Source organism: Lacerta agilis, chromosome 8 (assembly GCF_009819535.1).
Source record: "Lacerta agilis isolate rLacAgi1 chromosome 8, rLacAgi1.pri, whole genome shotgun sequence".
Taxonomy (NCBI): Eukaryota; Metazoa; Chordata; class Lepidosauria; order Squamata; family Lacertidae; genus Lacerta; species Lacerta agilis.
This window is the reverse complement of record NC_046319.1, coordinates 79,914,826-79,975,773: the sequence shown is the minus strand read 5'-3', so window position 1 is coordinate 79,975,773 and position 60,948 is coordinate 79,914,826. Positions and strand designations below refer to the sequence as shown.

Below are 60,948 nucleotides of genomic sequence, written 5' to 3'. Positions count from 1 at the left end.
GGTTTATATATGCTGTTTCTCATGCCACTGAACACAGAGCAAAATGGGCCTGCATCTTATGTATGAAAATGCAGTATTTCATGAGAAATAAGAGGTTAGATCTGGTGGTTAGTGGTTTATATATGCTGTTTCTCATGCCACTGAACACAGAGCAAAATGGGCCTCATCTGGATGAGCCCAGAGAAAGAGCCAGCTTGTTTTCATCCTGTGTCTCTGCCAGAAATATTCCTCCAACGGCAAACATGAGGTTAGCAAATGACAGCTCAGGGCATGCATTGTTTGCCAAGGGGGGCTTGTTCCAGGCAGTTAGAAGCTGGTCTCGCGGGCATCTATATAACTTCCCACTCCAGGTGAAATTGCAGACACCGCGACTCTACAGACTGCAGCCGGCGCAATGGAGCTCTTCCTCTCCAGGATAGATTTTGGAGGGGTTTTTGGCATCCTCCTGGCCATGGCCATCTCGTGCCTCCTCTTCCTCCACTGCTCCTCGAGAAAGAAGTTCAGGACCCTTCCTCCGGGGCCAGCCCCGCTCCCCTTCATCGGAAACATGCACCAAGTGGACATCAAGGAGCTGATAAATTCCCTGAAAGAAGTGAGACCACGGTAGCCAGGCAGGGGGGGTTGGGGGTCTATTTTTACAATTTCCACATCAGGTATGAAAGCAGGGCGGATTTTGGTTCTTTGAGGGCAGGAGAAGCCTAAAAGGGGGCTTCAGCCAGAGAAAATGAGAAAGAGCAACGAAAGTACCCCTGGCCATGCACAAAGTATCATTCTGTCGCTGTAAGATCTTCACAGCTAGTAGCAGCTCCTTGGGTGCTAGGGACTGGGGTTTGTTGTTGTTGTTGAGTTCCTCTTTTTATATTGTAATTTTATGTTGTGGACTGCCCTGAGAATAATAATAATAATAATAATAATAATAATAATAATAATAATAATAATAATTCTAAGCAGACGTGTGCCCCAGTACTTGAAAATAAGCGCTTTCTGCCTCAGTTGCCTTTCAGTTCAAGCAAGAAGAAGGTGCAGTTGGAAGGGGCTCAGTTTTCCTGTCGAAGGGGGCACCCCTGACCCTCTTTTTCTGCATTGCACAGGGACCAACTTTGGGTGTCTTAGCCCAGGGGGAGAATGGGGAAAGGGAGAAGCTGTAAGGCTCGGCTTTCTGCCTGTAGGACAATGAGGGGAGCAAGACAGAGGACTCATCCATAATTACCTTTTGCCCTGCACTTTATAGGCACAGCCCAGGAAAACCTGCTCTTTAATGCTGAACAGAAACAAATTGGATTGGTGGGTTTTCACAGGGAAAATGAAGGGCAAAACCCCCCAAAAAACACTCTGACATGGAACTTTAAAACGCAGACTTGTGCCTAGAAATGCAGCACAAAAGCATGTCTGGATGAGCCCAGAGAAAGAGGACCCGGGACTTTCTACCTCCACAAATTTAAAACCGGCCAAGTATCATGCTTTTGAGTGTAGTTTGTCTCAGCAGTAAGACTAGCCAGCAGTCAATATGCAAGCAATTAAGTGTTGGCGTGGGATGGGGAGGAATTTTATTCGGTGCACATTTAAAAATGGAATTTCCAGGTCTGTGCTTTCCGAAACAAGCTATGAACCGAATCACGGCTGTCCTCTGAAATTTGCACTTCTCTGAATTTTGCAGGGCAGTTCCCTGGCCAAGCAATGGGTGCATGTCTGGGGACAGAGGGCAAAGTGTATGTTAAAAGGCAAATAATATTGCAAATGGCATGCACCGATGCATTGCATTACGGGAAATTGCATTGCCAAATTCTGCTTCTTAGACAGAACTGCCAAAATGTCCACAGTAGGAGAAATTTGCACTAAAATGCTGAAGGATTTTTCAGGAGGTGTTTTCTTTATTTTTGTAAAGCATGCTGATGTGGAATGAAACCAGGCTGGATACACACACACACACACACACATATATATATATATATACACACACACACACACACACACACACACACACACATATATATATATATATATATATATATATATATTCATAATGTACATAAAACAGAGAGAACAGTTATAATGAAAAGTTGAAAAACAAAACTATAAAATAGTCACACATAATGAGTACAGTTGCACATGGGTTAAAATAACAAAATCCAAATATAAAATATCAGTGTTATCTGATCATCGAGTCTAGTTCCAAGTTTGCCAGGCTTGCGACAAGAGCTATCTTGAAAATGATTATTCTGCTGTATATGCAATAAAGGAATGCCGTCAAATAAAGACCATTGGGAGGTCCCAGGCCTTGTCAAAACCTCAAATTATGCATATTTTTCTCTATGATGGACATCTTGGGGCTGCTTTCCATTGAGCTGCCAAGATGAATTATTTTGACAATATATTGGTATCGTCAAAAAATATTTGGTATCATTAATTTTGGACAAGAAATGGTCTATTCAGTAATATTCATCATTTCCATCAAAATTAAACCCCAAATTTCTTGCACCAATCTACATTCCCACCATGTGATCATATGTAGCAAGTTTTATCTCAACCTCTCAGGCTATTAGGCAATAGAGAAGAAAGCATTTTCGTTACATTTGCAAAGGACTGTGATGCCATGGGTGGTGCGTTTTTTTAAAAAGCATTTTTATTAATTTTCCAACAAATACAGCCAATTAACATACCCATCAAATCATAGTAATCCAATTAAAAACAAGAAACTAAAATAAGAAACCCAATTACAATCAAATTATTCATTATTTATTTTTCCCGGGCTCCCCATAGTCTGGACCTTGAAGTATATCTCCAATATCTTCGTCTTGCTTTCTTCTGTTGTTCTCATATTTTCCACGTTCCGATCTTAACACTTTAGAGTTCTCCGTCCCTCGATATGCGATTCTCAATCATGTCAGAAATCAAAAATCCTTTCATCCATCAAGTACAGTTTTATTTGTGTGTGTGTGTGTGTGTGTGTGTGTGTGTGTGTCCACTGTCTATTTGCCAGCGCAGCTTTTCCTGACTTCATTCCAATACTCCAGGACTGTCTGCGGGTCTACGAGACAGTCCTCCCCCATCCTGGGGAGTCTGCCAGGGCCAATTACCCCCATATCGACCCTGAATTATCGGCACGGCTGAGGTCCGATCGTATGGTAGTCAGCCATTTCCCACCGCCGGAAACAGGAAGCTCCATGCGTGGTGCAATTTCAATGAGTTCTCCCTAAGAAACAGATTTTAAGGGTGGGTTTTGGTTTCTGCTAATCTCCTCTTGCCCCAAGATGTCCCAGAAGATGGAGCCACGGCTGTCCGAAATTAGGGCTGCCAACATACATCCAGAATTTCCCAGACATAGCTGGAATTTGGCCATTGGAAACAGTGTTTGGGTGCAGTTACAGGTAGGTAGCCGTAGTCAAAACAAAATAAAATAAAATAAATTCCTTCCAGTAGCACCTTAGAGACCAACTAAGTTTGTTCTTGGTATGAGCTTTTCGGTATCTGAAGAAGTGTGCATGCACACGAAAGCTCATACCAAGAACAAACTTAGTTGGTCTCTAAGGTGCTACTGGAAGGAAATGTTTGGGTGAAAATTGCTGAAATGTCCAGGAAAATCCAGGTGTGCGGCAACCCATGTCAGCAGTGTAGATTTGGCGAATTTCCTTAAAAATAGCTCAAAAACTTCATTTATTATTATTATTATTATTATTATTATTGGGATTTTGCAAACCAAAAAGCTCAACAACTTTAGGCAAAACTAAGAAAAGCTCAGCCACTTTTGTGTCCGGTTTTCCACTTTTTGAAATAATGGTGACCCTATCCTAAACAACTTCCTGCTTCCTTCTCCTCTTTGCAGCTCAGCAAGACCTACGGGCCAATGTACACCTTCCACCTGGGCTCCCGGCCTTGCGTGGTCCTCTCTGGCTACCAGGTGCTCAAGGAGGCTTTGATTGACAAGGCAGAGGAGTTCAGCGGCCGAGGAGACTTCCCCGCAGTCCAGATGTGGAGCAAGGGGAACGGTGAGGAAATGGGGAGTGGGGTGCCGACTTCGAAAAGGAAGCGCTGCGGCGGCTCCCCAAGTAGGGGGGTGAGATTACAGAGGGGGTGCTAAGAGGCAAGGGGACAGCAGGGAAGCCCCGGAAGTGGTGGTTAAAGACTCCTGCTAAGTGACGTTAAACCAGTTATTGGGAAGCTGGCCTCCCAATGGAAAGGCAAGTCAGAGGCGACTATGGGGTTGCGGCGCTCATCTCGCTTTCAGGCCGAGGGAGCTGGCGTTTGTCCACAGACAGTTTGCCGGGTCATGTGACCAGCATGACTAAATGTTAGAGATTTCAGAGTTGCCTACGTGCAGAAATTCATCTGTCTATCTCCAAGCAATTAACTAGTTGGCAGAAAGCCCAGATCTGCTCTCTCTCAGACCCTTAGCAATGACCTGTGATTGGTCAATGAGTTCCTAAAGACTGAGCTCTGTGTGAGAGCTTTGTGGTTAGTGTGTGGTGCAGGTGTTGGTGTGGAGAAAGTGGTCAGTGTAGAGAGAGAGAGAGAGAGAGAGGAAAAGATTTTATGTTTTGTTTCTTTTATTTTGTAAAGTCTGTAAATAGTAACTTATGGCAGTGTTTTTCAACCACTGTTCCGCGGCACACTAGTGTGCCGCGAGATGTTGCCTGGTGTTCCATGGGAAAAATTCGAAAGATTTGTGTTTATTTGATTCCTATTCAAGAGAATTACTTTATATATAGTCAATATAGGCACAGAGTTAATTTTTTAAACATTTTCTAATGGTGGTGTGCCTCGTGATTTTTTTCATGAAACAAGTGTGCCTTTGCCCAAAAAAGGTTGAAAAACACTGACTTATGGATGCTAGTTGATTCAATAAATACTGTATATAGTTATCCAGTGAGTTGCTGAGTTCCTGCGTTGTGCTGTCCAGTCAATTACACAACAGCCAGAAGCTTCCAGAAAAGTCTGCGTCTAACTCTGCGGTGTCCAGGAATACGTTATACTCCTGACACTAAATCTTAAGACTAAAGACCGTGACGAGTGCCAGAGCGCATGGAAACACAGTTTACTTTCCCGCCGCAGTGGTACCTATTTACAGTCGTACCTCTTGTTACGGCAGTCTCCGGTTGCGTTTTTTCAGGATACAAACACAGCAAACCCAGAAGTGTATACTTCCAGGTTTCGCCGTGCGTGCATGCACAGAAGCGCTCTATCGCGCCGCGCATATGTGCAGAAGCGGCACTCTAGTTACGGACTTTTCGGGGTGCGAATGGCACCCCGGAACGGATCGAGTCCATAACTAGAGGTACCACTGTATCAACTTGCACTGGTACGCTTTCGAACTGCTAGGAAGGCAGGAGCTGGGACAGAGCAATGGGAGCTTGCCCCGTGGCGGGGATTCGAACCGCTGACCTTGCGATCGGCAAGCTCAAGAGGCTCAGTGGTTTAGACCACAGCGCCACCATAGCAGCCTATAAAATGATGCTTGGCACGGAGAAAGTGGGCAGAGAAGAGGCTTTCCTCCCTCTCTGGTAACACTAGAATTCGTGGGCATCCGGCGAAGTTAAATGTTACAAGGTTCGGTACACGTAAAAGAAAGTCACGCAGCAACAGAGTTGAACTACGGAACTCACTGCCACAGGACGCAGGGGTGACCACCAAGTTGGGTGGCTTTGAAAGAGGATCAGACAAATTCATGGAGGTGGAGAGGGCTATCGGTGGCTCCCAGCCAGGGTGGCTTGGCTCTGCCTCCACGGTTGGAGGCAGCAATGGTTCTGAATGCCGGTTGTTGGAAACCAGAGGAGGGGAGAGGGCTCCCGTGCTTACTGTTTTCCCATAATGGGCATCTGGTTGGCCATTGTAAGAACAGAATGCTGAACTAGATGCCCGATCCAGCAGGCCCTTCTTATGTTTATGCTTTTCAGGTTTATATATTTCACTAATTTTACAATCATTTTAACATTTCAAAGCTTGACTTCCTTCTCCCTCTTTCTGCAGTGCCTTAAATTTTTTTTGAATATCTTCTGCATATCCAAATTAACTTAATTTGCTCATTTATTCATCTGCTTTCAATATATACTCTTATAAAACTGCAGGTTACTAGCATCCAATGTCCTTATCTGTTTACAATTTATCTGTAACTATTGAATAAACCATTTCCATTCTTTTTTTAAACAAGGTTTGTTGTCTTCCGGTAATCTTCACCATTTCTGCATGTTCCATAAGTTTTTGTATCCATTTATCGTTTGCTGGGACTTCTGCTTCTTTCCATTTTTGGACAAGTAACATTCTTGCTGCTGTAGTAGCCAACATAAATAAGTTTCTATACAGTTTATTGTTTTTTTCATTCAAAATAATCCTTTATTATCATTATTATAAACATCCAATGTACTGTCAGTTACATAATTTACAAATTTACAAATTTTCCATATCATGCCTTGCCATTCCAGAGACTAATAAATCGTTTAAAACCCAAAACTTGATGTCATTTTTCGTCTTTCCTAAAGTTCATTCTCTTTTATCCCCTCACATATAGTCTGTACAGCACATTTCCAATTTACTTTTTACTTTATTATCACAAAGGTAATAATGTTATAATAATGTTATAATAAAGTAATAATAAAAAATAAAAAATAAACAAAAATAACAATAACAATAGTAATTAACAAAATACAAAATAAAAAGGTTATATATATATATATATATATATATATATATATATATATATATATATATATATAAAATTAAATTAAAAACAAAAATTAAAATTAAATAAATTATAGTTTCCTATACAGTTTAGGTAGTTCTGTCCCTATAATTCCCAAAAGAAAAGCTTCTGGCTTTTTTTTTACAAATGTTATTTTAAACATCCTTTTTGATTCATTATATATCATTATATATGATGGCAGTGAGAGATTTTACTTTCTTGGGCTCCATGATCACTGCAGATGGTGACAGCAGTCACGAAATTAGAAGACGCCTGCTTCTTGGGAGGAAAGCAAAGACATCAAAGGCATCTTAAAAAGCAAAGACATCACCTTGCCGACAAAGGTCTGTATAGTTAAAGCTATGGTTTTCCCAGTAGTAATGTATGGAAGTGAGAGCTGGACCATAAAGAAGGCTGATCGCCGAAGAATGGGTGCTTTTGAATTATGGTGCTGGAGGAGACTCTTGAGAGTCCCATGGACTACAAGAAGATCAAACCTATCCATTCTGAAGGAAATGAGCCCTGAGTGCTCACTGGAAGGACAGATCCTGAAGTTGAGGCTCCAGTACTTTGGCTACCTCATGAGAAGAGAAGTCACCCTGGAAAAGACCCTGATGCTGGGAAAGATGGAGGGCACAAGGAGAAGGGGACGACAGAGGACAAGATGGTTGGACAATGTTCTCGAAGCTACCAACATGAGTTTGGCCAAACTGCGGGAGGCAGTGAAGAATAGGCGTGCCTGGCGTGCTCTGGTCCATGGGGTCACAAAGAGTCGGACACGACTGAATGACTGAACAACAAAATATCATTATGTTCTTATGACTTTATCAAATCCATCCATTGCATGAGGAATTGGTTTAATGACTAATGGGTCATTATCTCCCTAAGTGGGCTGTGTAGAGCACTATTTTAAATAAGGCTTTTGACACAGTAGAGTGGATATGCTGGGGATGAGTTTATGGGACCAAGGGGACTGTGGGCTTGACAAAGTCCTGGAATGACTGGGTTAGGGGCTTCTCACTGGGGGTTCATGCCACTGGCCCTGGGCCTATCCTTTGCTTTTCCCTCAGGGATCGTGTACGGCACTGGGGAGCGCTGGAGGCAGCTGCGCAGGTTTGCCATCAGCACCTTCAAGAACTTTGGGATGGGGAAGAGATCCATTGAGGAGCGGATCAAGGAAGAGGCTCAGTTCCTGGTGGCTGAGTTCCACAAAACTGAAGGTTAGTGGGGAAGGGGCTGCCCAGGGGCAGGGGGAGGGAGGAAAGGGATTTGCTCCTCCAATTTCCCAACATTTTCTTGAATAGGGTTGTTGTGGGGATTAAACGAGGAAGAGAACCGTGTATACCTCACCTCGAGCTCCCCGGAGGAAAAGCTGGGATACAAACGCATAAATAAATATTATTATTATAAAATCTGGTCCAAGAGAGAGAAAGGAAGCAGAAAATGAAGAAGAAGAAGAAGAAGAAGAAGAAGAAGAAGAAGAAGAAGAAGAAGAAGAAGAAGAAGAAGAAGAAGAAGAAAAGAGGAGTTTGGATTTGACATCCCGCTTTATCACTACCCGAAGGAGGCTCAAAGCGGCTGACATTCTCCTTTCCCTTCCTCCTCCCCCACAACAAACACTCTGTGAGGTGAGTGGGGCTGAGAGACTTCAGAGAAGTGTGACTAGCCCAAGGTCACCCAGCAGCTGCATGTGGAGGAGCGGAGACGCGAACCCGGTTCACCAGATTACCAGTCTACCGCTCTTAACCACTACACCACACTGGCTCTCAAAGGAGTGTGTTTATTATTGGATCCTTCAGCAATGTCGGGCCCTTTCCCCCTACTGAAAGCGAACTGATGAAAAGACTTCCTGTGATTTAAATTTTGAGGAAATCATAGGATCATAGAGCTGGAAGGGACACCCAAGGGTCATCTAGTCCAACCCCCTGCAATGCAGGAATATCAGCTAAAGCATTCATGACAGGTGGCCTTAGCTCATACTTTAAAATAACAATCTTGGATGGTGGGTGTTAGATAACACATTTTTCCATCTCCACTGTATTAAGCAGCTGGTCCCTTACCTTTCCCGCCCCAACTTGGCCACAGTGATCCGTGCGACAGTCAACTCCAGGCTTGATGACTGTAACTCGCTCTACGCGGGGCTGCCCTTGAAGCTGACCCAGAAACTCCAGCGGGTGCAGAATGCCGCAGCGAGGCTCCTTACGGGGTCCTTGCCGCAGGATCACATTCATCCAGTGCTTTACCAGCTGCACTGGCTCCCGGTGGAGTACAGGGTCAGGTTTAAGGTGCTGGTTTTGACCTTTAAAGCCCTATGCGGCCTAGGACCCTCTCCTGGTATGGACCTTAACAACACTTTGGAGGTCCCGAGCCTCAAGGAGGTTAGATTGGTCTCAACTAGGGCCAGGGCCTTTTCAGCACTGGCCCCGACTTAGTGGAACTCTCTGTCACAAGAGACCAGGGCCCTGCGGGATTTGACATCTTTCCACAGGGCCTGCAAGACGCAGCTGTTCCGCCTGGCCTTTGGCTTGGACTCACTCTGACCCCTTATATGGGCTTTTTTGCTGGCCCATGTAGGACCAGCATGGATAGCTGGCTCGGGTGAATATCTGATGTTTCCTCCCATTATGGTCTTGATTTATGGGCTGCTACTAAAATGAGGCTGCATTTTAAGCCTTATTTTAATTGTTTGTTTGTTTGTTTGTTTGTTTCCATTACGTTTTATTGTAATTTATATTTGGTGTTAGCTGCCCTGAACCCGGCCCTGGCTGGGGAGGGTGGGGTATAAATAAAAATTATTATTATTATTATTATTATTATTATTATTATTATTACCGAAGAATTGATGCTTTTGAATTATGATCGCCGAAGAATTGATGCTTTTGAATTATGGTGCTGGAGGAGACTCTTGAGAGTCCCATGGACTGCAAGAAGATCAAACCTATCCATTCTTAAAGAAATCAGCCCTGAGTGCTCACTGGAAGGGCAGATCCTGAAGTTGAGGCTCCAGTACTTTGGCCACCTCATGAGAAGAGAAGACTCCCTGGAAAAGACCCTGATGTTGGGAAAGATGGAGGGCACAAGGAGAAGGGGACGACAGAGGAGGAGATGGTTGGACAGTGTTCTCGAAGCAACTGGCATGAGTTTGGCCAAACTGCAGGAGGCAGTGAAGGATAGGGGTGCCTGGCGTGCTCTGGTCCATGGGGTCACGAAGAGTCGGACACGACTGAACAACTGAACAACAACAAATTATTATTACAGAGCCCTTCTTGCGTAACAAAACTTTAGTTTAGGGATATCCAGATGGGCAGGGTAATAATAAATAAAATTAATGTTATTATTATTATTATTATTATCATCATCATCATCATCATTATCCCATTTCAGCCTTCACAAACCTGTTGCTCTCTGGATGTCTTGGGCTACAAAGCCCATCAACCTAGGCCAGCACAGCCATTGTAGAAATTGTAAACATCTGTAAACATCAGGAGAGCAAGAGGTTGGAATCATAGACCTGCAGGAGGTCTCCCCAGGGGTCTTCTAGCCCAACCCCCTTCAATGCAGGAACCACAGCTAAAAAATCCCTGACAGTTGGCCTTCATCGGAGGAGAGTCCACCGCCTTCCAAGGTGAAGGTAAAGGGACCCGTGACCATTAGGTCCAGTCACGGACGACTCTGGGGTTGCGGCGCTCATCTCGCTTTACTGGCCGAGGGAGCTGGCGTACAGCTTCCGAGTCATGTGGCCAGCATGACTAAGCCACTTCTGGCGAACCAGAACAGCGCACAGAAATGCCATTTACCTTCCCGCCAGAGCGATACCTATTTATCTACTTGCACTGTGTGCTTTCGAACTGCTAGGTTGGCAGGAGCAGGGACCGAGCAATGGGAGCTCACCCCGTCGCGGGGATTCGAACCGCCGACCTTCTGATCGGCAAGCCCTAGGCTCTGTGGTTTAACCCACAGCGCCAAGGTAGTCCATTTAAAAGAGAAGGGCGGCTGTTGGGGCTGTCACTAGAGGAAGTCTGTGAAAGCTGCTTTTAAAAACAATATATCTGCTTCATCTCGGTTTACTCTCAGGCAAACCCTTTGACCCTACCTTCTTCCTGAGCTGCGCTGGCTCCAACATTATCTGCACCTTAGTTTTCGGGGACCGCTTTGAATACACGGACAAGAAATTCCTCATGCTGCTGGACCTCATCAACAGCAACTGGAAGCTCATGAGCTCCACCTGGGGACAGGTGAGTCCAAGCCAGCGGGGGGAGAAGGGAAACTGGGGCTGGAGGGTGTTAGATGAGGTGGGCCTTTGGTCAGAAACAGCAGCCTGGCTCTCCTGGCTCCTCTTATGGACACAATCAAAAGAAAGGTGTGGGGAATGCACTGGGGAGTGTGCGTAAACTGGGGTCTTCTTCTCCTGTTCTAGATGCTCTTTGCCTTCCCAAAGATCATGAAGTACATCCCTGGGCCTCACCGCCAGATCTACAAAAACTACCTGAAGCTGGCCAAGTTTGTGGGCGAGCGGCTGGAGATGAACCGGCAAACTCTGGACGTCAACAACCCCCGGGATTTCATCGACTGCTTCCTCATCAAAATCCAGCAGGTATCCGCAGCATCCCAAGGAGCTGCCATTAATTCCAGATCGCTTCCCTCTTTGCCAGGAAAACTCCAGTTTTGTGAGCAGGAGGAGCAAGCAGGAGGAGGTTTCTATAACAGTGGTTTCTCAACCGACTGCAATTTAGCTATTTTATTTCACATAATTTATATACCACTCGGTTGTAAAACAACAACAATCTCAAAGCGCGCTACGAAAAAAGATAAAACTATAAGATAATCAGTAAGGAAAAATCAGGAATTTCTTTTGAAAAGTTAAAATAGCAATAGACTAAAAATAGATTAAGACACGCACAAACTTTCTAAGCATCTGGGTAGGTTTGTTTAAACAAACATGTTTTTAGGAGGTGTCGAAAAAAGGACAGTGAAGGGGCCTGCTTGATATAAAGTGGCAGAGAGTTCCAAAGTGCCAAAAATATTGAGATCTCACAAGTGCAGAAGGAGTGGGGCGGGAACGCTGTCTCGGCGTCTGTGATTTCCTTCGGTTTCGGGGACCCCCTCCAACACCTCAGCATGTCCTTTTCAGGTCCAGGAAGCCCTCCCAGACCTTTGGGGGGTTGTGAAGCCTAGCAAACCCCCTTATTTAGCCTCACTGGAGAGTGCTTGCTACAGAGCTCCGAGGCAAGCACCCGTTAGCGATCCGCGGGAAACCGGAAGTTTTTGATGTTGAGCTTCAGACCATATTTTGCGCTCTCCTCTTTCACCCTCATTAAAAGGTTCTTCAATTCCTCCTCACTTTTTGCCATCAAGGTTGTGTCAGCAGCATATCTGAGGTTGTTGATATTTCTTCCGGCAATCTTAATTCCATCTTGGGATTCATCCAGTCCAGCCTTTCGCATGATGAATTCTGCACATAAGTTAAATAAGCAGAGAGACAATATACAGCCTTGTCGTACTCCTTTCCCAATTTTGAACCAATCAGTTGTTCCATATCCAGTTCTAACTGTAGCTTCTTGTCCCACATAGAGATTTCTCGTGGGCCGGATTGAGAAGGCAATTTGGCCGCATCCGGCCCCCGGGCCTTAGTTTGGGGACCCCTGCTCTAGTCACTGCTTCTCAATTTGTATTGCATTTCATGTACTGTGGCTTGCCGTTGTTTTATTGATTATAGCTTAGAAAATATTTATTGTAAATGTTGAGTGGATTTCTGTTTAACTTTTATATGTTATTATTATTCAATACTATTCCAACAATTGTTGAACGTTACTTTTTTAACGTAGGTTGCCGATTTCAAAGTTATGTTTCATCATCACGTTTTTGTATTTCGTTAGATTGTTGTAAGGCGTACATTTTTTGTTCCTTCAGCTTGTAAGCCGCCTTGAGCACTGTAAAATAGAAAGATGGTATACAAATTTAAAATGAGGATGGTGATGATGATGATATCCCTGTTGCAGGAAAAAAACAACCCGGAGACACACTTCAACGAAGACACCATGTCGAAGACCACGGTGAACCTCTTCTTTGCCGGGACGGAGACGGTCAGCTCGACCTTGAGATACGGGCTCCGAATTCTCATGAGGCACCCCAAGGTGGAAGGTCAGCTTCCAAAAGCCATGGGGGGGGTGAGGTCCAACCTGCCCACCAGGAATGGAAAAAGACAGAGAAATCTTCTATTTATTTGCTTTTCGTATTTTATATACAGTACCACCTTTTTCTCTAAGGAGCTGCAGGTGACACACACGTCTCTCCTCATTTACTCCCCACAACAACCCTGTGAGGTAGGTTAGGCTCAGAAGCATAGAATCATAGAGTTGGAAGGGGAGCTCAGGGTCATCTACCCCACCCGTTGCGATGCAGGAATTTCAACTAAAGCAGGGACTAGTCTCCAAAGTCACACCCCGTGACCGCCTCTCCTGGTATGTCCCGTGTAGGACCTTAAGGTCCTCAAATAATAATCTTTTGGAGGTCCCGAGCAACAAAGATGCTAGGTTGGCCTCAACTAGGGCCAGGGCCTTCTCAGTATTGGCCCCGACTTGGTGGAACAGTCTATCACAAGAGACCAGGGCCCTGCGGGATTTGGCATCTTTCCGCAGGGCCTGCAAGTCGGAGCTGTTCCACCTGGCCTTTGGGTTGGTTTCTGTTTGATATTTATGCTTCATTCTTTTATTGGTGGGTTATTTGAAAATGAGACTGCAGTTTTAATATTGAATTTTTAAATTTGTATTTTAATCTGTTATTTTAAATTGATTGTGTTTATGTTTTTGCTGTGATTTTAATTAGTATTAGCCGCCCTGAGCCCGGTTTTTGGCTGGGAAGGGCGGGGTATAAATAAAAAATTATTATTATTATTATTATTATTATTATTATTATTATTATTATTATTGAGTCGGGATTTGAATCTCAGCCTCCCATAGGGTTGCCATATTTCAAAATGGTATATACAAAAAAGATACCCCTGTGTTGCAAACTACAAGCAGGATGTGAAAAAAGGCAACGCGTGGACCAAATAATGTAGGGCAAAATATTTCTTTACAATGTCAAATAATATGCAGCAAAATTTCTTTATAATGTCAAATAATATGCAGTGAAATAATATACAGTGTACTTATCCAGAATGCTGTCTTCACTGCATATTATTTGACATTATAAAGAAATTTCGCTGCATATTATTTGACATTATAAAGAAATATTTTGCCCTACATTATTTGGTCCACGTGTTGCCTTTTTTCATATCCATATCATATTTCAAAATGGTGACAATCCGGACACAGGAGTTATTGAGCTTTTTGCAAAACGTTGTTGAGCTTCCTTTTGCAAAATCTCAGTTTTTAAAAAGGGAAGATTTGGGGCTATTTTTAAGGAAATAGGCCAAAATCTCCACTTGCAACATGGACATTGCAGCAATTTCTGCCTGGACAACTGTTTCCGATTGCCGTATTCCGGCTATTTCTGGGGGATTCCACACATATGGCAACCCTAGTCTCCCAGGCCCTAGTCCAGTGCTCTTAACCACTGCACCATGGGAGGTGCAAAAAAATAAAATAAAACCCACTTTGGGGAAACACAAGGCTGGTGTGATTTTCAGGAGGGACAAATCCTATAAACAGATTTGGAATATGCAGTCAGAAGGAAGCCAGTACAGCACCCCTGAACCACACAGTGATCAATCAGGTGACAAAGCCACAGCCAAGGAGGCACAATGGCCAGAGAGGGCTGCTAGCTTCTAGTCCAGTCTGAGGTTGCTCTGAATTGCCCAAGTCTCATGTACTGAAATCCCACAGAAGAGCTAGAACTGGTCCCTGGGTTTCATGTTGTTGTTGTTGTTGTTGTTCAGTTGTTCAGTCGTGTCCGACTCTTCGTGACCCCATGGACCAGAGCACGCCAGGCATGCCTATCCTTCACTGCCTCTCGCAGTTTGGCCAAACTCATGCTAGTCACTTCGAGAACACTGTCCCACCATCTCATCCTCTGTCGTCCCCTTCTCCTTGTGCCCTCCGTCTTTCCCAACATCAGGGTCTTTTCCAGGGAGTCTTCTCTTCTCATGAGGTGGCCAAAGTACTGGAGTCTCAGCTTCAGGGTCTGTCCTTCCAGTGAGCACTCAGGGCTGATTTCTTTGAGAATGAATAGGTTTGATCTTTTTGCAGTCCATGGGACTCTCAAGAGTCTCCTCCAGCACCATAATTCAAAAGCATCAATTCTTCGGCCATCAGCCTTCTTGATGGAACAGCTCTCACTTCCGTACATTACTACTGGGAAAACCATAGCTTTAACTATACGGACCTTTGTCGGCAAGGTGATGTCTTTGCTTTTTAAGATGCTGTCTAGGTTTGTCATTGCTTTTCTCCCAAGAAGCAGGCGTCTTCTAATTTCGTGACTGCTGTCACCATCTGCAGTGATCATGGAACCCAAGAAAGTGAAATCTCTCACTGCCTCCACTGCAATCTCTCAGTGGAGGCAGAGATTTCACTGCCTCCACTGAGAGATTGCAGTGGAGGCCCCATAGGGTTGCCATATTTCAAAATGGTATATACAAAAAAGATACCCCTGTGTTGCAAACTACAAGCAGGATATGAAAAAAGGCAACACGTGGACCAAATAATGTAGGGCAAAATATTTCTTTATAATGTCAAATAATATGCAGCGAAATTTCTTTATAATGTCAAATAATATGCAGTGAAATAATATACAGTGTACTTATCCGGAATGCTGTCTTCACTGCATATTATTTGACATTATAAAGAAATATTTTGCCCTACATTATTTGGTCCACATGTTGCCTTTTTTCACATCCATATCATATTTCAAAATGGTGACAATCCGGACACAGGAGTTATTGAGCTTTTTGCAAAACGTTGTTGAGCTTCCTTTTGCAAAATCTCGATTTTAAAAAAGGGAAGGTTTGGGGCTATTTTTAAGGAAATACGCCAAAATCTTCCACTTGCAACATGGACATTGCAGCAATTTCTGCCTGGACAACTGTTTCCGATTGCCGTATTCCGGCTATTTCTGGGGGATTCCACACATATGGCAACCCTAGTCTTCCAGGCCCTATCCAGCGCTCTTAACCACTGCACCATGGGAGGTGCAAAAAAATAAAATAAAACCCACTTTGGGGAAACACAAGGCTGGTGTGATTTTCAGGAGGGACAAATCCTATAAACAGATTTGGAATATGCAGTCAGAAGGAAGCCAGTACAGCACCCCTGAACCACACAGCGATCAATCAGATGACAAAGCCACAGCCAGGGAGGCACAATGGCCAGAGAGGGCTGCAAGCTTCTAGTCCAGTCTGAGGTTGCTCTGAATTGCCCAAGTCTCATGTACTGAAATCCCACGGAAGAGCTAGAACTGCTCCCTGGGTTTCATGTTGTTGTTGTTGTTGTTCAGTAGTTCAGTCGTGTCCGACTCTTCGTGACCCCATGGACCAGAGCACGCCAAGCACGCCTATCCTTCACTGCCTCTCGCAGTTTGGCCAAACTCATGTTAGTAGCTTCGAGAACACTGTCCAACCATCTCATCCTCTGTCGTCCCCATCTCCTTGTGCCCTCCATCTTTCCCAACATCAGGGTCTTTTCTAGGGAGTCTTCTCTTCTCATGAGGTGGCCAAAATCTTGGAGCCTCAACTTCAGGACCTGTCCTTCCAGGGTGCACTCAGGGCTGATTTCTTTGAGAATGGATAGGTTTGATCTTCTTGCAGTCCATGGGACTCTCAAGAGTCTCCTCCAGCACCATAATTCAAAAGCATCCATTCTTCGGCGATCAGCCTTCTTCAGCCGAAGGCTGAAGGCTGGGTTTCATAAGCTCATGGAATTGCAGAGCTGGAAGGGACCCCGAGGGTCATCCAAACCAACCCCCTGCCGTGCTGGAATCATGCTCAATAAGCTCATTGAAATCAGTGGGTCAAAGGGGGGCCTGTTCTAGGGCAGCTTTGTCTGCATTCGCCTTCCCAAACTCCTGCGCCCTCTCCCTTTCTGCTCCCACCCACCCTTGACATGGGCTCTTCTAGCCGTTAACCCATTGCAAACCACAGCGGCCCATTTCCCTGTCCGTCGCCCCATCTGGGGCCGTTTTAGAGCTTTTCCCGCCCTCCTTCCTTGCTGCAGAGAAGCTCCACGAAGAGATTGACCGGGTGATCGGGGTGAACCGCAGCCCCTGCATGGAGGACAGGAGCCGGATGCCCTACACGGACGCCGTCATCCACGAGATCCAGCGCTACGCCGACATCGTCCCCATGGGGGTGCCCCACACCGTCACGCGAGATATTGAGTTCCGTGGATACACCCTCCCCAAGGTTTGTGGGGAAAGGGGGCAGTGCACCCCACAGGGGACAGCGAAGGTCTCCTTCTGTAGGACCCCCATTGGCAGCACCCTGCCTTGACACCCCATGGGCTGCTTTCTCAGTCCTGAAGCCTGCTAGGAAGATCTCTGTCCTCTGAGCCTAGATGAGCAAGACCTGGCCATGCGTCCTTTTAGCAGAAGGCACTCCACGCTTGCTCCCTTTTACATTATGAGGTGGCCTTGGAAACAGGGCATTTCATAGAATCATGGAGGGGACCCCCAAGGGCCATCTAGCCCAACCCCCCTTGCAATGCAGGAATCTCAACTCAAGCATCCATGGCAGATGGACATCCAACCTCTGCTTGAAAACCTCCAAGGAAGGAGAGCCCACCACCTCCTGAGGGAGTCCGTTCCACTGTTGAACAGCTCTTTCCGTCAAAACGGTTTTCCATATGTTGAGCCGGAATCTCCTTTCTTGTCACTTGAAGCCATGGGTTCGAGTCCTACCCTCCAGGGCAGGAGGAGACAAGCTTCATCCCTCTTCCACGGGACAGCCCTTGAGATATTTATATGCCAGCTTCTCTTCCAAAGAGCTCGAGGTGGCGCAAAGGGCTCTCCTCCCCCTCCGTGTGTCACCCATACAACAACCCTGTGGGCAAAGAGATGGTGACTGACTCACCCAAGGTCACTACTAGGCTTCATGGCTGAGTGGGGATTCGAACCCCAGTCCCCAAGGTCAGAAGCCACCGCTCTCACCATTGTGCCACACTGAGCTAAGCTCAGAAGAGCTTTCCCTCAACTGAAGGTACGTCACTCACACATAGGAAGTGACTGCCACAGCAAGTCGGACGGACCATCTGGTCTACCTACCTCAGTGTTGTCCACATTGGTGGGCAGCAGTGGCTCTCCTATTCCTACCCAGAGATGGAAATTGGGACCTTCTGCCGGAAGCGCAGGTGCTCCTAGAGCCAAGGCCCATGACTCCCCATGACTCAACCCCCGTCTACCAGGGATTTCTTGCCCTTGGTTCTCAACCACGCCTTCCTCCTGCTCCTCTCCCTCCAACCCACAGGACCTCAACATCATCCCCCTGATCTGCACGTCTCAGTTTGACCCCACGCAGTTCAAGAGTCCGACCTCCTTTGACCCGACTCATTTCCTGGACGAGAGCGGGCGGTTCAAGAAGAACGATGCCTTCATGGCTTTCTCGGCAGGTAAGGGCAGGACAGGGGTTCAGGTCCTGCTTGTGGGTTCCCCCATCATGGGCATCTGGGCAACCACTGTGAGAACAGGATGCCCGGCTAGATGGAATCGTGGAACTGTAGAATTGGGAGGAACCCCGATTCAATGCAGGAATCCCAACTAAAGCATCCATGGCAGGTGGTCACCCAACCTCTGCTTTGAAACACCAAGGAACAAGAATCTACAACCTCCCCAGGGAGATCACTCGGAAATCACAGAACTGTAGAGTTGGAAGGGGCCATCTAGCCCCGCATCTGGTCCACTCTTCTTATGGGCCTTTTCGGTGGTGGCTCCCTGTTTGCGGAATGCTCTCCCCAGAGAGACTCGCCTGGCTCCAAGCGAAAACAGTCTCTTTACCCAGGCCTATGGCTATTAGGTTTTGGGACACGGGTGGCACTGTGGGTTAAGACACAGAGCCTAGGGCTTGCCAATCAGAAGGTCGGCGGTTCAAGTATAAAATGAAATAATGTAGGTGGTTTCCGGGATAACGGTGTCAAGGCAAGCTCCCTCTTTGCTTTGTCTACGTGAGTAAGAGCGTTTATAACAATAATACGCTGATAAAGAGACTGAGAAGGGTCTCAATTCAGAAATAATAATTACAAACCAGCAGTCTTATCAGCAAAAGATCCCGGGAGTTGCTAGAAGGACTCTGTTGGCAGGAACTTTAAATCTCTCCCCCATCTTGCAGCCCGTCAGATTAACCGTGAACTCGTTAAAGTCGCTCTGACCACCTTGAAATTAGTCATGGTTCTGACAAGGCAATGCTATAGTACTAGTAGTAGTAGTAGTAGTAGTAGTAGTAGTAGTAGTAGTAATGATAATAATTCTGCAGTGCATACACAGCCACTGGGCTGAATCCAGCTTGCAGACATCTCCCCTTGGGTCTCCTTAAGTGAAAGGGGCGGGAGGGATTTAAAGACCATGAAAAGAGGGGATAGGATCCAAAGGGTCTTCTGTTACCCAAGAAGGTCTGCTCCACTGTGGACCACCTGGGGACTCCCTCCCTAAGCCCACCTTCAAATGATGTCCAAGCAGATCTAGAGCCTCCTTTGCCTGACGCTCGAAGGCACAGAGGCATTTCTGTCCCTCTTCCTTCTCACCCCTTCGCAGGCAAGCGAGTGTGCCTGGGAGAAAGCCTGGCTATCATGGAACTCTTCATCTTCCTCACCACCATCCTGCAGAACTTCAAGCTGAAGCCCTTGGTGAAACCCGAGGACATTGACATCACGCCGGAGTCCACGGGGCTGGGGAGCATCCCTCGGCCCTACCAGTTCTGCCTCATCGCCCGGTAAAAAAGACACTGCGCTCGAAGGCCAGGCTGCTGCTCATCCCCCTGCAGGCAGACATAGAATCATGGAAGTGTAGAGTCAGGGGGGCCTCCCAAAGGTCATCCATTCCAACCCCCTGCAAGGCAGGAACCTCAACTAAAGCATCCATGACAGGGGGCCATCCAACCTCTGCTTAAAAACCTCCAAGGAAGAGCCATCACCTTCTGAGGGAGTCTACTCTACTGTCAAACAGCAGTTTTTTCTGAATGGCTGTGGCAATCCATTGTGCAAGGGCCTCCTCTCTCTCTCTCTCTCTCTCTCTCTCTCTCTCTCTCTCTCTCCACCCTCTTGCCTGTTGCTGTGGTCCGTCGTCCTGCAGCCGTCCTGCCGTCTGTCATCCTTTCTCCCTGACTGACTCTCCGGGGTCAGCATTGAGGTCAATAAACTTGCCCACCCATCCAAGGCCTCAGCTGAGAATGTGTCGACATCTCAGTTATCTCATCTACGCCCTACACAACCATGAAAGGCCGGGAGGTCACGGCACTCTGGGGTTTGTTTGTGTTTTTTTTTTACAAATAAAATATTTGCTCTGGAAAGGGTTGCTTGAAAAATGACTCAGCCGTTTCAATCCCAGCTGAAACTAAGGCTGCTTCCAGATGCCACTGTTGTGGGTTGGGATTCAGTCACATGCTGGCAGATTCAGGTGAGGCAATGTTTACAGGGGTCTTGCACCACAAACCCGCTTCCCTGCAAACGCCTGACTTTTTGCCGTAAGGAAAGAGACGGGGAAATCCACTGGGAAGTGTGGAATCCCCCTTGCTTTGATGCAACATAGGTAAACTGTGGATCTCCCATCCACAGGAGGCTGTGATGGCCACCAGTTTGGATTGCTTTAAAATAGGATGGGACAAATCCGCGGTGCAATTGGCCTGATCCAATGGCCAGGCTCTTGTTATGGAACCTCCAGTTGCAGAGGCAGTCTATCAAGATTCCCAGGTCACTGCGAGAACAGGCTGGACTAAATGGCCCAACCCAGCAGGCTCTCTTTACATCTTTACGTTCTTGTGTCCTTAACAGCATCTAACCCCCCACCTACAAATCAGAATGAGTGTTCCACAAACAGGCCACCTGGAAGTGCCCTGAATACCAAGATGCAGAAAGGGAGTTGGTCCACGGCTGGCAGAAGCTGGTTCCAGTGGCATAGCGTGGGTTGCCAGTGCCCGGGACCACGCATTCAACTGCCTAACAGTGTCCGAGTCGCCCAGGAGATCGCAGCCACAAAGATAAGAAAAGAAGAGTCGTTGTCTGGAGAGGTCACTTCCAGGCTCACATGGAGAAGCTGTTTCAACTGAGAACAGGGAAGGAGGAGCGCAGCTGTATTGAGGCACTGCTGGGTGTTGAAATTTTGCACCCACTAACCATTCTGTGCCCCGGGCAACCGCCTCCATGCTACACCACTGGCTGGCCCCTTATAAGGCACAGCACCAAACGTCGCCGCCAGCCCATCGCTGGGGCAGCAAACACCAGACCAGCAGGTCATCTGGGAGCCAAACTGCCCTGTCCTGCTGGTGAGCTCCTGCACCCACTGTGCTCCTGCCACAGCCCTCCTGCTGCTGAAGACATGGACATCTCGGCCTGGAGGAGGCATTGCAAAGACCAACCCAGCTCTCAGCCCTTAGAAGGAGGAGTCCTTTATTCATAAATGCTTACACAGACTTCTTGAGAAAGAGCACACCAGAGATTACCAGACCTAATATTTCTGCTGGGCAGGGCAAGAATGTGGAGGAGGAGCAAGGGGAAACTGGGCACGATCCCAGTCTGGAGTTTCCAGAAAGCAATAATGGCTCTCCGAGGGAAGGAATTCGTACCCCAAAGCAGTATCATGATGGAGGGTCCCAGGGGCTCTCGTCACATTGCAGAGGGTTCTGGGGTGCTTTTCTCAAGATTGGAGATGCCCCTTTAAAATGTCGCTGCCTGGGTGAGCTCCTGGCAAGCGGCCTGCACCAGATTAACCCCATCATTTTGAAATTGAAAGCCACCCGCACCCTGACTCAGGCATGCAAAGCTGCATAGGCAGGCACCCATGGAACTGCCTGCCACTGAGTCAGGCCAACGGAGTCTCTCTTTTCCTGCATGGGGGTGGGCACATTCAGAGCCCTGCACTCCCTTCTGCATCTTGCATTGTGCTAAGAAAATGCCAAGCCCTCCCTCCCCCTGCAAAAGATCCGGCCAGCTTCCAGCTATAGGTAAAGAAAGCCACCTGGGCTACGGTTGGCATGGAGGGCAGTGCCTTCCCCAAGGTGGTGCCCCCAGAAACACCAGGAGAGCTTCACCCCACCGGGGAAGGCTGGGCTAGGAGATGGGGGGGCGAGCGGCAAGAGGGGCGGCTCAGCGGGGGACGATGAGGCATCTGTAGGGGCGAGGGACGTTCCCTGTGCCGCTGGACACGGGCGAGAGGTCCAGCTCCTCGCGGGGGCAGGTGGGCTGGAAGGTGAAGCGCTGGAGGAGTTTGGTGAGATACAGGAACAGCTCCATGCGCGCCAAACCTTCTCCCAGGCACAAGCGTTTCCCTGAGGAGAGAAAAAACAAACCAATCGGCAGTTCCTTCAAGGCTTTGCATTCCCGAGCAGGCATTTCAGCATCTAAATTTCTGCAAATAAACTGCTCTCTAGTGGCCTATTTATCAGGGCGACGTCCCGCCCGCTCCACTGAAAGAAGAACAGCCCCCCCCCCCCCGGGAGGCAGATTAATTCCCAAGGGCCTGAGGAAACCACAAGACTCTTAGTCTCAGGGTTGCAGGTTGGAGCTCCAAAACGGGCTTCTACAATTCTACGATCCTAGGATACTGTGAAACTAATTAGGAAGAGATTTCTGAGGGTAAGAGTTGTTTGAAAGTGGAAGGTGGTGGACTCTCCTTCCTTGGAGGTTTGTAAGCAGTAGTTGGATGGCCTGTGACCTGGCGCAGGAATTAAGTATTTATCATTACAAAAGAATGGCCAGGCTGCCCGGGTGATCCAGTCAGTGACCATTGACAGGTTTTTTGCCAGACAGGGTTTTGCTGGAGACCACCTCCTTCTGTGATGTATGTATGATGTTTTGGGGGGTGGTCTTGAGCTACAGGGTGGGCAATTTCAAGAATCTATATAAGATCTTGCACACCAATGTTCCAGTTACAGGTGGGTAGCCGTGTTGGTCTGCCATAGTCAAAACAAAATTAAAAATTCCTTCCAGTAGCACCTTAGAGACCAACTGAGTTTGTTCTTGGTATGAGCTTTCGTGTGCATGCACACTTCTTCAGATACACTGAAACAGAAGTCACCAGACACTTATATATAGTGAGAGAGTGGGGAGGGGTATAAGGGTCCGGTGACTTCTGTTTCAGTGTATCTGAAGAAGTGTGCATGCACACGAAAGCTCATACCAAGAACAAACTCAGTTGGTCTCTAAGGTGCTACTGGAAAGAATTTTCTATTTTGTTTCGACCAATGTTCTGGGTTCCTCTCCTCCCTCCCTCCCTGCGTGTGGTGAGTGGGGGATCCTGTTGCAACAGCTTTAATAAAGATCAGGCTTAATAGCTGCTTTGCTTCTCAATATTCTCTGGTTGGCCTCTGTTATTTTCTCCTACTGATAGGGAACCCACTTAAGGACTCTATACAGGCTCTTGGGTACGCCATAAGGGGGAAAGGGCAGATTTTGTTTACAAAACAATCCAGGGGGGCAAGACGAGGGCCCATCCCTTACACCTCCCCGCTCCCCACTGCCTATCTTGCCACACACACCCCCAACTAGGAACTCACCAGCAGAAAAGGGCATGAAAGCATCACGTCGGCGGAAGCTGCCTTTCTCGTCCAGGAAGTGGGTAGGGTCAAAAGCTTCCGGGTTTTTGAACTGGGTGGGATCTTTGTGGACAGAGTGAAGGATAGGCATGATGTTGGTGCCCTGTTGGGGGGGGGAAAGGGGAGAAGCAAGTTGACGAGGTTCAGAAACGCCCCGGAATGTGGGCTCCCTTCCTTGTACGGCCACACCAGGCACTGAGAGCACCCTCATGCCGCTTTGACGTCTGCCACTGCATTCAGCTCCAGCCGCGCCTCCCCTGAAAAGGATTGCAGAGCTGGAAAAGGTTCAGAAAAGAGAACGATGGCATCCAGGGGGTGGAGAGACTCAAAGGTAGCAGCTTTGGGAATTTTTTAGTTTAGAGGAAAAGCAAAGGAGAAGCAACATGCAAGAAGTTGGGAGGCAGCAATGCTTCTGAAAATCCGTTGCTGGTTTTCCCATAACGGGCATCTGGTTGGCCACTGTGAGAGCCATTGGCCTGATCCAGACCCTCCACGTGTCCCTATTTTTCAGGGACCTCCCTGATTTAGAGAAGCCATGCCAGATTCTGATTTGAACCTGGAATGTCCCACTTTTCCTTAGGATGTCCCTGTTTTCGTTGGAGCCTATGGAGTTATCCAACCCCCAAGCCATCTGAAGGCAATGCTGCCTGGGGAGGTTTTTTAAAAAAATGTTTCATGTTTTATGTTTTTATACATGTAGGAAGCTGCTCAGAGTGGCTAGGGCAACCCAGTCTGGTGCTCAGGGTATAAATGGTAAAATTATCAGTATGGAACGGGACGTCCCTATTTTCATCAGAGAAATGTTGGACGGCAATTCTGATCAAAGCAGCCTGTTCTTATGGTCTTAATCCTGGGAGCTGTAGTTTGTGAAGGGTGCTGGGAACTGGGAGGGGCCTCCCAACAGCTCTCAGGTCTCCCCCCCCCCATCATTCTGCCCGGACACTGAGGTCCAGCATCGAGGGCCTTCTGGCGGTTCCCTTCCTATGAGAAGTGAGGTTACAGGGAACCAGGCAGAGGGCCTTCTCGGTAGTGGCACCCGCCCTGTGGAACGCCCTCCCCTCGGATGTCAAGGAAATAAGCAACCATCTGACTTTTAGAAGACATCTGAAGGCAGCCCTGTTTAGGGAAGTTTTTAATGTTTGAAGTTTCATTCAGTTTTTAGTGTTCTGTTGGGAGCCGCCCAGAGTGGCTAAGGAAACCCAGCCAGATGGGTGGGGTACAAATAATAAAATTATTATTATTATTAATATTATTATTATTAATCTTTCCAAAAGAAAGACTACCCCTGCCTTGGGAGGCTCTGCTGCTGCCACCAGAGCTCTCTACCGCTTTTCTCTGGAGGTCTTTCTCTCCAGGAGCCACCCTGGAGTGGCACAAAGGCTCAGAGTTTGACCCTACTCTAGATGGGATATAGAGTTCAAAACGAGGGCACTTTCTTTAGAAGGGGGGTTTTCTCCTCTTCCTCTCATGAAACAGCAGCGCCATCTCCAAGCCACAACCGTGACCTGAGATAGGAACAGAAGGATGTCAGGCTTTGATTGAACACAGCCACCACCAATCAGAAATCGTTTGTTCCCTATCCCAACATCAGCAGCCCAAAGATAAACTTCCCATCCCTTGGGAAGGGGGGATTTTTTATTCCCAAGCACCTTCGGGAGCACAAAGCCATGGAAGTGGGTGTCCTTGGTCACGGCATGGGGGACCCCCAGAGGGATGATATCGATGAATCTCTGGATCTCGTGGATCACGGCATCCGTGTACGGCATCTTCACCCGGTCCTCAGTCGATGGGCTGCGGTGAGGACCAATGACGTGGCTGATCTCTTCTTGGACCTTGGCTGCGGACAAAATAATAATAATAATAATAATAATAATAATAATAATAATAATAATAATAATTTATTTTTTATAACCTGCCCATCCAGCTGGGTTTCCCCAGCCACTCCCAACAGAATGTTAAAACAGAATAAAACATCAAACATTAAAAACTTCCCTACACAGGTCTGCCTTGAGAAGTCTTCTAAAAGTCAGACAGCTGCCTATTTCCTTGACATCTGATGGGAGGGCGTTCCACAGGGCGGGAGCCACCACCGAGAAGGCCCATGTTGTCAGCATCATGCGTGTGGCATGTGATAGGCGGTGTGGCATAATGGTTCGAGTGTTGGACTAGGTCCTGGGAGAGAGCAGGGTTCGAATTCCCACCCCCCTCCCTGGGTGACCTTGGCTGCCAGTCACTGCCTCTCGACCTAGCCTACCTCACAGGGTTGTTGTGAGGATAAATTGGGGGGGAGAAGACAACCGTGTGCTCTTCCACTTAGAAAGAAGGTGGGGTGTGAACATGGCCTTCCCAGCTCACCTGCTACCTCCGGGTGCTTCATGAGGATGAGGATCCCGTAGCGAAGGGTGGTGCTGACAGTCTCTGTCCCCCCAAAGAAAAGGTTGTGGGTGGTCATGACAAGCGAGTTGGTGTGGAAGTGGCTGAGGGGGTCCTTATTTTCCTGCAGAGAGAGGTGGAGATGGGTATGAGCCTTACACAAACGGACGAGGCGTGGGTTGTTTATCAGCTCTCTGTGACCTCACCCCTCTAGACTTGGACGTATTTCCTGCAAAATATAATCGCCCAGGCTTTGGACCCTGCAGGTGCTATAATAATAATAATAATAATAATAATAATAGTAATAATAATAGTAATAATAATAATAATTTATTATTTGTACCCCGCCCATCTGGCTGGGTCTCCCCAGCCACTCTGGGCGGCTTCCATCAAATATTAAAATACATTTAAAATATCACAGATTAAAAACTTCCCTAAACAGGGCTGCCTTCAGGTATTTTCTGAATGTCAGGTAGTTGTTTATTCCCTTGACCTCTGATGGGAGGGCGTTCCACAGGGCGGGCGCCACTACCAAGAAGGCCCTCTGCCTGGTTCCCTGTAATTTTGCTTCTCGCAGTGAGGGAACTGACAGAAGGCCCTCGGTGCTAGATTTGTGTCCGGGCTGAACAATGGGGGTGGAGACCCTCCTTCAGGTATACAGGACGTTTAGGGCTTTAAAGGTCAGCACCAACACTTTGAATTGTGCTCGGAAACGTACTGTGCTCCCTCCTCCATGGCAGGAAACTCTTATTAAACTCAATCTGCTAGATGAGAGGTTGGCAGCTGGCTTAATCCGACCGTCTTGCCTTCGTTGCCGGCCATTCCTCTCCCTCTTGGGATGCCTCGGGGAGGAAGGTTGGATGGACTGCAATGGAGGGTAGTCTCACTTTTTCCAAAAGGGAGGGAGTCACAGACCAGCAAGTTCGAGTTGCCCAATTAAAGCTGATTTAGCCAATTTAGGTTGCACGATTTAAGGCTGATTTAGCAACACACACACACACACACACACACCAAAACACACCAAAACACTCCGGACTTTGGGCAACAAGAAAAATGATGAATAAATGCACTGGAAATTGTGGCATGAATGAGTGTTTTATGTACCATTGTCTAACCTCCCCATAAACCAAGCAGAAGGAAAGTGCAAGAAACAGTTGACTTCATTTAACCCGCGCACACATTCGCTGGCATTGTGGAAACAAATCCGATCCAACGCTCAAAGAAATGGGCTGTGTGGAAGCCACCAGAGACGGCAAGGGTGCAGAAATGGGAGTCAGGTCTCCCTGTCTTTGGTTCCCCTTTCTGGGAGGGAACCCCAAATAAAATAGTGCCTTACTCTCGTCTCTTGCTCAGGCTCAGCTCCAAATAATAATAATAATAATAATAATAATAATAATAATAATAACAACAACAACAACAACAACAACAACAACAACAACAACAACAACAATTTATTATTTGTACCCCGCCCATCTGGCTGGGTTTCCCCAGCCACTCTGGGTGGCTTCCAACAGAGATTAAAATACACGAAAATATCACACATTAAAAACTTCCCTGAACAGGGCTGCCTTCAGACGTCTTCTGAATGTAAGGTAGTTTTTATCTCTTTGACATGAGATGGGAGGGTGTTCCACAGGGCGGGTGCCACCACCAAGAAGGCCCTCTGCCTGGTTCCCTGTAGCTTTGCTTCTCGCAGTGAGGGAACCGCCAGAAGGCCCTCGGCGTTGGATCTCAGTGTCCAGGGAAAGCTGATGGGGGTGGAGATGCTCCTTCAGGTATACTGGACCATGGCCGTTCAGGGCTTTAAAGGTCAGCACCAACACTTTGAATTGTGCTTGGAAACGTACTGAGAGCCAATGTAGGTCTTTCAGGACTGGTGTTATGTGGTCTCGGCAGCCGCCCCCAGTCACCAGTCTAGCTGCCACATTCTGGATTAGTCATAGTTTCCGAGTCACCTTCAAAGGTAGCTCCACGGAAAGCGCATTGCAGTAGTCCAAGCGGGAGATAACCAGAGCATGCACCACTCTGGCGAGACAGTCCACAGGCAGGTAGGGTCTCAGCCTGCGTACCAGATGGAGCTGGTAGACAGCTGCCCTGGATACAGAATTGACCTGCGCCTCTATGGACAGCTGTGGGCCCAAAATGACTCCCAGGCTGCCCAAAGGGTAATCAAAGCCAGTGACAAACCAGAAAAAGGGACTAAAGAAATACCGATAATGCCAAATGCAAAACTTCAAATTGACATCTAAGAATCCATAAAGCACATTTTGGGGCTAGAAAGTTGGAAAGTGGGATACGGGCCACAGATTTCAACCCCCTTTGTAGGTAAATATACAAGCCTCCAATGTTTGGTCTCATTTCCCCTTGTTAAGGAGAGTATAATGGAGTGGACTTTCTATGTGCGCACGCAGACAATCATTATTATCTCATGTTGGAAACTGGGAGAGGGTGGCTCTTAGTATACAGCCCTTCAGTGTACTCTAGTGCCCAAAATTGTGGAACCTTCTGGGGGGGAATGTATTTCCAAGGTTTGATGGTTCATAATACCACTTTGTTTTGGAGAATTACCAGTGCTTTTTTTTTCTATAGGGACGCATGGGGACGCATACCCCTAAACATTTTGTGAATGTAACAGGAGAATAAATTCAGTGTATTTATTTTCCCCGATTTCAACTGTATTTATTTTTCCCTGGTGGTGATTTTCTTGAGAGTACCCCTAAACATTTTTTTTGGGGGGGGGAAGCACTGACTCATACCATAAAATTATATATCAATGGAAAGATAATTTAATGAACGCAATAACTTTTATGAAGGATTATTTATTGCAACAGCAGTCACAAAGAAGAAACGTGAAACACACAGGAAAAATGAGACATACGGGTTAAATTGCCGGGTTGGCGCTTTGCAATAAATAAGTGGGTTTTGGGTTGCAGTTTGGCCACTCGGTTTCTGAAAGGTTCACCATCACTGGTATAATGAATGAGTCCAGAGGACGCCAACCTAGATGGTCAAAGGTCTGGAAAGCCAGGCCTTCTGAGGAATGGTTGAGGGACTCTGATGTGTTTAGCCTGGAGAATAGATATGAGAGCCACCTTCAAATATCTGAAGGGCAGGGGCGTAGTAGGGGGTGGACTGCCCCACGTTCCATAATGGAGGAGGTGACAAATTATCAAGGAACAATTAATGCCCTACTTGGCAGTTCATAAAAACTTTTTTTTTAATGCCTGCTCCGAAGGTCTTATCTTACTATACTAGGGATTATATAGCTATATATGAAATTTCATGCATATCGGTTAATATCTTGACCTTCCTCCACCAAAATAGCTGTTTACTTGGCTGTTTTCCTATGTCGCGAAGGCTGAAATTTCAGTTCAGTGGAGCACTTACTGTTCCCAACCCTAACCCTGTGGAAAGCCATCGAATTAGACATTAATTTGATTTCGAGATGTTTTTAGGAGGTAATTTAATTATTGTTTGATTTTATACCAATGTTATGTATCTGATGTTAGCCACCCTGAGCCCGACTTTGGCCGGACAGATCCTGAAGTTGAGGCTCCAAGACTTCGGCCACCTCATGAGAAGAGAAGACTCCCTGGAAAAGACCCTGATGTTGGGAAAGATGGAGGGCACAAGGAGAAGGGGACGACAGAGGATGAGATGGTTGGACAGTGTTCTCGAAGCGACTGGCATGAGTTTGGCCAAACTGCGAGAGGCAGTGGAAGATAGGCGTGCTTGGCGTGCTCTGGTCCATGGGGTCACGAAGAGTCGGACACGACTGAACGACTGAACAACATCAAGAAAATATGAAATAACGTAAAACCATTTTTGCAGGCGGGGAAATCAATGAATGGGGGGGACAAGAAATTTTCTGCACCAGTTACCACCTGACCGTCCTACGCCTCTGCTGAAGGGCTGCCATGTAGAAGATGCAGCAAACTTGCCTTCTGCTGCTCGAGAGGGCAAGACCCGAACCAATGGATTCAAGTGACAAAGAAGGAAATTCTGACAAAATATTAGAACGAACTTTCTGGCAGTAAGAGCCATTTGACAGACTTCCTTGGGAGGCAGTGGACTCTCCTTCCTATGAGGTTTTAATGCAGAGGTTGGACAGCCATCTTTTGTTGTTGTTCAGTCAGTCAGTCGTGTCCGACTCTTCATGACCCCATGGACCAGAGCACGCCAGGCACCCCTATCCTCCACTGCCTCCCGCTGTTTGGCCAAACTCATGCCAGTCGCTTCGAGAACACTGTCCAACCACCTCGTCCTCTGTCGTCCCCTTCTCCTTTTGCCCTCCATCTTCCCCAACATCAGGGTCTTTTCCAGGGAGTCTTCTCTTCTCATGAGGTGGCCAAAGTACTGGAGTCTCAGCTTCAGGGTCTGTCCTTCCAGTGAGCACTCAGGGCTGATTTCTTTAAGGATGGAGAAGTTTGATCTTTTTGCAGTCCATGGGACTCTTAAGAGTCTCCTCCAGCACCATAATTCATCTGAACTGAATTCGCCTATTCCCGTCCATTTTAGTTCACTGATGCCCAGGATGTCAATCTTTATTCTCGACATCTCATTTTTTACCACATCCAGCTTTCCAAGGTTCATGGTTCTTACATTCCAGGTTCCTATGCAATATTTTTCTTTAGAGCATTGGACTTTCCTTTCATTTCCAGGCATATCCGCAACTGAGCGTCCTTTCGGCTTTGGCCCAGCCGCTTCATCAGCTCTGAATCTACTTGTACTTGTCCTCCGCTATTCCCCAGTAGTATGATGGACGCCTTCCGACCTGAGGGGCTCATCTTCCAGCGTCATAACTTTTATATGCCTGTTGTCTTTGTCCTTGGAGTTTTCTTGGCAGGGATGCTGGAGTGGCTTGCCAGTTCCTTCTCCAGGTGGATCACATTTAGTCTAAACTCTCCGCTATGACCTGTCTATCTTGGGTGGCCCTGCATGGCATAGCTCATAGCTTCCCTGAGTTATTCAGTGCTGAGTTTCCTTGCAAACCCTTTTTTGTGTGTGCAACCATTAAAAAGTTGTAAGAATATTTCAAAGAATCATTTCCGCTTACTTGAAAAGAGGCACATCTAATATATTTGTGATCTATAATACCTGGGGAATGAGCTCGAAAGATATGTGAGCTGTCTAACGAAAACAGATGCCAGCAGTGTCCAACTTTTGACACCTTCTGAAAGTGTATTTATCCACACTCCCCAGGGGCTTTGCTGGTCAGGGGCACTAAGGCCATGGATAATTGTTTGGTCATAGCTGAATAAACTGGATTTTAATCTTTTGCTTTTATCGTACTGTATTGCCAATCTTGTATCGCCTTGAAGTTTTAATGGAAGGCAGTATCCAAACATTTTTAATTAACACATTGTGCAAGAACGTGGCGTTGCAAAGGAAGATACTCATCTCAGTTTGCCTAAGGCTTTCCGAGTTACACACTTTCCTCTGAAGTGATATTTTGCAGAGGCTGTGGCACACAGTTAAACGGTGGAACTCCCTCCCACAGGACGCAATGGTGGCCACCAACTTGCGTGGCATTACAAGAGGATTGGACAAATTCATGGAGGAGGAGGAGGAGGAGAGGGCTGTCAGTGGCTCCTAGCCAGGATGGCTCTGCTCTGGTTCCGCAGTTGGGGGCAGCAATGCTTCAGAATCCCAGTTGCTGGAAACCCCAGGAGGGGAGAGGGCTCTTGTGCCCAGATCCTGCTTGGGGGCTCCCCTTTCGGGAGTCTGCTGGGCTCAGGGGCGGAGCAAACGGGCGGGGGCGGTGTGCCTCGGGTTCCAGGGAAGGGGGGTGACACTTCTGCTGGCCCCGCCCCACCACACCCTGCCGGCGGGCCCCGGACGGGCTGCGGGGCGGAGAGGGCTTGCCCTGCAGCCTGCTTGCAAACCTGCTCAACGGCATGCAAGCAGGCTGCGGGGCGAGGCTGCTCCACCCTGCGGCCTGTTTGGGGCCTGCCCAGTGGCACCACTATGGCATTGCAGTGCATTGTACACAGTGCGCATGCATTGCTGCGTATGGTGCACGGTGTGTGTGTCAGACACGGTGACGCTGCACACGTGTGCCACCACTGGGTCCCTGGTTTTGCCGCTGCAGGTGACAAAGCGGATCGGTACGCGCCTGCCTGGGCTAGAGGAGCCATTGGCCTGATCCATGAGTCTCTTCTTATGTTCTTGTTTGTTGGCTTTTAATCTTTGCAGCCGTCATATGCTTTCCACTGATCATTATGGATTTACTTTCTTTGGAGATTTGCATCTGTTGAATATTGCATTCATCCAGCTTGTTGTTCCTCCTTCCCAAGAGAAGGATTTCAGGGCTGGTGTGGCACCTGAGCTTTGCAAACGTGAGATTATGGTGCTGCACAACACACACACACCCCTCTTTGGACACGTCCCAAATCCAGGGCTTACACGGGACGGGGCTCAGGTTACCCTCCTCCACCCGCCCCTGTCTTGGCCTCCACCAAAAGACGGGGAGATTATCTCCAAGGTGAGCAAACAGGCAGCGAGGCAAGGCTTCCATTGTCCATGGCAGAACACACCCTTGCCCTTTATGAAGCTGCCAGGAAGCTGCCCCCAGCCAGGAATGCCCCCTCTGCCCTTTCCCTGCCAGCCCCAGGTGAGAAGAAGCACGTAGCCAAGGGACGGGAGCAACACCTGGGACTTAGACCCTCCTCCACCCCCCAAAAGCCCAAGGGCTCACCTGTTGCATTTTGAGCAGGAAGCTATCGATGAAGTCGCGGGAGCAGTTGGGGTCGATGGTCGCCCGGTGCGTCTTGACCATCTCCAGAATGAAGAGGCGCAGCTTCTCAAAATTGGCGAAAAGTTGTTTGTGAGGTCCGGGCAGGTAGCGCAGGACGTGGGGGAAAGTGTTGTACAACTAGGGAGGGAGGAGGAGGAGAAAGATGGAAGGCTTGTGCGGGAGGGAAAGTATTTCAGGGAGAAGTCTCCCTTCCACAATCCAACTTAAAGACAAAATCCCCGTGCATGTCAAAATGGGAAAGCAGAGATGTTTTTGAGAAATAAATGAATGAATAGAGAAAGGTCAGGAGAGATTTGCTTCCACTTTGCTGAGGAAATACACAAGGGGAGGACTTTACCAGGCTCTAGGGGAAGGAAGGAAGGAAGGAAGGAAGGAAGGAAGGAAGGAAGGAAGGAAGGAAGGAAGGAAGGAAGGAAGTCCTCGATTTGTCGGGGAAGCTGCAAAGGAATCCTGTCTACACCCCCTTAGGACAGGACATGAGCAGCATCCAGGTGTTTTCAGTCAGCCTTCACCCACCTGGTGTTTTGGCAGAAGCAGCAGCTCCAAACATCTGGAGGGCATCAGGTGGGTGCGGCTCGATTTAAGTCCACATGCTGCTTGGTCGTGGAACATGAGGAAAGGAATGGAAGTGGCTCTTTCTCTAACTCCACATGAAACACGCTCTTTGAAAAAGCGCCTTCTCACCCAACCCACCCTTTGAAAGAAAAGGGGCCCACATTGGGGGGGCACACAGCAGTTTTATGCTGAAAGTCCCCCAAGTGTCAGTGATGGTCCCCAACCCAGGTGATTTTAAAAGAGGATCAGACACATTCGTGGAAAAAAGAGAGCTGTTGATGGCAGGTAGCCGGGGTAACTAGGCTAACCCTCCACAGCTGGAGGCAGCAGTATTTGTGAATCTCAGTTGCAGGAAACCACGAGGGCTGCTCTTGTGTTCATGCTCTGCTTGTGGGTTTCCTTCGGGGCATCTGGCTGGTCCCCGAGAGAAGAGGTTGCTAGACTAGAAATCCTCTGGCTCTGCACTTTGGCTTCTCTCCAAGGGATGGAGACTTTGTCCCTCTGCCTCCATTCCTCTCCCGGAAGCACCGATGGGGCTTCTCCATCTGCAAACCCTGAAGGGCACCCCCTCCCTGTGTCCCTTCCTAGAGAAGGGGGCTATCAAGGGCTATGACATCGACTTCGTTGGACTGGTCATGTTGTGTGGATGCCTGGTTATCGTCTTCCAAAGCAACCACTCTACTCCGAACTTAAAAATGGAAAGCGTAATGCGTAATGCCAGTGGTCAACAAAAGAGGTTCAAAGACTGTCTCAAGGCAAATCTTTAAAAATGTAGTATAAACACTAACAATTGAGAAACACTGGCCTGCGAGCGCTCCAGTTGGAGAACAGCCTTGACCAAAGGTGTCATGGGCTTTGAAGACACTTGAACTCAGGACGCAAGGGAGAAACGTGCTAAGAGGAAGGCACGCTTGGCAAACCCTCACCATGATCAACTCCTGCCCGGAAACCTATGCCTCCACTGTGGAAGGACGTGTGGATCCAGAATTGGCCTCCACAGTCACTTACGGACTCACTGTTAAAACTGTGTTTATAAGTTAGCTAAGATGTATCATCGATTAAGTAATGTTTGTTGGAAATGTAAAAAAGTGGAAGGTACCTTTTATCATATGTGGTGGACATGCCCAAAGGTAAAGGCTTTCTGGGAGTTAATTTTGTAATGAACTTAAAAAAGTGATGAAAGTTACTTTCAGTAAGAAACCAGAGGCCTTCCTGTTGGGCATGACCAATCATGAGATACCCAGGCAAGATAGAGTGTTTTTTATGTATGCCACAACAGCTGCCAGAATTTTGATTGCGAAAAACTGGAAAGGTGAAGAGCTCCCGACTGTAGAAGAATGGCAGATGAAGTTAATGGACTATATGGAACTCGCTGAGCTGACTGCGAAGCTCCGAGACCAGAGGGAGGAGAAGGTGCAAGAAGATTGGAAGAAATTTAAAGAATATCTAAAAAATCGTGAAAAATTAGACATTTCAAGCAGAATCAGTGAATATAAATGGCTTTAGTTATAAGATGTTAGATAAAAATAGTATACTAGAAGTAATGTTGATGAAAGATGTATGTTATTAAATGCTGTAATAAGTAATAAGTAATATGAAGTAAGTTAGTTATTTGAAATTGTAATAAGAAGAATGATGATTGATGGAAATTAGTTACAAAGTTACTAAAGTAAATTAGAACTGAACGCAGTTGAGAGAACGGGGGAAGTCCCCTATTTAAGATTTAAACTAGATTTAAACATTAAGCAATAAGTAGCTGAGTGTTCGTGTTTAGGTATGTATAAGTTTTTATTATTATTAATTTTTATTCTTATTTTTAGTTTGTTGTCGTATTCGATGTGTTTTTATTGTGTTTGTATGTTGTATTTGTGATTTGTTTAATGTGAAAACTAATAAAAAAATTATTAAAAAAAATAAAACTGTGTTTATGGAAGACAATCCTACTCGGCTACAAGTGATCGAGAAAAAAGGAAGGAAGGAAGGAAGGAAGGAAGGAAGGAAGGAAGGAAGGAAGGAAGGAAGGAAGGAAGGAAGGAAAAGAAAGGGTCCCTTGCCATAATGGCTATGTTCACCCTCCTCTGGCTGCCGACAAATGCGACTTTCTGGATATTACAAGTGGGAAGAGTGAGGCTCTTGCACTCAGATCCGGCTTGTGGGCTTCTTCCTCTCAGGGCACCCAGCTGGCCACTGCAGGGACACCAGGCTAGAGGGGGGCCTATTGACCTGATCCTGCTGCCAGGCTTGCCTGGCTTTCTGCCTTCCCAAAGACTCACCTGGGCACAAGGCGAGCTGAAGATGCGGAAGTTGTCATTCATCAGTCCAACCAAAGTGAGGAATTTCTTGTCCTCGTAGTCAAACCGGTCCCCGAAAACGATGGAGCAGATGACGTTGGAGACGGCATGGCCGAGGGTGAGGGTGAGGTCAGAGGGCTCTCCTGCAAAAGGGACAGGTGGAAAGGCCAGAACTTTGCAGGTGTGTGTAGCCCCACCCAACCCCACCTGCCCCAAGGAACGGCAAACGCACCTTTGGTCTTCTCCAGCTCTTGCACCAGGTACTGGGCCTCCTCCTGGATCCGCTCCTCAATGCTGCGCTTCCCCATCCCAAAATTGCGCAGCGTGTGTATCGCAAAACGGCGCAAGACCTTCCATTTCTCCCCTTGAGACATGGAAATCCCTATTGGGGAGCAGAGGAGACATTGGCTAGAGACATCGCTCAAAGCAATAGCACCTTGCGATATACTGCTAATATGAATTGGTAATAATTAATTTACCTTGCCAAGCTTTTCCATATATATTTCAACACATTCCCATTCTTTATTGGGCATTATTATTATTTTCTGGAGCAACAGAAAACAAACTTGCTCCTTCTTGCACGGGACAGCCTTTCGAAGTTAGGAGGTTATCCCGTTCCTGTCACCTGTCAATCTCCTCTTCTCCAGGTTAAACATGCCCAGCTCCCTCTCTTTGATCATGGCACCTACGCTTTTGCCCAAACTGAGAAGCATTAGAGCCTTTCTCTAAGAGAGGTATTCAGACCCTCCTTTGAATCTAATTGCGCTTTCCTGCCCCTTCTCCTGAGAGATTTTACTTTCTTGGGCTCCATGATCACTGCAGATGGTGACAGCAGTCACGAAATTAAAAGACGCCTGCTTCTTGGGAGGAAAGCAATGACAAACCTAGACAGCATCTTAAAAAGCAGAGACATCACCTTGCCGACAAAGGTCCGTATAGTTAAAGCTATGGTTTTCCTAGTAGTGATGTACGGAAGTGAGAGCTGGACCATAAAGAAGACTGATCGCCAAAGAATGGATGCTTTTGAATTATGGTGCTGGAGGAGACCCTTGAGAGTCCCAGGGACTGCAAAAAGATCAAACTTATCCATCCTGAAAGAAATCAGTCCTGAGCGCTCACTGGAAGGACAGATCCTGAAGCTGAGGCTCCAGTACTTTGGCCACCTCATGAGAAGAGAAGACTCCCTGGAAAAGACCCTGATGTTGGGAAAGATGGAGGGCACAAGGAGAAGGGGACGACAGAGGATGAGGTGGTTGGACAGTGTTCTTGAAGCGACTGGCATGAGTTTGGCCAAACTGCAGGAGGCAGTGGAAGATAGGCGTGCCTGGCGTGCTCTGGTCCATGAGGTCGCGAAGAGTCGGACATGACTAAACGACTAAACAAACAAACTGGCCAATATATAAAACATTACTAAAGGAAGAAAATAATGAACTAAAGCTGAAAAGCTTTGAGGGGATAAGAGGGCAGATAGCAGATTGATTCCAATATTATCAACTATTTGAAATATTTAAAATAGATTAAAAGGTGTGTGTGTGAAAGAGATATCTAGATTTGACATGACTAAACGACTAAACAACAATAACCCTCACACCTTTCTTCTTAGGAATTAACACACACCCCTCCCCGCTCAGAAACACCCACCCCACCTGCAAGCAGAGGAAGCAGACATGCTCACCATCCCCTTGGGTGAAGTCGAAAATCACCGGCAAGTCCCCGCGGTCACTGAACTCCTCGGCTTTGTCCACCAGAGCCTCCTTCACCACTTGGTAGCCGCAGAGCACCACAAAGGGCTGAGAGCCCAGGTAGATGGTGAAGACAGAGCCATAGCGCTGGCTGAGCTGGAGGTAGAGGGAGAAAAGAGGGACAGGAACCATGGGGTGCAGAAAGGATGTCCCAATGTAAGAAGAGCCTGCTGGATCAGGCCCAAGGGTTGGTCCAGCATTCAGTTCCCACAGGGGCTGGACAGTTGCCTGTTGTGGGAAGCCCGTATACAGTAAAGCAGCACAAAAACGGCGCACAGAAATCTACCAAACCATTCCACGTTCTGAATCTTATATTAGTAATCCAAAAATAGAGAGGACAATGCGAGAAATCTAATAAAGAAGCCACAATCAGAAAACTCATTCAAGTTAATGCAACAGGAAAATTTCAGTCTTTAAAGTTTCTTTAGCCAGGTTCCTGTAGATATTGATGAAGGTAAGTCCAGTCAGATGAAATATTGAAGCTGTTACGCACAAATGTTAGACAGGGTGCCGGCGTTTGTCCCCTGTTTCGCCCATGGACAGTTTTGGGCTTCTTCAGTAAAATCTTTCCCAGGGTTTACTGTATTTTCATACATTCAAATTTACATGTTACATCTCATCTTAACTAGAACATCTAATCTTCTTCAGAATATTCTTCCTCAAGGTTTTGGTAAATTTACACACTTTCAACTTCATATGCTAAGTTCTTTCTTGGCTTAAGCATTTATTCATTTCTCGCATTGTCCTCTCTATTTTTGGATTACTAATACAGTGGTACCTTGCAAGACAAAATTAATTCGTTCTGTGAGTGCTGTCGTATAGCGAAAATTTCGTCTTGCGAAGCACCAACGGGGGAAGAGCAGTTTGACGGGGGGGGAATAAAAAAAATCAGCAATTTTTTCGTCTTGCGAGGCAAGCCCATAGGAAAATTCGTCTTGCGAGGCAGCCTTCCGCTAGCGAATGCCTTTCGTCTAGCGAGTTTTTCGTCTAGCGAGGCATTCGTCTAGCGGGGCACCACTGTATAAGATTCAGAACGTGGAATGGTTTGGTAGATTGCTGTGCACCGTTTTTGTGCTGCTTACTGTATACTGGTTTACCACGAGTATTGGCAGCATAGGTTTATTTTTTTCAGCTGTTGTGGGAAGCCAGCAAGCAGGATTCGAACACAGGAGCCCTCTCCCCTCCTGGAGTTCCCAGCAGCCGGTACCCAGAGGCATCGTTGCCTCCAACTGCGGAGGCAGGGCAGAGCCACCCTGGCTAGAAGTAGCCATCAATAGCCCCCTCCTCCTCCATGAATTTGTTTAATCTTCTTTTAATGCCACCTAGGCTGGTGGCCACCCCTGCCTCCTGTGGGAGGGGGTTCCACACTTTAACTGTGCACTGCCTGAAGAAGTCATTTCTTTTCTCTGTCCGGCATTCAGCTTCATCGGATGCCCACGAGTTCTAGTGTCATGTAAATTTATTTATTTGGTTTTCAGATTAAAAATTTCACAGTCACGTATTCGACATAGAAACAAGATTCCGGAGAATCTCCTCGACTTCCCCCTCTCCCCTTTGTGGGTCTCCTATTGTTAATCATTTCCTCCTGTATCTTATATGATAAACCAAATCTTTTACCTCTCCATTGTGTCCAAAAGTCACCATTAAACTACAAGTGTTACTCCAACCCTACTAACAATTTTAACTAAATAGAAAATTCTTTCCAGTAGCACCTTAGAGACCAACTGAGGATCTGGTGACTTCTGTTTCAGTGTATCTGAAGAAGTGTGCATGCACACGAAAGCTCATACCAAGAACAAACTCAGTCTAAGGTGCTACTGGAAAGAATTTTCTATTTTGTTTCGACTATGGCAGACCAACACGGCTACCCACCTGTAACTGGAACAATTTTAACTGTTTACAATGGTTCTTAAGATAAGTTATAAATTTTCCCCATTCCTTATTAAAATTTTGGTCTTCCTGATTTCCGATTATTCCTGTAATTTTAGCCATTTCTGCTTAGTCCATGAACTTGATCTGCCATTCTTCTCTGGTAGGGGCTTTATCTTCTTTCCATCTAGTGTTACGAGACAGAGAGGACAAGCCTTCCTCTTTCCACTTCCATAAACTTCTCTCCTGTCACTTCTTCCTCGCTTTCCCCCTAAACTAAGAAGTCCTCACAAGGGAGCCCATCCACCCACTTGAACTGTTTGGCAACCTTTCTGTGAACCTTTTTCCATCTCTACAATATCCTTTCCAAGGTCACGCAGCCAGAACCAGAGGCATAGGAAGGTTAGGTGGTACCCAGTGCGGGAAATTTCTTGTCAACCCCCCCCCCCATTGATTTCCCACCACCCCCTGCAAAAAATGGTTTTATGTTATTTCATATTTTCTTACAAAGGAATAATAACAAGTAATAATAATAATAAAACTTTTATTTATATCCCGCCCTACCCGGCCGAAGTCGGACTCAGGGTGGCTAACATCAGATACATAACATTGGTATAAAATCAAACAAGAATTAAATTACCTCCTAAAAAGATCTCAGAATCAAATTAAAGTCCAATTAGATGGCTTTCCACAGGGTTAGGGTTGGGAACAGTAAGTGCTCCACTGAACGGAAATTTCAGCCTTCACGACATAGGAAAACGGCCAAGTAAACAGCTATTTTGGTGGAGGATGGTCAAGATATTAACCGATATGCATGACATTTCATATATAGCTATATAATCCCTAGTATAGTAAGATAAGACCTTTGGAGCAGGCTTTTAAAAAAAAAGTTTTTATGAACCGCCCTAGTTAATTAACTAATTAAACTAATTAAACTAATTAAAAACAAAATTAAAAAAATTCCTTCCAGTAGCACCATAGAGACCAACTAAGTTTGTTCTTGGTATGAGCTTTCGTGTGCATGCACACTTCTTCAGATACGCTGCCTTTTCCTGTAAGACCAATTGCAGTCGTTAACAGTCGTCAACAGGTTTACCACACCTATCAGCCAATCCCCCATTCCCACCACCCTTCTGAGTAATACCCCTCCCCACCCTCTCACTATATTTAAGGATCTGGTGACTTCCGTTTCAGTGTATCTGAAGAAGTGTGCATGCACACGAAAGCTCATACCAAGAACAAACTTAGTTGGTCTCTAAGGTGCTACTGGAAGGAATTTTATTATTTTTTTATTTTCTTTTGACTATGGCAGACTAACACGGCTACCTACCTGTACCTAGTAGGGCAGTAATTGTTCCTTGATAATTTGTCACCCCTCCAACAACGTGAAAAGTTGGACATTTGAAGTGAAATCAGTGAATATAATAGGCGATAGCTATACAATGTTAAGTTAAAATAGTACATAAGAAGTTAAGATTGTGATTTTTATATTAGATATTGTGCTTATGAATAAGTTTATAGAGATAAGATAAGATAAGATTTTAGTTGAGGATTAAGAATAATTGTTAATGAGGGTTAAAATAGTTATAAAGTTACTAAAGTAAATTCGAACTGAACGCAGAAGAGAGAACGTGAGGAAGTCCCCTAAGTAAGATTTGAAATAAGGTTAAAATAATTATATTGGTGTTCCTGTGTTCCTGTGGGGTGCTAGGTATGTATTAGTTTTATTTGATTGTTATTTGTATTTTGTGGTGTGTTTGTATTTTATGTAGAATGTATGTTTTTATTTGTTGTTTTGTGTGGAAATATCAATAAATTCTTTATTTTATTTTTTTAAAAAGGTAATTTGTCACCCCTCCATTATGGAACGTGGGACGGTCCGCCCCCCCCCCCTACGCACCCCCCTTGCTACGCCCCTGGCCAGAACCGTACAGAGGGCTCCGAATGCCATCGCGCCATAGATTTGCACAGATACATCGATTGAAGCAGCCAAGAGGCTGACCTTACCTCCAACATTGACTTGACCGTATTCTTCATGTCCAGGTGGAGCAAATTGCCCAAGATGGGGAGCGGCCGAGGTCCTGGAGGAAGATGCCCCCTCTTGCCCTGCCTGCTCCCTTTGAAGAACATCACCAGGCAGGTGATGCAGATAGCCAGAAGGGCCGCCGTGGCTGCGCTGAACTCCATGCCAGCCTCCTTGCCCAACTCAAGAAGGCTCCTGGTCAGGCTTGGGCTCAGGTGCCAGCCTGCCTCATTCCTGGGGTTTCATGTGCCTTGGGTGGCGGCCAATGCTTGCTGATGGGGTGTGACCACAAAACCTGATCCATGGAGGAGGCGGGCACGGCCGGCAATAGAAGGAAGGGCTGCGTCAACCGAGTGGCAATTATGTAATGTCACACCGAGAGGGTCCAAAGCTTGAGCTGTTTGCCGGCAAACTACAAGGGGCTGCAGGCTAAGTTCGCAGCTGAGCTGAGAGTCGCAATTACTCTTCGCGTTTTGCTTCTGGAACAGACACACAATCGAGCCAAGAACCCACCAGATCAAACGTAGCAACAATAAGGAGGCTGGAAGGGTCCGTTTTGTCTGGTTAATAAAATCAGTTTACGTAAGATGAGCGTTTGGAATTGCATGAAATTTCTAATTGGTAATTTGTCTGTAATCCATCTAAGGAGACAGTTTACACTTTCTGCTCCTCCTTCTCTTGCCCTGATCTTTTTTTCCACATTTTTTTACAAATTAATATACAGTATAACATTATTACCATTTTAGTTCGGGGGCACTTATAGATTTATACAAAAATAAATATAAAAAGAATTTATCTCTTTTGTTCTTTCTCTGTCTTCTTTGGGGTGTTTTTTTTTAAATAAACTCTTCTTATTACTAGGTTTATTTTTTATTATTATTATATTTATTCTATGAATAGAGGAATACATAACACACTTAGTTCATACTACAGTGCATAACAACATAACATTAATATATTTGGTTTCCGGGGGGGAAACTTACATAACAAAATCAAAACAAAATAAAATAAAAAAATCCTTCCAGTAGCACCTTAGAGACCAACTAAGTTTGTTCTTGGTATGAGCTTTCGTGTGCATGCACACTTCTTCTTGGTATCTGAAGAAGTGTGCATGCACACGAAAGCTCATACCAAGAACAAACTTTTGTTGTTGTTCAGTCGTTCAGTCGTGTCCGACTCTTCGTGACCCCATGGACCAGAGCACGCCAGGCATGCCTATCCTTCACTGCCTCTCGTAGTTTGGCCAAACTCATGTTAGTAGCTTCGAGAACACTGTCCAACCATCTCATCCTCTGTCGTCCCCTTCTCCTTGTGCCCTCCATCTTTCCCAACATCAGGGTCTTTTCTAGGGAGTCTTCTCTTCTCATGAGGTGGCCAAAGTACTGGAGCCTCAACTTCAGGATCTGTCCTTCCCGTGAGCACTCAGGGCTGATTTATTTGAGCATGAATAGGTTTGATCTTCTTGCAGTCCATGGGACTCTCAAGAGTCTCCTCCAGCACCATAATTCAAAGGCATCAATTCTTCGGCGATCAGTCTTCTTTATGGTCCAGCTCTCACTTCCGTACATTACTACTGGGAAAACCATAGCTTTAACTATACGGACCTTTGTCGGCAAGGTGATGTCTTTGCTTTTTAAGATGCTGTCTAGGTTTGTCATTGCTTTTCTCCCAAGAAGCAGGCGTCTTCTAATTTCGTGACTGCTGTCACCATCTGCAGTGATCATGGAACCCAAGAAAGTGAAATCTCTCACTGCCTCAATTTCTTCCCCTTCTACTTGCCACGAGGTGATGGGACCAGTGGCCATGATCTTAGTTTTTTTGATGTTGAGCTTCAGACCATATTTTGCGCTCTCCTCTTTCACCCTCATTAAAAGGTTCCTTAATTCCTCCTCACTTTCTGCCATCCAGGTTGTTTCATCAGCATATCTAAGGTTGTTGATACTTTTTCCGGCAATCTTAATTCCGGTTTGGGATTCATCCAGCCCAGCCTTTCACAACTTAGTTGGTCTCTAAGGTGCTACTGGAAGGAATTTTTTATTTTGTTTTGTTTTGTTTTGTTTTGACTATGGCAGACCAACACAGCTACCTACCTGTAACTATAACAAAATCAATTCAAAATGCCTTATAGTTTTCCTTCTCTCTCTCTCTCTCTCTTTTCTCTCCCCCCTTCTCCCTCCCCTCCAACCCTCCCCCCTGGACAGGCCTTCCTTCTTCAAATCTTTTTCCATGTACACAGTGTATTCATTCGAGCTTGTATGCTTGGGTTGGCTTCCCTCCCCCTTTCTATCCAATACCTGTAAAACGCCCATTTATTTGAGATTTTTTGGCATTTATTTTCCCATCTATCCTCTGCCACCATCTGTGCAAATACCTATTTCTGATTATACGTATTCAAAATCATAATCATTTCATTTTTTCCATTTTCCATTTAGCTTTTTCTTTCCATCCCAGTGCAATAACCGCCATCCCGGCTAGAATCACAATCTTATACAACTCTTGTATATTACTTTTAACTTTATTACTTCCCAATATTCCGGAAAAGAGCAAATCCCTATTAACTTCTATGTTTATTTGAAATGATCCAGAAATTGCCTTTATAATCTTTTGCCCATATTCCTTAACCCTATTATATTCCCACCACATGTGGGCATATAATCCTTTTTCCTAGGTTTAGAACAATCTCATGGATGGGATTTTTTTCTGACTATCAAGTGTATATAAATTTTATGAAATAAATAATTTACCCCTAGGGAGAAAAGAGGAGGGAGAAATTTTTCAATCTTCATGGGAGGGAAACTCCTGAGGGAATTGGTGCTTATACTGTTCTGAGTTTGTGGGTGCCTTGACTCCCAAACTCCTGGTTGCCAGGTCCTTCCTAAAATTCCTGGGTCTAGTAGGAGTTGCAATTCAATCAAAGATTGCAGAATTAAAATGGGCTTCCAGATGCTGGGTTTAGCAAAAGTGTTAGAGTACAGGCTAAACCAGTTTCCCCGTTCAGGTAATTGCCTGGGAGCTATTATGGATTAAAGGGGATTAACAAAGAAAACACTCTGTGCCTAATGACAGATGAGTTTGAGCCTCTCCTTCATTGGAGAGATGGTTGGTGGAGCCAAAGCAGAGCTGGGCCTTCGGATTGCAGTGGTGAGGATGTGACCTGGGAAAGAAGTTTGTTGTTGTTGTTTAGTCGTGTCCGACTCTTCGTGACCCCATGGAACAGAGCGCGCCAGGCCCCCCTGTCTTCCACTGCCTCCCGCAGTTTGGTCAGACTCATGTTGGTAGCTTCAAGAACACTGTCCAACCATCTCATCCTCTGTCGTCCCCTTCTCCTTGTGCTCTCCATCTTTCCCAGCATAGGGAGTCTTCTCTTCTCATGAGGTGGCCAAAATACTGGAGCCTCAACAGATCCTGAAGTTGAGGCTCCAGTATTTTGGCCACCTAGTTGCAGTCTGTTAAATGCGGCAAGCTGAGCAGAGAGGCAGGGAGACATGGCTGATTTCTGCAGGCACCCAAGACTGGGGCCATGGGAGAAGCAGGAACCTCTTCCAGTGTAAAGCTGTGAGCCCCTCCATCATAGGCTCAGGTGATGTATGGGTGTGTAAATAAACCACAGGTCATAAAGACACCGCAGTCTCTTCTGTCTCTTATTTCCAAAGGAAGCACAAATCCATGATTACATGCACCCCTTGGAGATTGGCATGGCATGCAGCAATACATTTACTAGACAGCGTCACTCTAGAGGCTGTTGCCTTGGAAAGAGGGAGAGAGGCGGCGCCCTAAAAGGAGCCATTTTGAGCCTGGCGTTCATCTAGCACCTTCATGGCAGGAGAGAGGGAAAAGGCGGGAAAACACCTCAGCTAGAGGACAGCTCCCTGATCTCTGCTCAGTTTGCTCACATCCCTTGTCTGGTCTGAGGAGAGAGAAAGGGGGTCTTATTTTCCCACAGAAACCATCCCGGGACTCGGCCTCACCCCTTAAGTCTCTGAGGGGATATAGGGAATGGAGGCAGACAAGTTGGAGGTTTCTGAGGGAAGGCACCGGGTGCTCAATAAACCACAAGATGACACCCAAAACGCAGAAGTTACACTACACACATCCACAAAAACCAGAAAATTTAAAGTTATTGTGAAAGATCGCATTACACAAATGCAGAGCCCCACACCTTGAGATAAAACCCTTTGCAGGTCTGAGCTGGAATGCAAAGAAGGAAGAGGTCCTCTGCCACCTTCTGGTTTAATGTGCCACGGTCCTAAGAGATTAACGCTGTCTCCCAAACTCTTGGTAAGTACTCTTTGCTGACAAACTCTGGACAAAGATAACAAACCTCAGTCATCCAGGCAGGTGCAAAGGAAAGCCAGGCCAACTTAGAATCAAAGAATTATAGAGTTGGAAGGGGGAAAGCCCGACATTGAAGGATTGTGGGGAAAGTATTGCGGGCGTTTGGGCAGGAACGGAAGGAAGAAACTTCAGACCCTGAAGCCAAGGATGGGGGGTGAGGATTCACGGCTGACAGGCTGTTCCTGTCAAACCAGTAGGAGAACACTTCAGTCTCCCAGGACATTCTATACAAGATCTCAAAGTAGCTGTCTTACTAACAAAGGAGTTTCAAAAATAGGCTGGAAAGAGAAGTGGAGGGGAAGTCAAAGGTGTGTGTCTAGGGAGAAACTTAGTAGAAAAAACCGGCTGCCTTCTGCTCTGGGTTGAGTGGCAGCCTCTTTGACTGCACCTTGCAAAAGAAAAGGGTGTTTGGGGAAATGCCACGTGACAGAGGGAAACATGGCGCTGCTGGGCCCTCGTGCCATGCCCCCCCGGGGGGGTCACCTGTTGGCAGAGCACCTGGGAATCAGCTAAGTATTTGGCTGTGTCTGCATGTTGTTCCTCTCCTGAGAAGTTGTTGAGCTGAACTCAATGGCCTCTGTTTGCTTAACTTCCCTCTGCGTTTACTTAGTTCTAGTTACGCAACAGAAATCCTGAGCAAAAATAATAGCGTTGTTTTGCATCTTTCAAAAATCTGGAATCGGCTTTGGTGGGGTTTCCAAGCCAAGAAATGTCCCCTCTGCCTGGAGTTTGATGTATGAAGTAATGTAATAGCAATCTTCTCTTGAGAAATAGGTTGGAGCTGATCTTTGTGGGAAGAAGGCGAGGAGGGGAGGTAGACCACATTAGCTGTGAGTCTTGGATGACCCACTCCTTGGCTTACAGGCCTTTTCCACCTGGCCTGGGAGGGCGGAACCTGAACTGACTCCAGCTACAAAAGCAGAGGCGGCTAAACAGATTCTTGGGCTGGGGTTTTGTTGGAGGGGGGGCGTCGTTGCTGCTATTACTGTTTTAAATGTTTTACATTGTTTTAAACTGCTGTTCAACATGTGTGGTTTTAAATGGGGGGGTTGTTTTGGTTTTTTAAATTAAGGGGCGTAAGATACTTGGGACGCGGGTGGCGCTGAGGGTTAAACCACAGAGTCTAGGGCTTGCTGATCAGAAGGTCGGCGGTTTGAATCCCCGCGATGGGGTGAGCTCCCGTTGCTCAGTCCCTGCTCCTGCCAACCTAGCAGTTCAAAAGCACGTCAAAGTGCAAGTAGATAAATAGGTACCGCTCCGGCGGGAATGTAAACAGCGTTTCCGTGCACTGCTCTGGTTCGCCAGAAGCGGCTTAGTCATGCTGGCCACATGACCCGGAAGCTGTCTGCGGACAAACGCTGGCTCCCTCGGCCTATAGAGCGAGATGAGTGCCGCAACCCCAGAGTCGGACACGACTGGACCTGATGGTCAGGGGTCCCTTTACCTTTTCTACCCTCCTCCAGTCCTGGGAAATTGCCTTTCTTGGGCAAGGTTCTTGAGCAGAAGCTTGTGGACCAGATCCAGGTGCTCTTGGAGGAAACTGGTTTTCTAGACCCACTTCAATCATCAGTTCTCTCTTTGCGTTCTGTTTCCTTAAATAGAGAGAATCCACTTTGCTGCTCATCTCTGAGTCTCTGTGCTGACCTGCAGCTGAACCAGCCCTGACAGCGGTGGGGAGGCACCACTTTGCAGCTTTCTTCAGGTGCCCAAATGTCTTGGGCCGGCCCTGGTTGTATGTGTTAGAGATCAGCAACTCAGTGTAGCAGCTGGGGCTTGCCAGAAGGGCGAGGCTTCAGGTTCCAGTTAAGCCCTTGTTAACTGATGATAGAACATCACCCAGAGTTTCTATTATATCTCAGGAACGTCTCTCTCTTTTTAAAATAATCTTTATTGAAAATTATGTCATACCATACAATAACAAAACAAATCTAACATAATCATTCATTCTAACAAAAACCAAACAAAATTCATTAAACCAACAAAATAAATCATAAAACCTGCATTCAACACTCCGTCTTACCAACTTCTTAGACTTCCACTCGCCGTCCTCTCGGGCTATTTGACTAAATCATTCACTACTGCTTGAACGTCTCTTGAAGAGAGAGGCCCCAATCCATACACTGGCATGAGGGAGCTCAACATGTCAGGTTCTGCACTTAGGCAGGAAGAACCAGATGCACAAATATAGGATGGGGGACATCTGGCTTACTAGCAGTACATGTGAAAAGGATCTAGGGGGTCTCGGTGGACCACAAGCTGAACGTGAGTCAACAGTGTGATGCAGCAGCAAAAAGAGAAAATTCTATTCTAGGCTGCATCCACAGAAGTCTAGTGTTCAGATCAAGGGAAGTCACATTGTTCTTCAGTCGTTCAGTCGTGTCCGACTCTTCGTGACCCCATGGACCAGAGCACGCCAGGCACGCCTATCCTCCACTGCCTCCCGCAGTTTGGCCAAGAGGAAAGTCATAGTCCCTCTCTCTTCTGCCTTGGTCAGACCACACCTGGAATACTGTGCCCAGTTCTGTGTAGAGAGCCAATGTTGTGTAGTGGTTAAGAGTGGTAGACTCATAATCTGGGGAACCGGGTTCGCGTCCCCGCTCCTCCACATGCAGCTGCTGGGTGACCTTGGGCTAGTCACACTTCTCTGAAGTCTCTCAGCCCCACTTACCTCACAGAGTGTTTGTTGTGGGGGAGGAAGGGAAAAGGAGAATGTTAGCCGCTTTGAGACTCCTTCGGGTGGTGATAAAGTGGGATATCAAATCCAAACTCCCCCTCCTCCCCCTCCTTCTTCCTTGGAGGGTCTTCCTTGGAGGGTCTTCTTCTTCTTCTTCTTCTTCTTGGCATCACAGTTTAAGAAGGATGTTGACAAGTTGGAACGTGTGCAGAGGAGGGCGACCAAGATTATCATGGGACTGGGATCCAAGCCTTATGAGGAATGGTTGAAGGAGCTGGGTATGTTTAGCCAGAAAAAAGGAGACTGAGAGGAGATATGAGAGCCATCTTCAAATATCCTAAGGGCTGTCACATGGAAGAGGAAAGAAGCTTGTTTCCTCCTGCTCTGGAAGGTAGGACCTGAACCAATGGCTCCAAGTTGCAAGAAAGCAGATTCTGACTAAACATCAGGAAGAACTTTCTGACAGCAAAAGCTGTTTGGCAGCAAAATTGACTCCCTTGGAAGGCTGTGGACTCTCCTTCCTTGGAGGTTTTTAAGCAGAGGTTCGGTGTCCATCTGCCATGGATGCTTTAGCTGAGATTCCTGCATTGCAGGGGGGTTGGACTAGATGACCCTTGGGTTCCCTTCCAACTCTAAGATTCTATGACCCTCAAGCTGAAAAAAATGTTCACCACTGGTTCGAGTGGAACTGGCGATCAAGGAAATGATATGTACAATGTTTATAATATGCAGAAATAACATGAAGAAGTAAGTTACAGGTAGGTAGCCATGTTGGTCTGCCATAGTCGAAACAAAATGCACACGAAAGCTCATACCAAGAACAATTTTTTTTTTAATCCAAATTCTCTCTTTATTATTTAAAGAACACACAAAAACACACAAAATAAACATATACATCACATATATCAACTTCTTCAGATTTAAATATTTACAGACTGAACCCTTAAATAAGTAATTAGAAATTTAAAGATGAAAAAATGAAACAGAAATAGAAATTATAACTGTACGCTATACAAATACAATTCTACAAAATACAATGAGGATAATTGGAGGTACGAGAAGGTGTGTGTGTATATGTGGATGGTAGTTATGTATGTACATACCAAGAACAAACTTAGTTGGTCTCCAAGGTGCTACTGGAAGGAATTTTTTTTTAATTTTGTTTCGACTAGGTAAAGGTAAAGGGACCCCTGACCATAAGGTCCAGTCGCGGACGACTCTGGGGTTGCGCCGCTCATCTCGCTTTAGTGGCCCAGAGAACCGGCGTACAGCTTCCGGGTCATGTGGCCAGCATGACTAAGCCGCTTCTGGCGAGCCAGAGCAGCGCACAGAAATGCTGTTTACCTTCCCGCAGAGGGGGCATTCCTGGCTGGGGGCACCAGGGCAGCTTCCTGGCAGCTCCACAAAGGGCAAGGGTGTGTTCTGCCATGGACAATGGAAGCCTTGCCTCGCTGCCTGTTTCCTCACCTTGGAGATAATCTCCCCGTCTTTTGGTGGAGGGTAACCTGAGCCCCGTCCCGTGTAAGCTCTGGATTTGGGACGTTTCCAAAGAGGGGTGTGTGTTGTGCAGCACCATAATCTCACGTTTGCAAAGCTCAGGTGCCCCAGCAGCCCTGAAATCCCTCTCTTGGGAAGGAGGAAAAACAAGCTGGATGAATGTAATATTCAACAGATGCAAATCTCCAAAGAAAATGAATCCTTAATGATCAGTGGAAAGCATATGATGGCTGCAAAGATTAAAAGCCAACAAACAAGAACATAAGTAGAGCCTCAATGGATCAGGCCAATGGCCCCTCTAGCCCAGCAGACTCCCGAAAGGGGAGCCCCCAAGCAAGATCTGAGCACAAGAGCCCTTTCCCCTCCTGGGGTTTCCAGCAAGTGGGATTCTGAAGCATTGCTGCCCCCAACTGCGGAAGCAGAGCACACCCATCCTGGCTAGTAGCCACTGATAGCACTCTCCTCCTCCTCCTCCTCCATGAATTTGTCCAATCCTCTTGTAATGCCACGCAAGTTGGTGGCCACCATTGCGTCCTGTGGGAGGGAGTTCCACCGTTTAACTGTGCGCCACAGCCTCTGCAAAATATCACTTCAGAGGAAGGCGTGTAACTCGGAAAGCCTTAGGCAAATTGAGATGAGTATCTTCCTTTGCAACGCCATGTTCTTGCACAATGTGTTTCGGATGCTGCCTTCCATTAAAATCTCAAGGCGATACAGGGTAGCCTCTCCCTTCCTGTGGTTTCTGAAGCATTGCCGACTCTGATAATAGAGTCAGAGCACAGACTTTTGAATTATGGTGCTGGAGGAGACTCTTGAGAGTCCCATGGACTGCAAGAAGATCAAACTTATCCATCCTTAAAGAAATCAGCCCTGAGTGCTCACTGGAAGGACAGGTCCTGAAGCTGAGGCTCCAGTACTTTGGCCACCTCATGAGAAGAGAAGACTCCCTGGAAAAGACCCTGATGTTGGGAAAGATGGAGGGCACAAGGAGAAGAGGACGACAGAGGATGAGATGGTTGGACAGTGTTCTCGAAGCTACTAACATGAGTTTGGCCAAACTGCGGGAGGCAGTGGAGGAAAGGGGTGCCTGGCGTGCTCTGGTCCATGGGGTCACGAAGTGTCGGACACGACTGATCGACTGAACAACAACAACAGACACCCTTCACTGACAGCCCTCTCCTCCTCCTCCATGAATTTTAAAGCCACGTAGATTGGTGGCCATCACATCCTTAGGGCTTAATTTAAGCCCCATAATTTGATCTCAAATTTGAATCCCAGGTGCTGGAAACCGCAGGAGGGGAGAAGGCTCTCGCACTTGTATTCTGCTCCCTTGTTGCACCAGCAATGAAATGACGACAGGATGGTATCAACGGGAAGGCAACCCCGAGCCACACCTGAGGGCTCCCTTTTATTAGCAATCTCACACACTGGTTAATGATTAGTCCCACAGGGACAACTTCAGGGACCAAATAAGGAAACATACAATCCAATGGTGATACATCTACACCACATAAGGAAATGCTCCTACACAGGGCACCCCGGCAACACCCCAAAACTTCCCCACATGACATCTCCATTACGTAAGTGCTCATCCTCCATGCCTCTCTCTCATGCACCCCTCCTGTGCTCATCTTGTGACTTTCCAGTACTTTTCCACTACTCCTTTGTTCTGCTGTCCTGCTGACCTGTATCTCCCGTCCTGACGTTCCAGCGTCAGTGTGGTTTGCCAGCGCTGTGTTTCTAACTTTTGCAGAATCGACGTGGTTTGCCAGCGCCAATCCGGCCATATTCCCTACACTCCCTGAGTTCCCACATTTGAGAACAGGTTGCTTATGGGCCATTGGCCTGATCTAGCAGCCAGAATCTTCTTACATTCTCATGGAACCTCCAGGTCCAGAGGCAGTCTATCTAGGTTTTTCAGTTCGGGGGGGGGTACATTTGGCCACTGTACGAACAGGATGCTGGAGTTAACACTTTGGCCTTAAGCAGCAGTCGGGGTCTCCTGGTGTTCTTAAGGTTTCCAGGGTCCGGGTGGGGCCTGCGAAGTGGGGCTGAAATGGGGAGAGTGGGGAGTGGAAAGCCAAGTGAAATGAAAACCAGAAGTCTATCAGGACGTCACGAGCCGTAACTCAGCCTTCTCTCCCCCAACAAACACATGCGATTCTGCAAAGTGTGCATGGCACAAAAAAATCCTCCTTTGGCAGCCTTTCCAGGGTTGTGGAGGCTGGGAATGTAAACAAATATTTCTCAAGTCGAGAGCGAGAGCTGAAGGTGGAGTTGGGTGCCTTTCCCCGCCGGCTCGGCTGATTTACAACAACGTCCTGCTGGAGGGCAGGAAAGCTGGGCGGGCCGCGTGACCCCTTGCCAGACCTGCCCTGCGTGGGAGAGACGGCTCCAGGCCCCTGCAGGACCGTAAACAGCCGTATACTTTGAGAGTAAAATAAAGGGGGAAATATAGACACACCCATATATTTAGTGCACAGGGGAAAGTCCAGTTCACTGGCGCATCCTCTCTCTGCAGCCATGGACCTCAGCGGGGCTCTCACCCCAGCTTTCCTGATGCTCTGCATTTCCTGCTTGGTTTTGTACCTGAATGGGAAAAGGGGGGGCAAGAAAAGTGGGAAGATGCCCCCCGGCCCAGCCCCGCTGCCTTTCGTAGGCAACCTCTTCCAGTTAGACCCCAAAGAAATGCACCGATCTCTGGAAAAGGTAAGAGAGACAGCCTCTCCCTCCCTCCTTCCCTCCCTCCCTCCCTCTTTCTCTCTCTCTCTTTATTTCCAGGGGTAACTTACATGGTTCAGTTTTGTGCCTGAGCAAAACTCCAGACCTGTCATCATTCACGGCAGACCCGGTGACCCCCAAAAAACCTTTGAAACTGGTTTAGCCGTGAGAGCTTCCCCCAGGGTCTCTTGCAGGGGGTCACTCTGACTCTGCAGAACAGCTAGAGTACAATTCAAGACATGCATTTTATTCGGAGCCAGCAGTTGTGAAGTCATGAATACCGAGACACTCGACCTGGGAGGGCTGCCTTCTGCTTTCAGTAACCACAGCCAGGCCACTGCTCAGACTGGGCGAAAGGAGATAGGAGAGGGACGCCTTCAAATATCTGAAGGGCTGTCCTGTTGGAAGGTGGAGCAAGCTGAAAGAAACGAACCTTTCCACGGTATTCTAATGTTTCGAGTTTTCACCTGTATGCTCCACACATCTTACTGGGTTGCCCCGGCCACTCTGGGCGGCATCACATCAACTTTCTAGTCTTGCCAAAACAGGGCGAAATCGGGAAGAGATGGGTAGGTCCGTATAATCCGAGAAGAAGTATTACCTTGAGCAATTAGGGTTGAGCAACAGAAGCTTCTGGGCCAAGAAATGCGATATGGGCCTTTCGTTAAAGATTAATCCCAGGTGAGCCGGAGCTGTCAGATGGTAGCAGTAATGAAATTAAGATCAAAGAACCCGATAACTTGGATTATTGTTTTCATTCGTTATGATGGTGTGTGTGTTCTTTCTGTTATTATAGTGCAAACTGCCTTGTGGTCTTTGGATGAAGGGTGGAATAGGAATTTATCCTTTGCAATTCCCACCGTTGGTATTTTGTTGCATTGAATTTTCCATCGCGATCAAGTATCCCATTGGCACACAATCATAGAATTATAGAATTGCAGAGTTGGAGTTGGGGGGGGGGTCCCTTCCAGCTCTACATCTGGGGGCAGTGGTGTTTCTTTATATATATAATTTTTATTAAGTTATTTTATTTTACATTTTAGACTATTCATTTCAACAACCTTAAAATATCAATGACTTCCCCTCTTCTACTTCCGTGGTTCAATTTGCATGCTATAGATCCCTGCATATTTTACATAAACTAAGCCATTCAATCTCATTTTTACATAAACTTATTTACACTGTTGAATTTATCTTAATACAACATTTCCAAATGTACACAATTTTCACCCATTAAACATTTTCCTTTTTTATAATATTTTTTTTAAAATTTTACATCCTTTTAAACATCCAATAGTATTCATCTCTTATACATATTTTTGACTTCCATCAACTACTACTCAAGATTTTTCAAATTTCCTAATTTCTTCTTGTATTTCCAACTTCACTATTGCTTTTTATCACGATAACTGATTATTACCTTCCAAAATAATCTCCGTAATATTTCCTAAAATTAACCTTACAAAACTTCTTGCAAACCTACTAGCGTGATTTGTTGTTTACAATTGTCTTTCAAGTATTTCTCAAATTTAGTCCAATCCTTCAGGAATTCCTGGTCCCGCCGGTTTCGAATTCTTCCTGTCATCTTGTCACCCATTAAACATATTTCAGTCTTCTTTAAACGTATATTCTCCTTGTTCTCTTATTCTATAAATCTGCCAGCTACGCGTATTCCATCAGTTTAAGTTGCCGTTCTTCTCCTCACCCATTTTCCATTTTCGGGCTAACAAAACACAGGCCGCAGTAGTAGCATACATAAATAGCTTTTTTTTTACATGTGGGAATTTACATCTGAATTATCCCCAACAAAAAGGACTCTGGTCTTTTTGGGAAAGTACTTTTTTTAAAAAAAAATCAGTTCATTATAAATTATTTCCCAATACTCTTTTATCCATTTACAAGTCCGCCACATATGACAGAACGTACCCTCAGCCTCGTTGGGTCTCCAGTATTTATCTGATTCAGTCTTAAACATTTTAGGAAGTCAACTCAGAGTTAAATACCATCTGTAAATCATTTTCAGGCAGCGATGCTTCTGAACCCCAGTTGCTGGAATCTACAGGAGGGGAGGGGGCGCGGGTGGCGCTGTGGGTTAAACCACAGAGCCTAGGGCTTGCCGATCAGAAGGTCGGCGGTTCGAATCCCTGCGACAGGGTGAGCTCCCATATTGTTCGGTCCCTGCTCCTGCCCACCTAGCAGTTCAAAAGCACGTCAAAGTGCAAGTACATGAATAGGTACCGCTCCGGCGGGAAGGTAAACGCCGTTTCCGTGCACTGCTCTGGTTCGCCAGAAGTGGCTTAGTCATGCTGGCCACATGACCCGGAAGCTGTATGTCGGCTCCCTCAGCCAGTAAAGCGAGATGAGCGCCGCAACCCCAGAGTCGTCCACGACTGGACCTAATGATCAGGGGTCCCTTTACCTTTACAGGAGGGGAGAGGGGTCTGCCACTCAAATCCTGCTTGCGTAATGGGCATCCAGTTGGCCACTGTGAGAACAGGATGCTGGGCCAGATGGGCCATTGGTCTAATCCAGGAACCAGGCTCTTACGTTCCTATGATTCAGTGATTCAAATCCTGTGTCCTGTCCTTCCCTTTTGCAGCTCAGCGAGAGCTATGGCCCCATCTACACCGTCCACTTGGGGTCACTGCCTTGCGTGGTCCTCTGCGGATACCAGGCGGTCAAGGAGGCCTTGGTGGACCAGGCGGATGACTTCAGCGGCCGTGGCGACTTCCCCGTCTTCTATCGCTTCACCAGGGGCAATGGTAAGAAGGGGGTCTCCAGCCCCCAAGAGCCAGCTAGCTAAGGAGGTCACTTCAGTGGCCAGAGGGGTAGATTTAAAGACAGCAATGGGATAGAGTTAAAAGGGATGTCTAAGACCAAGCTCAGTGCAGAGTCTGCAAGATAGGGTCTGGCTATCCCAGCATCCCCAAAATATCTCTCTCCACCCTCTGCTGAAATATCTCCAGGGAGGGACAGCCCCAGACCTCTGCCACAACTCCCCCCACCAAAGCAACCTCTGTCTGGCTCTCAAACAACTCTTACCAGAAGGACGTGAAAGGGGGTCAGCTCCAGGGTGTTTATCAATGACTGGGGGACACCTGGCTTGTGGAAAGGATCTCAGCGTCTTGGTGGACCACAAGCTGAACATGAGTCCACAGTGTGATGCAGCAGCAAAAAGAGAAAATTCTATTCTAGGCTGCATCCACAGAAGTCTAGTGTCCAGATCAAGGGAAGTGATAGTTTTGCTCTCTTCTGCCTTGGTCAGACCACACCTGGAATGCTGTGTCCAGTTTTGGGCACCACAATTTAAGAAGGATTTTGACGAGCTGGAAGGTGTGCAGAGGAGGGCAACTGAGGTGGTCAAGGGTCTGGAAACGAAGCCTGATGAGGAACGGTTGAGGGAGCTGGGTATGATTAGGTTGGAAAAGAAGAGACTGAGAAGAGAGATGATAGCCATCTTCAATACTGACAAGCTGGAACGTGTCCAGAGGAGGGCAACCAAAATGGTCAAAGGCCTGGAAACGATGCCTTATGAGGAACGGCTTAGGGAGCTGGGTATGTTTAGCCTGGAGAAGAGAAGGTTAAGGGGTGACATGATAGCCATGTTCAAATATATAAAAGGATGTCCTATAGAGGAGGGAGAAAGGTTGTTTTCTGCTGCTCCAGAGAAGTGGACACGGGGCAATGGATTCAAACTACAAGAAAGAAGATTCCACCTAAACATTAGGAAGAACTTCCTGACAGTGAGAGCTGTTGGACAGTGGCATTTGATGCCAAGGAGTGTGGTGGAGTCTCCTTCTTTGGAGGTCTTGAAGTGGAGGCTTGACAGCCATCTGTCAGGAATGCTTTGATGGTGTTTCCTACTTGGCAGGGGGTTGGACTGTATGGCCCTGGTGGTCTCTTCCAACTCTAGGATTCTATGAAATATCAGAAGGGCTGTCACGTGGAAGAGGCAACAAGCTTGTTTTCTCCTGCTCTGGAGGGTAGGACTCGAACCCATGGCTTCAAATTACAGGAATGAAGATTTTGACTAAACACCAGGAAAAAAACTTTCTGAAAGTAAGAGCTGTTTGAAAGTGGAAAGGTCTCCCTCTGGAGGTTGTGGAACTTTAGGTTTTAAAGCAGAAGGTGGGTGGCCATCTGCCATGGATGCTTCAGTTGAGATTCTTTCATTGCAGAGGTTTGTCCTAGATGAATCTTGGAATCCCTTCCAACTCTACGATTCTACTATTCCAGAGGTTGCTGAACTAGCCAAGGGTAAAGGGAGGGGAGTTGTAGTTCAGCAACCGTGGGCAGGAGGCATCGGTTAGCCAGCCCTGGCTTTCATGGCCTCCCAAGCCACCTCCTCACCTTGACTTCCAGACGGGCTGCCCCTCAGGAAGGTCTTGGGATGTCACCTTGGAAAATCAGCTCCGGGCAGGGAGGTTCCCCACCCAGACCCCCTCCATGCCCCCCTCATCCCACAGCTCCCCATGACTCCCCATGCAGGTATCGCCTTCTCCAACGGGGAGAAGTGGAAGGTCCTTCGCCGCTTTGCTCTGCACACCCTGAAGAACTTTGGAATGGGAACGAGCAGCATTGAAGGCCGGATCCAGGAGGAGGCTCGGTTCCTGCTCCAGGAGTTCCAGAAAACTGGTGGTGAGTCCTCGCTTGGGGGGCAAGAGAGAGGGGCGGGAGAGGATTTCAGAAGAGGAGATGGCCACTAACCAGAATGGCTTCACTCTGCCTCCATGGTTGGAGATACGGATGCCAGACTAGATGGGCTCCCTTGATGTGGCAAGCTCTTCTTCTCTTCTTATGGAACCTCCAGCTCCAGAGGCAGTCTATCTCGATTCCTTTTTTCCCAATGTAATTTTTTTATTGATTTTTACATATTGAAACAATTAAAACTTATTTTCTATAACAAGAAAAATACATCTTATTTCTAAAAACATATATAAAAACTTTTATTCTTTCTCACTTTGTTTCACGACTTCCTCTAATCCCTCTTTGCTGATTTCATTGTAATACATCTTTAGCAGTCTTCCAAATCATTTTAAACATTTTGATTTATAATCCTCTAATTTACATTCTTTCTCTACCCTTATCTAACTTTACTATCTAATTTCTAATTAATTCCAATTCTAAATACACACCTAAGCCTCAATTTCTTCCAAAAACTTTCCTCTTTAACAAATATTACAATATTTTTTTAGTTACAGGTACGTAGCCGTGTTGGTCTGCCATAGTCAAAACAAAATAAAAAAATAAAAAATTCCTTCCAGTAGCACCTTAGAGACCAACTAAGTTTGTTCTTGGTATGAGCTTTCGTGTGCATGCACACTTCTTCAGATATTTTTTAAATATTTTTTAAAATACACTTTAAAACTGCTCCAGTCTTGCTCTATCGTCTCCTCCTTCTGGTCACGGATTCGTCCAGTCATTTCGGCCAGTTCCATAGCATTCCATCATCTTCATTTGCCACTCTTCTATCTTTGGTAAATCCTGTGTTTTCCAATTTTTTGCAAGCAGTATTCTCGCAGCTGTTGTGGCATACAAAAAGAATTTTCTATCTTTTTTGGGCAATTCCTCTCCTACAGTCTATCTCAATTCCTGGGTTCTATGTGATAACAGGATGTTGGACTAGATGGGCCCCCTCTGGCCTGATCCAACCCCCAGGCTCTTCTGGTGTTCTTGGGGTCACTCTATGCTTGCCTCCCGTTTTCCCATCATTTTTCAGAGCAGTGATTTGAGGTGCAGGCTCTGTTCTGTCGGCAGCTTCCCTTCTCACCTGGCAAGAGGTGTGGGAAGGGTGCCAGAAGGGAGCCTCTTTTAGATGCAGAGAGACCCAGCCCAAGGGCAGGGCTGGTCCCAAGAATGGTCACACCACATGGCCCAGGGGTGCTCTCGTCACTTCCCTGTGGGCTGGACACAATTGCTGAGCTGTTTGTTAACCCTGTCAGCTCACATCCTCACAGGGCTGTCCATAGCTTTCAACCCTCCCTGCTGTTCCCCACTGCTATATACATAGCTGTCAACCCTCCCTGCTGTTTCCCAATGCTATAATAAGGGAATTTCCCGCAAAAAAAGGGAAAGGTTGACAGCTATGGGGCTGTCAGGAGGCATCCTACTCACGAGTAGAACCCTGGCAGAGACACATGCCCGACTGGCATGTTCCCTCCGTCCTGGGTGAACGTTTGGGAGCTTCAAAAGCGTTCTTCAGCCCGAACATCACAGCCAGAAGACATCAGCACACTCACGGATCCACAGAGTTTTGCTCAGCTTGCGTAACAGACCTCAGCAACACAGCATTGTGGCTAATCTACTTTTATTTACATATAAACACACAGAGAGAGCTCTCCAACGTGGCTCCCTCTCTCTCTAGCATCAGACAGCAAAGAGAAAGGACAAAGGACAATAGTCCCACTTCACGGAACACAGTAAGACAAACATCCTGTCTTTGTCACTTCCCATTCCTGTGGAATCAAAACACATACCGTCATGTGATAGACAACAATCCCATGACTGCACACAGGGAATGAATCTCCAACAAGGGGCTCCTTGCCTGCTCGCTTTGAGGTCCTCCAAGGAAGGAGCCCCTCTGGCCCCATCAAGGACTCCTCTTCCTCTCTCCGCACAGGGGCTCCCTTCAACCCCATCAACCCCGTTTGCTGGGCCGTCTCCAACGTCATCTGCGCCGTGGTGTTTGGCCAGCGCTACGAATACCAAGACGCCGACTTCCTCACCCTCCTGGACCACTTCAACGAGAACTTCAAGATCATGAGCTCCATCTGGGGGGAGGTGAGGAGGGGCCTGGGAAGAGGGTGGGGTCCAAGAATCAGAGGAGGCCGACTCGCTGCTCTCCGCCCCTTTTGGGGGCTGCAACTCACAGAATCGTAGAGCCGGAAGGGACCACAAGAGTCATCTAGTCCAACCCCTCTGCGATGCATGAATCACGGCTAGGGAATATCCCCGACAGAGGGCCTCTGCTTAAAAAACAACCCCACACTGAACAAAATTGAATCAGGTCCCTCAGGGTCTCTTTTCTCCACTTGACTCCAAAGGAAAATTGATGTTGAGTGAAAATGACTGTCACTTCCAAGGTTCCAACATATTGCCTATTTGAGAGTGAGGCAGCTCCCATTGGGGTTATCATTTACCGATATTTATTTATAACATGACACAGTATGATAACAAATGTCACATCAAATAAAAGTAGGATCATAGAATCATAAAACTGAGAGGCAGGGCATTATTATTATTATTATTATTATTATTATTATTATTATTATTATTTATTGCTTCTCCTTCTTCCCATTCCCCCAGCTCTACAACATCTTCCCCAGCCTCATGGACGTCCTGCCGGGACCCCATCACCAAATCTTCCGCAACTATGAGAAGCTGCGTCAGTTTATCGCAGAGCGCATTCGAGGCCACCAGAAGGATCTGGACCCCAACGCCCCACGGGACTTCATCGACTGCTTCCTCATCCGCATGGAGCAGGTACCTCCAAGAAGGGGGGTCCATCTTCCCCCAGGACACCCACTCGCCCCAGCACCCAAAGGCCTTCCGTTTCCACCAGCCATCACCCCTGCTGCTCAATTCGTTTGGGGTAAAAACCCTGTCCTGAGGTCTCCAGCAGGCTACCAGCGCCTTGTCTACTATTCATTTGTTTGATTCATAAAATTTAGGCACACTTCGTTTGGGAAAAGGAACGAAGCAAACCTCCAAGTGGTTTACAAAAAAAATAGAATTATTACCGCATTTTTTCGTCTATAAGACGCACCCATGTATATTTTGGGAGGCTCCGGTTTAAGAAAAGGGGGGGAATCTATCTGTGTATAAGACGCCCCCAAATTTTGGACATTATTTTTTAGGGGGGGAAACCTAATCTAATACACGGAAAGATATGGTAGTTTAAAAAAAAATCAACAGCAATAGTAAAAGACATTGTAAAAGTTAAAATAACAATGGATCGGATTTCTAAACATCTGGGTAAAGGTAAAAGTAAAGGGACCCCTGACCATTAGGTCCACTCGCGGACGACTCTGGGGTTGCGGCGCTCATCTCGCTTTACTGGCCAAGGGAGCCGGCGTACAGCTTCCGGGTCATGTGGCCAGCATGACTAAGCCGCTTCTGGCGAACCAGAGCAGCGCACGGAAACGCCGTTTACCTTCCCGCCGGAGCGGTACCTATTTATCTACTTGCACTTTGACGTGCTTTCGAACTGCTAGGTTGGCAGGAGCAGGGACCAAGCAACGGGAGCTCACCCCGTCGCGGGGATTCGAACCGCCGACCTTCTGATCGGCAAGCCCTAGGCTCTGTGGTTTAACCCATGGTGCCACCCGCGTCCCAAACATCTGGGTAAGGCTTGCCTAAACAAGTGCAGAGAAGGTGCCTGCCTGGTGTCATTCGGCAGGGAGCTCCAAAGTTCAGATTTCTTGCAGATGCGAAACGGGGTTTACATGGCACCCGTAGCCATGCCAATCCAAGCGGTCGAGTGGGCATATAGAATCAGGGAACTGCAGAATTGGAGGGCACCCCCAGGGCTCATCTAGCCCAACCCCCTGGAATATCACATGGGAGGAGGGAGTGAAGCTTTCCCCCCACAGGAGAACACAATCCGCAATCCATCCTTGCGCACGCAGCCTCCTCTCTGGTCTCTTTCAGGAGAAGCAAGACCCTCTGAGCTACTTCCACACAGAGACATTGGTGATGACCACCCACAACCTGTTTTTCGGGGGCACCGAAACCACCAGCACCACCTTGCGCTACAGCTTCCTCATCCTC

The 60,948-nt window shown here is 46.9% G+C and overlaps 3 protein-coding genes across 3 annotated transcripts in view; 2 read left to right on the top strand and 1 right to left on the bottom strand.

Moving 5' to 3' along the window:
• Window positions 1-374: 374 nt before the first annotated feature.
• LOC117051842 (cytochrome P450 2F3-like) lies at window positions 375-19,617 on the top strand. Its single transcript, XM_033158537.1, has 9 exons — window positions 375-592; window positions 3,824-3,986; window positions 7,744-7,893; window positions 10,748-10,908; window positions 11,091-11,267; window positions 12,673-12,814; window positions 16,822-17,009; window positions 18,069-18,210; window positions 19,349-19,617. Exons 1-9 carry the CDS (start codon window positions 395-397, stop codon window positions 19,528-19,530), a joined length of 1,503 nt encoding a protein of 500 aa, XP_033014428.1. The 5' UTR covers window positions 375-394; the 3' UTR covers window positions 19,531-19,617.
• Window positions 19,618-21,213: 1,596 nt separating this feature from the next.
• LOC117051849 (cytochrome P450 2F2-like) lies at window positions 21,214-41,137 on the bottom strand. Its single transcript, XM_033158543.1, has 9 exons — window positions 40,937-41,137; window positions 36,994-37,156; window positions 35,551-35,700; window positions 35,301-35,461; window positions 32,413-32,589; window positions 25,698-25,839; window positions 24,992-25,179; window positions 23,304-23,445; window positions 21,214-22,076 (listed from the first exon to the last, which is right to left on the bottom strand). Exons 1-9 carry the CDS (start codon window positions 41,114-41,116, stop codon window positions 21,895-21,897), a joined length of 1,485 nt encoding a protein of 494 aa, XP_033014434.1. The 5' UTR covers window positions 41,117-41,137; the 3' UTR covers window positions 21,214-21,894.
• Window positions 41,138-51,905: 10,768 nt separating this feature from the next.
• LOC117051843 (cytochrome P450 2F5-like) overlaps window positions 51,906-60,948 on the top strand; it is a 13,860-nt gene continuing 4,817 nt past the window's right edge. Inside the window, exons 1-6 of the mRNA XM_033158538.1 lie at window positions 51,906-52,167; window positions 54,779-54,941; window positions 56,668-56,817; window positions 58,799-58,959; window positions 59,485-59,661; window positions 60,829-60,948. The exon at window positions 60,829-60,948 is cut by the window's right edge and continues 22 nt beyond it. Of these exons, the coding sequence (XP_033014429.1) occupies window positions 51,982-52,167; window positions 54,779-54,941; window positions 56,668-56,817; window positions 58,799-58,959; window positions 59,485-59,661; window positions 60,829-60,948 (957 nt within the window). The 5' untranslated portion in view covers window positions 51,906-51,981. The remainder of the gene's footprint in view (window positions 52,168-54,778; window positions 54,942-56,667; window positions 56,818-58,798; window positions 58,960-59,484; window positions 59,662-60,828) is intronic.

What these genes read in the sequence shown, in the direction of transcription:
- LOC117051849 (XM_033158543.1), bottom strand. Translation starts at nt 41,116, where the DNA reads ATGGAGTTCAGCGCAGCCACGGCGGCCCTTCTGGCTATCTGCATCACC. An exon ending in CGGTCAAGTCAATGTTGGAG is followed by an intron (nt 37,157 to 40,936) that starts GTAAGGTCAGCC and finishes CTCTACCTCCAG; the next exon opens with CTCAGCCAGCGCTATGGCTC. An exon ending in AGAGCTGGAGAAGACCAAAG is followed by an intron (nt 35,462 to 35,550) that starts GTGCGTTTGCCG and finishes TCCCTTTTGCAG; the next exon opens with GAGAGCCCTCTGACCTCACC.
- LOC117051842 (XM_033158537.1), top strand. Translation starts at nt 395, where the DNA reads ATGGAGCTCTTCCTCTCCAGGATAGATTTTGGAGGGGTTTTTGGCATC. An exon ending in GATGTGGAGCAAGGGGAACG is followed by an intron (nt 3,987 to 7,743) that starts GTGAGGAAATGG and finishes CTTTTCCCTCAG; the next exon opens with GGATCGTGTACGGCACTGGG. An exon ending in CTTCATGGCTTTCTCGGCAG is followed by an intron (nt 18,211 to 19,348) that starts GTAAGGGCAGGA and finishes ACCCCTTCGCAG; the next exon opens with GCAAGCGAGTGTGCCTGGGA.